Here is a 72,089-nt window from a genome sequence, read left to right on the forward strand (position 1 = left end):
TTTTACCTAGATTCAACGGCTGAATTGCAAGAAAACAGCAGAATTCTGCACGAAATCATCAAAATTCTTACAGAAAACCGCATATTTCGATGCAAAACGACGATTTCTCGCTGATTTTTGTTGTTTTCTGGCTTGAATTAGCAATGAAGAGCACGAAATCTACAAAATCATGACTTTTTACCAAGATTCAACGGCTGAATTGCAAGAAAACAGCAGAATTCTGCACGAAATCATCAAAATTCTTACAGAAAACCGCATATTTCGATGCAAAACAACGATTTCTCGCCGATTTTCGTTGTTTTCTGGCTTGAATTCGCAAAGAAGAGCACGAAATCTACAAAATCATGACTTTTTACCTAGATTCAACGGCTGAATTGCAAGAAAACAGCAGAATTCTGCACGAAATCATCAAAATTCTTACAGAAAACCGCATATTTCGATGCAAAACAACGATTTCTCGCCGATTTTCGTTGTTTTCTGGCTTGAATTCGCAAAGAAGAGCACGAAATCTACAAAATCATGACTTTTTACCTAGATTCAACGGCTGAATTGCAAGAAAACAGCAGAATTCTGCACGAAATCATCAAATTCTTACAGAAAACCGCATATTTCGATGCAAAACAACGATTTCTCGCCGATTTTCGTTGTTTTCTATCTTGAATTTGCCAAAAAGAGCACGAAATCTACAAAATCATGACTTTTTACCTAGATTCAACGGCTGAATTGCAAGAAAACAGCAGAATTCTGCACGAAATCATCAAAATTCTTACAGAAAACCGCATATTTCGATGCAAAACGACGATTTCTCGCTGATTTTTGTTGTTTTCTGGCTTGAATTAGCAATGAAGAGCACGAAATCTACAAAATCATGACTTTTTACCAAGATTCAACGGCTGAATTGCAAGAAAACAGCAGAATTCTGCACGAAATCATCATAATTCTTACAGAAAACCGCATATTTCGATGCAAAACAACGATTTCTCGCCGATTTTCGTTGTTTTCTGGCTTGAATTCGCAAAGAAGAGCACGAAATCTACAAAATCATGACTTTTTACCTAGATTCAACGGCTGAATTGCAAGAAAACAGCAGAATTCTGCACGAAATCATCAAAATTCTTACAGAAAACCGCATATTTCGATGCAAAACAACGATTTCTCGCCGATTTTCGTTGTTTTCTATCTTGAATTTGCCAAAAAGAGCACGAAATCTACAAAATCATGACTTTTTACCTAGATTCAACGGCTGAATTGCAAGAAAACAGCAGAATTCTGCACGAAATCATCAAAATTCTTACAGAAAACCGCATATTTCGATGCAAAACGACGATTTCTCGCTGATTTTTGTTGTTTTCTGGCTTGAATTAGCAATGAAGAGCACGAAATCTACAAAATCATGACTTTTTACCAAGATTCAACGGCTGAATTGCAAGAAAACAGCAGAATTCTGCACGAAATCATCAAAATTCTTACAGAAAACCGCATATTTCGATGCAAAACGACGATTTCTCGCCGATTTTCGTTGTTTTCTGGCATGAATTTGCAATGAAGAGCACGAAATCTACAAAATCATGACTTTTTATCAAGATTCAACGGCTGAATTGCAAGAAAACAGCAGAATTCTGCACGAAATCATCAAAATTCTTAGAGAAAACCGCATATTTCGATGCAAAACGACGATTTCTCGCTGATTTTCGTTGTTTTCTATCTTGAATTCGCAAAGAAGAGCACGAAATCTACAAAATCATGACTTTTTACCAAGATTCAGCGGCTGAATTGCAAGAAAACAGCAGAATTCTGCACGAAATCATCAAATTCTTACAGAAAACCGCATATTTCGATGCAAAACGACGATTTCTCGCCGATTCTGGTTGTTTTCTGGCTTGAATTCGCAAAGAAGAGCACGAAATCTACAAAATCATGACTTTTTACCAAGATTCAACGGCTGAATTGCAAGAAAACAGCAGAAATCTGCACGAAATCATCAAAATTCTTACAGAAAACCGCATTTTTCGATGCAAAACGACGATTTCTCGCCGATTTTCGTTTTTTTCTGGCTTGAATTCGCAAAGAAGAGCACGAAATCTACAAAATCATGACTTTTTACCTAGATTCAACGGCTGAATTGCAAGAAAACAGCAGAATTCTGCACGAAATCATCAAAATTCTTACAGAAAACCGCATATTTCGATGCAAAACAACGATTTCTCGCCGATTTTCGTTGTTTTCTATCTTGAATTTGCCAAAAAGAGCACGAAATCTACAAAATCATGACTTTTTACCTAGATTCAACGGCTGAATTGCAAGAAAACAGCAGAATTCTGCACGAAATCATCAAAATTCTTACAGAAATCCGCATATTTCGATGCAAAACGACGATTTCTCGCTGATTGTCGTTGTTTTCTGGCTTGAATTAGCAATGAAGAGCACGAAATCTACAAAATCATGACTTTTTACCAAGATTCAACGGCTGAATTGCAAGAAAACAGCAGAATTCTGCACGAAATCATCAAAATTCTTACAGAAAACCGCATATTTCGATGCAAAACGACGATTTCTCGCCGATTTTCGTTGTTTTCTGGCATGAATTTGCAAAGAAGAGCACGAAATCTACAAAATCATGACTTTTTATCAAGATTCCACGGCTGAATTGCAAGAAAACAGCAGAATTCTGCACGAAATCATCAAAATTCTTAGAGAAAACCGCATATTTCGATGCAAAACGACGATTTCTCGCTGATTTTCGTTGATTTCTATCTTGAATTCGCAAAGAAGAGCACGAAATCTACAAAATCATGACTTTTTACCAAGATTCAACGGCTGAATTGCAAGAAAACAGCAGAATTCTGCACGAAATCGTCAAAATTCTTAGAGAAAACCGCATATTTCGATGCAAAACGACGATTTCTCGCCGATTTTCGTTGTTTTCTGGCTTGAATTCGCAATGAAGAGCACGAAATCTACAAAATCATCACTTTTTACCAAGATTCAACGGCTGAATTGCAAGAAAACAGCAGAATTTTGCATGAAATCATCAAAATTCTTAGAGAAAACCGCATATTTCGATGCAAAACGACGATTTCTCGCCGATTTTCGTTGTTTTCTGGCTTGAATTCGCGAAAAAGAGCACGAAATCTACAAAATCATCACTTTTTACCAAGATTCAACGGCTGAATTGCAAGAAAACAGCAGAATTCTGCACGAAATCATCAAAATTCTTAGAGAAAACCGCATATTTCGATGCAAAACGACGATTTCTCGCTGATTTTCGTTGTTTTCTATCTTGAATTCGCATAGAAAAGCACGGAATCTACAAAATCATGACTTTTTACCAAGATTCAACGGCTGAATTGCAAGAAAACAGCAGAATTCTGCACGAAATCATCAAAATTCTTACAGAAAACCGCATATTTCGATGCAAAACGACGATTTCTCGCCGATTTTCGTTGTTTTCTGGCTTGAATTCGCAAAGAAGAGCACGAAATCTACAAAATCATGACTTTTTATCAAGATTCAACGGCTGAATTGCAAGAAAACAGCAGAATTCTGCACGAAATCATCAAAATTCTTAGAGAAAACTGCATATTTCGATGCAAAACAACGATTTCTCGCCGATTTTCGTTGTTTTCTATCTTGAATTCGCCAAGAAGAGCACGAAATCTACAAAATCATGACTTTTTACCTAGATTCAACCGCTGAATTGCAAGAAAACAGCAGAATTTTGCACGAAATCATCAAAATTCTTACATAAAACCGCATATTTCGATGCAAAACGACGATTTCTCGCCGATTTTCGTTGTTTTCTGGCTTGAATTCGCAAAGAAGAGCACGAAATCTACAAAATCATGACTTTTTACCAAGATTCAACGGCTGAATTGCAAGAAAACAGCAGAAATCTGCACGAAATCATCAAAATTCTTACAGAAAACCGCATTTTTCGATGCAAAACGACGATTTCTCGCCGATTTTCGTTGTTTCCTGGCTTGAATTCGCAAAGAAGAGCACGAAATCTACAAAATCATGACTTTTTACCCAGATTCAACGGCTGAATTGCAAGAAAACAGCAGAATTCTGCACGAAATCATCAAAATTCTTAGACAAAACCGCATATTTCGATGCAAAACGACGATTTCTCGCTGATTTTCGTTGTTTTCTATCTTGAATTCGCAAAGAAGAGCACGAAATCTACAAAATCATGACTTTTTACCAAGATTCAACGGCTGAATTGCAAGAAAACAGTAGAAATCTGCACGAAATCATCAAAATTCTTACAGAAAACCGCATTTTTCGATGCAAAACGACGATTTCTCGCCGATTCTGGTTGTTTTCTGGCTTGAATTCGCAAAGAAGAGCACGAAATCTACAAAATCATGACTTTTTACCAAGATTCAACGGCTGAATTGCAAGAAAACAGCAGAAATCTGCAGGAAATCGTCAAAATTCTTAGAGAAAACCGCATATTTCGATGCAAAACGACGATTTCTCGCCGATTTTCGTTGTTTTCTGGCTTGAATTCGCAATGAAGAGCACGAAATCTACAAAATCATCACTTTTTACCAAGATTCAACGGCTGAATTGCAAGAAAACAGCAGAATTTTGCATGAAATCATCAAAATTCTTAGAGAAAACCGCATATTTCGATGCAAAACGACGATTTCTCGCCGATTTTCGTTGTTTTCTGGCTTGAATTCGCGAAAAAGAGCACGAAATCTACAAAATCATCACTTTTTACCAAGATTCAACGGCTGAATTGCAAGAAAACAGCAGAATTCTGCACGAAATCATCAAAATTCTTAGAGAAAACCGCATATTTCGATGCAAAACAACGATTTCTCGCCGATTTTCGTTGTTTTCTATCTTGAATTCGCCAAGAAGAGCACGAAATCTACAAAATCATGACTTTTTACCTAGATTCAACCGCTGAATTGCAAGAAAACAGCAGAATTTTGCACGAAATCATCAAAATTCTTACATAAAACCGCATATTTCGATGCAAAACGACGATTTCTCGCCGATTTTCGTTGTTTTCTGGCTTGAATTCGCAAAGAAGAGCACGAAATCTACAAAATCATGACTTTTTACCAAGATTCAACGGCTGAATTGCAAGAAAACAGCAGAAATCTGCACGAAATCATCAAAATTCTTACAGAAAACCGCATTTTTCGATGCAAAACGACGATTTCTCGCCGATTTTCGTTGTTTCCTGGCTTGAATTCGCAAAGAAGAGCACGAAATCTACAAAATCATGACTTTTTACCCAGATTCAACGGCTGAATTGCAAGAAAACAGCAGAATTCTGCACGAAATCATCAAAATTCTTAGACAAAACCGCATATTTCGATGCAAAACGACGATTTCTCGCTGATTTTCGTTGTTTTCTATCTTGAATTCGCAAAGAAGAGCACGAAATCTACAAAATCATGACTTTTTACCAAGATTCAACGGCTGAATTGCAAGAAAACAGTAGAAATCTGCACGAAATCATCAAAATTCTTACAGAAAACCGCATTTTTCGATGCAAAACGACGATTTCTCGCCGATTCTGGTTGTTTTCTGGCTTGAATTCGCAAAGAAGAGCACGAAATCTACAAAATCATGACTTTTTACCAAGATTCAACGGCTGAATTGCAAGAAAACAGCAGAAATCTGCAGGAAATCATCAAAATTCTTACAGAAAACCGCATTTTTCGATGCAAAACGACGATTTCTCGCCGATTTTCGTTGTTTTCTGGCTTGAATTCGCAAAGAAGAGCACGAAATCTACAAAATCATGACTTTTTACCAAGATTCAACGGCTGAATTGCAAGAAAACAGCAGAATTCTGCACGAAATCATCATAATTCTTACAGAAAACCGCATATTTCGATGCAAAACAACGATTTCTCGCCGATTTTCGTTGTTTTCTATCTTGAATTCGCCAAGAAGAGCACGAAATCTACAAAATCATGACTTTTTACCTAGATTCAACGGCTGAATTGCAAGAAAACAGCAGAATTCTGCACGAAATCATCAAAATTCTTACAGAAAACCGCATATTTCGATGCAAAACAACGATTTCTCGCCGATTTTCGTTGTTTTCTATCTTGAATTTGCCAAAAAGAGCACGAAATCTACAAAATCATGACTTTTTACCTAGATTCAACGGCTGAATTGCAAGAAAACAGCAGAATTCTGCACGAAATCATCAAAATTCTAACAGAAAACCGCATATTTCGATGCAAAACGACGATTTCTCGCTGATTTTTGTTGTTTTCTGGCTTGAATTAGCAATGAAGAGCACGAAATCTACAAAATCATGACTTTTTACCAAGATTCAACGGCTGAATTGCAAGAAAACAGCAGAATTCTGCACGAAATCATCAAAATTCTTACAGAAAACCGCATATTTCGATGCAAAACGACGATTTCTCGCCGATTTTCGTTGCTTTCTGGCATGAATTTGCAAAGAAGAGCACGAAATCTACAAAATCATGACTTTTTATCAAGATTCAACGGCTGAATTGCAAGAAAACAGCAGAATTCTGCACGAAATCATCAAAATTCTTAGAGAAAACCGTATATTTCGATGCAAAACGACGATTTCTCGCTGATTTTCGTTGTTTTCTATCTTGAATTCGCAAAGAAGAGCACGAAATCTACAAAATCATGACTTTTTACCAAGATTCAGCGGCTGAATTGCAAGAAAACAGCAGAATTCTGCACGAAATCATCAAATTCTTACAGAAAACCGCATATTTCGATGCAAAACGACGATTTCTCGCCGATTCTGGTTGTTTTCTGGCTTGAATTCGCAAAGAAGAGCACGAAATCTACAAAATCATGACTTTTTACCAAGATTCAACGGCTGAATTGCAAGAAAACAGCAGAAATCTGCACGAAATCATCAAAATTCTTACAGAAAACCGCATTTTTCGATGCAAAACGACGATTTCTCGCCGATTTTCGTTTTTTTCTGGCTTGAATTCGCAAAGAAGAGCACGAAATCTACAAAATCATGACTTTTTACCTAGATTCAACGGCTGAATTGCAAGAAAACAGCAGAATTCTGCACGAAATCATCAAAATTCTTACAGAAAACCGCATATTTCGATGCAAAACAACGATTTCTCGCCGATTTTCGTTGTTTTCTATCTTGAATTTGCCAAAAAGAGCACGAAATCTACAAAATCATGACTTTTTACCTAGATTCAACGGCTGAATTGCAAGAAAACAGCAGAATTCTGCACGAAATCATCAAAATTCTTACAGAAATCCGCATATTTCGATGCAAAACGACGATTTCTCGCTGATTGTCGTTGTTTTCTGGCTTGAATTAGCAATGAAGAGCACGAAATCTACAAAATCATGACTTTTTACCAAGATTCAACGGCTGAATTGCAAGAAAACAGCAGAATTCTGCACGAAATCGTCAAAATTCTTAGAGAAAACCGCATATTTCGATGCAAAACGACGATTTCTCGCCGATTTTCGTTGTTTTCTGGCTTGAATTCGCAATGAAGAGCACGAAATCTACAAAATCATCACTTTTTACCAAGATTCAACGGCTGAATTGCAAGAAAACAGCAGAATTTTGCATGAAATCATCAAAATTCTTAGAGAAAACCGCATATTTCGATGCAAAACGACGATTTCTCGCCGATTTTCGTTGTTTTCTGGCTTGAATTCGCGAAAAAGAGCACGAAATCTACAAAATCATCACTTTTTACCAAGATTCAACGGCTGAATTGCAAGAAAACAGCAGAATTCTGCACGAAATCATCAAAATTCTTAGAGAAAACCGCATATTTCGATGCAAAACGACGATTTCTCGCTGATTTTCGTTGTTTTCTATCTTGAATTCGCATAGAAAAGCACGGAATCTACAAAATCATGACTTTTTACCAAGATTCAACGGCTGAATTGCAAGAAAACAGTAGAAATCTGCACGAAATCATCAAAATTCTTACAGAAAACCGCATTTTTCGATGCAAAACGACGATTTCTCGCCGATTCTGGTTGTTTTCTGGCTTGAATTCGCAAAGAAGAGCACGAAATCTACAAAATCATGACTTTTTACCAAGATTCAACGGCTGAATTGCAAGAAAACAGCAGAAATCTGCAGGAAATCATCAAAATTCTTACAGAAAACCGCATTTTTCGATGCAAAACGACGATTTCTCGCCGATTTTCGTTGTTTTCTGGCTTGAATTCGCAAAGAAGAGCACGAAATCTACAAAATCATGACTTTTTACCAAGATTCAACGGCTGAATTGCAAGAAAACAGCAGAATTCTGCACGAAATCATCATAATTCTTACAGAAAACCGCATATTTCGATGCAAAACAACGATTTCTCGCCGATTTTCGTTGTTTTCTATCTTGAATTCGCCAAGAAGAGCACGAAATCTACAAAATCATGACTTTTTACCTAGATTCAACGGCTGAATTGCAAGAAAACAGCAGAATTCTGCACGAAATCATCAAAATTCTTACAGAAAACCGCATATTTCGATGCAAAACAACGATTTCTCGCCGATTTTCGTTGTTTTCTATCTTGAATTTGCCAAAAAGAGCACGAAATCTACAAAATCATGACTTTTTACCTAGATTCAACGGCTGAATTGCAAGAAAACAGCAGAATTCTGCACGAAATCATCAAAATTCTAACAGAAAACCGCATATTTCGATGCAAAACGACGATTTCTCGCTGATTTTTGTTGTTTTCTGGCTTGAATTAGCAATGAAGAGCACGAAATCTACAAAATCATGACTTTTTACCAAGATTCAACGGCTGAATTGCAAGAAAACAGCAGAATTCTGCACGAAATCATCAAAATTCTTACAGAAAACCGCATATTTCGATGCAAAACGACGATTTCTCGCCGATTTTCGTTGCTTTCTGGCATGAATTTGCAAAGAAGAGCACGAAATCTACAAAATCATGACTTTTTATCAAGATTCAACGGCTGAATTGCAAGAAAACAGCAGAATTCTGCACGAAATCATCAAAATTCTTAGAGAAAACCGTATATTTCGATGCAAAACGACGATTTCTCGCTGATTTTCGTTGTTTTCTATCTTGAATTCGCAAAGAAGAGCACGAAATCTACAAAATCATGACTTTTTACCAAGATTCAGCGGCTGAATTGCAAGAAAACAGCAGAATTCTGCACGAAATCATCAAATTCTTACAGAAAACCGCATATTTCGATGCAAAACGACGATTTCTCGCCGATTCTGGTTGTTTTCTGGCTTGAATTCGCAAAGAAGAGCACGAAATCTACAAAATCATGACTTTTTACCAAGATTCAACGGCTGAATTGCAAGAAAACAGCAGAAATCTGCACGAAATCATCAAAATTCTTACAGAAAACCGCATTTTTCGATGCAAAACGACGATTTCTCGCCGATTTTCGTTTTTTTCTGGCTTGAATTCGCAAAGAAGAGCACGAAATCTACAAAATCATGACTTTTTACCTAGATTCAACGGCTGAATTGCAAGAAAACAGCAGAATTCTGCACGAAATCATCAAAATTCTTACAGAAAACCGCATATTTCGATGCAAAACAACGATTTCTCGCCGATTTTCGTTGTTTTCTATCTTGAATTTGCCAAAAAGAGCACGAAATCTACAAAATCATGACTTTTTACCTAGATTCAACGGCTGAATTGCAAGAAAACAGCAGAATTCTGCACGAAATCATCAAAATTCTTACAGAAATCCGCATATTTCGATGCAAAACGACGATTTCTCGCTGATTGTCGTTGTTTTCTGGCTTGAATTAGCAATGAAGAGCACGAAATCTACAAAATCATGACTTTTTACCAAGATTCAACGGCTGAATTGCAAGAAAACAGCAGAATTCTGCACGAAATCGTCAAAATTCTTAGAGAAAACCGCATATTTCGATGCAAAACGACGATTTCTCGCCGATTTTCGTTGTTTTCTGGCTTGAATTCGCAATGAAGAGCACGAAATCTACAAAATCATCACTTTTTACCAAGATTCAACGGCTGAATTGCAAGAAAACAGCAGAATTTTGCATGAAATCATCAAAATTCTTAGAGAAAACCGCATATTTCGATGCAAAACGACGATTTCTCGCCGATTTTCGTTGTTTTCTGGCTTGAATTCGCGAAAAAGAGCACGAAATCTACAAAATCATCACTTTTTACCAAGATTCAACGGCTGAATTGCAAGAAAACAGCAGAATTCTGCACGAAATCATCAAAATTCTTAGAGAAAACCGCATATTTCGATGCAAAACGACGATTTCTCGCTGATTTTCGTTGTTTTCTATCTTGAATTCGCATAGAAAAGCACGGAATCTACAAAATCATGACTTTTTACCAAGATTCAACGGCTGAATTGCAAGAAAACCGCAGAATTCTGCACGAAATCATCAAAATTCTTACAGAAAACCGCATATTTCGATGCAAAACGACGATTTCTCGCCGATTTTCGTTGTTTTCTGGCTTGAATTCGCAAAGAAGAGCACGAAATCTACAAAATCATGACTTTTTACCAAGATTCAACGGCTGAATTGCAAGAAAACAGCAGAATTCTGCACGAAATCATCAAAATTCTAAGAGAAAACTGCATATTTCGATGCAAAACAACGATTTCTCGACGATTTTCGTTGTTTTCTATCTTGAATTCGCCAAGAAGAGCACGAAATCTACAAAATCATGACTTTTTACCTAGATTCAACCGCTGAATTGCAAGAAAACAGCAGAATTTTGCACGAAATCATCAAAATTCTTACATAAAACCGCATATTTCGATGCAAAACGACGATTTCTCGCCGATTTTCGTTGTTTTCTGGCTTGAATTCGCATAGAAGAGCACGAAATCTACAAAATCATGACTTTTTACCAAGATTCAACGGCTGAATTGCAAGAAAACAGCAGAATTCTGCACGAAATCATCAAAATTCTTACAGAAAACCGCATATTTCGATGCAAAACGACGATTTCTCGCCGATTTTCGTTGTTTTCTGGCATGAATTCGCAAAGAAGAGCACGAAATCTACAAAATCATGACTTTTTACCAAGATTCAACAACTGAATTGCAAGAAAACAGCAGAATTCTGCACGAAATCATCAAAATTCTTAGAGAAAACCGCATATTTCGATGCAAAACGACGATTTCTCGCTGATTTTCGTTCTTTTCCATCTTGAATTTGCAAAGAAGAGCACGAAATCTACAAAATCATGACTTTTTACCAAGATTCAACGACTCAATTGCAAGAAAACAGCAGAATTCTGCACGAAATCGTCAAAATTCTTAGAGAAAACCGCATATTTCGATGCAAAACGACGATTTCTCGCCGATTTTCGTTGTTTTCTGGCTTGAATTCGCAAAGAAGAGCACAAAATGTACAAAATCATCACTTTTTACCAAGATTCAACGGCTGATTTGCAAGAAAACAGCAGAATTCTGCACGAAATCGTCAAAATTCTTAGAGAAAACCGCATATTTCGATGCAAAACGACGATTTCTCGCCGATTTTCGCTGTTTTCTGGCTTGAATTCGCAATGAAGAGCACGAAATCTACAAAATCATCACTTTTTACCAAGATTCAACGGCTGAATTGCAAGAAAACAGCAGAATTTTGCATGAAATCATCAAAATTCTTAGAGAAAACCGCATATTTCGATGCAAAACGACGATTTCTCGCCGATTTTCGTTGTTTTCTGGCTTGAATTCGCGAAGAAGAGCACGAAATCTACAAAATCATCACTTTTTACCAAGATTCAACGGCTGAATTGCAAGAAAACAGCAGAATTCTGCACGAAATCATCAAAATTCTTAGAGAAAACCGCATATTTCGATGCAAAACGACGATTTCTCGCTGATTTTCGTTGTTTTCTATCTTGAATTCGCATAGAAAAGCACGGAATCTACAAAATCATAACTTTTTACCAAGATTCAACGGCTGAATTGCAAGAAAACAGCAGAATTCTGCACGAAATCATCAAAATTCTTACAGAAAACCGCATATTTCGATGCAAAACGACGATTTCTCGCCGATTTTCGTTGTTTTCTGCCTTGAATTCGCAAAGAAGAGCACGAAATCTACAAAATCATGACTTTTTACCAAGATTCAACGGCTGAATTGCAAGAAAACAGCAGAATTCTGCACGAAATCATCAAAATTCTTAGAGAAAACTGCATATTTCGTTGCAAAACAACGATTTCTCGCCGATTTTCGTTGTTTTCTATCTTGAATTCGCCAAGAAGAGCACGAAATCTACAAAATCATGACTTTTTACCTAGATTCAACCGCTGAATTGCAAGAAAACAGCAGAATTTTGCACGAAATCATCAAAATTCTTACAGAAAACCGCATATTTCGATGCAAAACGACGATTTCTCGCCGATTTTCGTTGTTTTCTGGCTTGAATTCGCAAAGAAGAGCACGAAATCTACAAAATCATGACTTTTTACCAAGATTCAACGGCTGAATTGCAAGAAAACAGCAGAATTCTGCACGAAATCATCAAAATTCTCACAGAAAACCGCATATTTCGATGCAAAACGACGATTTCTCGCCGATTTTCGTTGTTTTCTGGCATGAATTCGCAAAGAAGAGCACGAAATCTACAAAATCATGACTTTTTACCAAGATTCAACGGCTGAATTGCAAGAAAACAGCAGAATTCTGCACGAAATCATCAAAATTCTTAGAGAAAACCGCATATTTCGATGCAAAACGACGATTTCTCGCTGATTTTCGTTCTTTTCCATCTTGAATTTGCAAAGAAGAGCACGAAATCTACAAAATCATGACTTTTTACCAAGATTCAACGGCTCAATTGCAAGAAAACAGCAGAATTCTGCACGAAATCGTCAAAATTCTTAGAGAAAACCGCATATTTCGATGCAAAACGACGATTTCTCGCCGATTTTCGTTGTTTTCCGGCTTGAATTCGCAAAGAAGAGCACAAAATCTACAAAATCATCACTTTTTACCAAGATTCAACGGCTGAATTGCAAGAAAACAGCAGAATTCTGCACGAAATCATCAAAATTCTTAGAGAAAACCGCATATTTCGATGCAAAACGACGATTTCTCGCCGATTTTCGTTGTTTTCTGGCATGAATTTGCAAAGAAGAGCACGAAATCTACAAAATCATGACTTTTTATCAAGATTCAACGGCTGAATTGCAAGAAAACAGCAGAATTCTGCACGAAATCATCAAAATTCTTAGAGAAAACCGCATATTTCGATGCAAAACGACGATTTCTCGCCGATTTTCGTTGTTTTCTGGCTTGAATTCGCAAAGAAGAGCACGAAATCTACAAAGTCATGACTTTTTACCAAGATTCAACGGCTGAATTGCAAGAAAACAGCAGAATTCTTCACGAAATCGTCAAAATTCTTAGAGAAAACCGCATATTTCGATGCAAAACGACGATTTCTCGCCGATTTTCGTTGTTTTCTGGCTTGAATTCGCAAAGAAGAGCACGAAATCTACAAAATCATCACTTTTTACCAAGATTCAATGGCTGAATTGCAAGAAAACAGCAGAATTTTGCACGAAATCATCAATATTCTTAGAGAAAACCGCATATTTCGATGCAAAACGACGATTTCTCGCCGATTTTCGTTGTTTTCTGGCTTGAATTCGCGAAGAAGAGCACGAAATCTACAAAATCATCACTTTTTACCAAGATTCAACGGCTGAATTGCAAGAAAACAGCAGAATTCTGCACGAAATCATCAAAATTCTTAGAGAAAACCGCATATTTCGATGCAAAACGACGATTTCTCGCTGATTTTCGTTGTTTTCTATCTTGAATTCGCAAAGAAAAGCACGGAATCTACAAAATCATGACTTTTTACCAAGATTCAACGGCTGAATTGCAAGAAAACAGCAGAATTCTGCACGAAATCATCAAAATTCTTACAGAAAACCGTATATTTCGATGCAAAACGACGATTTCTCGCCGATTTTCGTTGTTTTCTGGCTTGAATTCGCAAAGAAGAGCACGAAATCTACAAAATCATGACTTTTTACCAAGATTCAACGGCTGAATTGCAAGAAAACAGCAGAATTCTGCACGAAATCATCAAAATTCTTACAGAAAACCGCATTCTTCGATGCAAAACGACTATTTCTCGCCAATTTTCGTTGTTTTCTGGCTTAAATTCGCAAAGAAGAGCACGAAATCTACAAAATCATGACTTTTTACCAAGATTCAACGGCTGAATTGCAAGAAAACAGTAAAATTCTGCACGAAATCATCAAAATTCTTACAGAGAACCGCATATTTCGATGCAAAACGACGATTTCTCGCCGATTTTCGTTGTTTTCTGGCTTGAATTCGCAAAGAAGAGCACGAAATCTACAAAATCATGACTTTTTACCAAGATTCAACGGCTGAATTGCAAGAAAACAGCAGAATTCTGCACGAAATCATCATTATTCTTACAGAAAACCGCATATTTCGATGCAAAACGACGATTTCTCGCCGATTTTCGTTGTTTTCTGGCATGAATTCGCAAAGAAGAGCACGAAATCTACAAAATCATGACTTTTTACCAAGATTCAACGGCTGAATCGCAAGAAAACAGCAGATTTCTGCACGAAATCATCAAAATTCTTAGAGATAACCGCATATTTCGATGCAAAACGACGATTTCTCGCCGATTTTCGTTGTTTTCTGGCTTGAGTTCGCAAAGAAGAGCACGAAATCTACAAAATCATGACTTTTTACCAAGATTCAACGGCTGAATTACAAGAAAACAGCAGAATTCTGCACGAAATCATCAAAATTCTTACAGAAAACCGCATATTTCGATGCAAAACGACGATTTTTCGCCGATTTTCGTTGTTTTCTGGCATGAATTTGCAAAGAAGAGCACGAAATCTACAAAATCATGACTTTTTACCAAGATTCAACAACTGAATTGCAAGAAAACAGCAGAATTCTGCACGAAATCATCAAAATTCTTAGAGAAAACCGCATATTTCGATGCAAAACGACGATTTCTCGCTGATTTTCGTTCTTTTCCATCTTGAATTTGCAAAGAAGAGCACGAAATCTACAAAATCATGACTTTTTACCAAGATTCAACGACTCAATTGCAAGAAAACAGCAGAATTCTGCACGAAATCGTCAAAATTCTTAGAGAAAACCGCATATTTCGATGCAAAACGACGATTTCTCGCCGATTTTCGTTGTTTTCTGGCTTGAATTCGCAAAGAAGAGCACAAAATGTACAAAATCATCACTTTTTACCAAGATTCAACGGCTGATTTGCAAGAAAACAGCAGAATTCTGCACGAAATCGTCAAAATTCTTAGAGAAAACCGCATATTTCGATGCAAAACGACGATTTCTCGCCGATTTTCGCTGTTTTCTGGCTTGAATTCGCAATGAAGAGCACGAAATCTACAAAATCATCACTTTTTACCAAGATTCAACGGCTGAATTGCAAGAAAACAGCAGAATTTTGCATGAAATCATCAAAATTCTTAGAGAAAACCGCATATTTCGATGCAAAACGACGATTTCTCGCCGATTTTCGTTGTTTTCTGGCTTGAATTCGCGAAGAAGAGCACGAAATCTACAAAATCATCACTTTTTACCAAGATTCAACGGCTGAATTGCAAGAAAACAGCAGAATTCTGCACGAAATCATCAAAATTCTTAGAGAAAACCGCATATTTCGATGCAAAACGACGATTTCTCGCTGATTTTCGTTGTTTTCTATCTTGAATTCGCATAGAAAAGCACGGAATCTACAAAATCATAACTTTTTACCAAGATTCAACGGCTGAATTGCAAGAAAACAGCAGAATTCTGCACGAAATCATCAAAATTCTTACAGAAAACCGCATATTTCGATGCAAAACGACGATTTCTCGCCGATTTTCGTTGTTTTCTGGCTTGAATTCGCAAAGAAGAGCACGAAATCTACAAAATCATGACTTTTTACCAAGATTCAACGGCTGAATTGCAAGAAAACAGCAGAATTCTGCACGAAATCATCAAAATTCTTAGAGAAAACTGCATATTTCGTTGCAAAACAACGATTTCTCGCCGATTTTCGTTGTTTTCTATCTTGAATTCGCCAAGAAGAGCACGAAATCTACAAAATCATGACTTTTTACCTAGATTCAACCGCTGAATTGCAAGAAAACAGCAGAATTTTGCACGAAATCATCAAAATTCTTACAGAAAACCGCATATTTCGATGCAAAACGACGATTTCTCGCCGATTTTCGTTGTTTTCTGGCTTGAATTCGCAAAGAAGAGCACGAAATCTACAAAATCATGACTTTTTACCAAGATTCAACGGCTGAATTGCAAGAAAACAGCAGAATTCTGCACGAACTCATCAAAATTCTCACAGAAAACCGCATATTTCGATGCAAAACGACGATTTCTCGCCGATTTTCGTTGTTTTCTGGCATGAATTCGCAAAGAAGAGCACGAAATCTACAAAATCATGACTTTTTACCAAGATTCAACGGCTGAATTGCAAGAAAACAGCAGAATTCTGCACGAAATCATCAAAATTCTTAGAGAAAACCGCATATTTCGATGCAAAACGACGATTTCTCGCTGATTTTCGTTCTTTTCCATCTTGAATTTGCAAAGAAGAGCACGAAATCTACAAAATCATGACTTTTTACCAAGATTCAACGGCTCAATTGCAAGAAAACAGCAGAATTCTGCACGAAATCGTCAAAATTCTTAGAGAAAACCGCATATTTCGATGCAAAACGACGATTTCTCGCCGATTTTCGTTGTTTTCCGGCTTGAATTCGCAAAGAAGAGCACAAAATCTACAAAATCATCACTTTTTACCAAGATTCAACGGCTGAATTGCAAGAAAACAGCAGAATTCTGCACGAAATCATCAAAATTCTTAGAGAAAACCGCATATTTCGATGCAAAACGACGATTTCTCGCCGATTTTCGTTGTTTTCTGGCATGAATTTGCAAAGAAGAGCACGAAATCTACAAAATCATGACTTTTTATCAAGATTCAACGGCTGAATTGCAAGAAAACAGCAGAATTCTGCACGAAATCATCAAAATTCTTAGAGAAAACCGCATATTTCGATGCAAAACGACGATTTCTCGCCGATTTTCGTTGTTTTCTGGCTTGAATTCGCAAAGAAGAGCACGAAATCTACAAAGTCATGACCTTTTACCAAGATTCAACGGCTGAATTGCAAGAAAACAGCAGAATTCTTCACGAAATCGTCAAAATTCTTAGAGAAAACCGCATATTTCGATGCAAAACGACGATTTCTCGCCGATTTTCGTTGTTTTCTGGCTTGAATTCGCAAAGAAGAGCACGAAATCTACAAAATCATCACTTTTTACCAAGATTCAATGGCTGAATTGCAAGAAAACAGCAGAATTTTGCACGAAATCATCAATATTCTTAGAGAAAACCGCATATTTCGATGCAAAACGACGATTTCTCGCCGATTTTCGTTGTTTTCTGGCTTGAATTCGCGAAGAAGAGCACGAAATCTACAAAATCATCACTTTTTACCAAGATTCAACGGCTGAATTGCAAGAAAACAGCAGAATTCTGCACGAAATCATCAAAATTCTTAGAGAAAACCGCATATTTCGATGCAAAACGACGATTTCTCGCTGATTTTCGTTGTTTTCTATCTTGAATTCGCAAAGAAAAGCACGGAATCTACAAAATCATGACTTTTTACCAAGATTCAACGGCTGAATTGCAAGAAAACAGCAGAATTCTGCACGAAATCATCAAAATTCTTACAGAAAACCGTATATTTCGATGCAAAACGACGATTTCTCGCCGATTTTCGTTGTTTTCTGGCTTGAATTCGCAAAGAAGAGCACGAAATCTACAAAATCATGACTTTTTACCAAGATTCAACGGCTGAATTGCAAGAAAACAGCAGAATTCTGCACGAAATCATCAAAATTCTTACAGAAAACCGCATTCTTCGATGCAAAACGACTATTTCTCGCCAATTTTCGTTGTTTTCTGGCTTAAATTCGCAAAGAAGAGCACGAAATCTACAAAATCATGACTTTTTACCAAGATTCAACGGCTGAATTGCAAGAAAACAGTAAAATTCTGCACGAAATCATCAAAATTCTTACAGAGAACCGCATATTTCGATGCAAAACGACGATTTCTCGCCGATTTTCGTTGTTTTCTGGCTTGAATTCGCAAAGAAGAGCACGAAATCTACAAAATCATGACTTTTTACCAAGATTCAACGGCTGAATTGCAAGAAAACAGCAGAATTCTGCACGAAATCATCATTATTCTTACAGAAAACCGCATATTTCGATGCAAAACGACGATTTCTCGCCGATTTTCGTTGTTTTCTGGCATGAATTCGCAAAGAAGAGCACGAAATCTACAAAATCATGACTTTTTACCAAGATTCAACGGCTGAATCGCAAGAAAACAGCAGATTTCTGCACGAAATCATCAAAATTCTTAGAGATAACCGCATATTTCGATGCAAAACGACGATTTCTCGCCGATTTTCGTTGTTTTCTGGCTTGAGTTCGCAAAGAAGAGCACGAAATCTACAAAATCATGACTTTTTACCAAGATTCAACGGCTGAATTACAAGAAAACAGCAGAATTCTGCACGAAATCATCAAAATTCTTACAGAAAACCGCATATTTCGATGCAAAACTACGATTTTTCGCCGATTTTCGTTGTTTTCTGGCATGAATTTGCAAAGAAGAGCACGAAATCTACAAAATCATGACTTTTTACCAAGATTCAACGGCTGAATTGCAAGAAAACAGCAGAAATCTGCACGAAATCATCAAAATTCTTAGAGAAAACCGCATATTTCGATGCAAAACGACGATTTCTCGCTGATTTTCGTTGTTTTCTATCTTGAATTCGCAAAGAAGAGCACGAAATCTACAAAATCATGACTTTTTACCAAGATTCAACGGCTGAATTGCAAGAGAACAGCAGATTTCTGCACGAAATCATCAAAATTCTTAGAGAAAACTGCATATTTCGAGGCAAAACAACGATTTCTCGCCGATTTTCGTTGTTTTCTATCTTGAATTGGCCAAGAAGAGCACGAAATCTACAAAATCATGACTTTTTACCTAGATTCAACAGCTGAATTGCAAGAAAACAGCAGAATTCTGCACGAAATCATCAAAATTCTTAGAGAAAACCGCATATTTCGATGCAAAACGACGATTTCTCGCCGATTTTCGTTGTTTTCTGGCCTGAATTTGCAAAGAAGAGCACGAAATCTACAAAATCATCACTTTTTACCAAGATTCAACGACTGAATTGCAAGAAAACAGCAGAATTCTTCTGCACGAAATCATCAAAATTCTTAGAGAAAACCGCATATTTCGATGCAAAACGACGATTTCTCGCCGATTTTCGTGGTTTTCTGGCTTGAATTTGCAAAGAAGAGCACGAAATCTACAAAATCATGACTTTTTACCAAGATTCAACGGCTGAATTGCAAGAAAACAGCTGAATTCTGCACGAAATCATCAAAATTCTTACAGAAAACCGCATATTTCGATGCAAAACGATTATTTCTCGCCGATTTTCGTTGTTTTCTGGCATGAATTCGCAAAGAAGAGCACGAAATCTACAAAATCATGACTTTTTACTACGATTCAACGGCTGAATTGCAAGAAAACAGCAGAATTCTGCACGAAATCATCAAAATTCTTACAGAAAACCGCATATTTTGATGCAAAACGACGATTTCTCGCCGATTTTCGTTGTTTTCTGGCTTGAATTCGCAAAGAAGAGCACGAAATCTACAAAATCATGACTTTTTACCAAGATTCAACGGCTGAATTGCAAGAAAACAGCAGAATTCTGCACGAAATCATCAAAATTCTTAGAGAAAACTGCATATTTCGATGCAAAACAACGATTTCTCGCCGATTTTCGTTGTTTTCTATCTTGAATTCGCCAAGAAGAGCACGAAATCTACAAAATCATGACTTTTTACCTAGATTCAACCGATGAATTGCAAGAAAACAGCAGAATTTTGCACGAAATCATCAAAATTCTTACAGAAAACCGCATATTTCGATGCGCAACGACGATTTCTCGCCGATTTTAGTTGTTTTCTGGCTTGAATTCGCAAAGAAGAGCACGAAATCTACTAAATCATGACTTTTTACCAAGATTCAACGGCTGAATTGCAAGAAAACAGCAGAATTCTGCACGAAATCATCAAAATTCTTAGAGAAAACCGCATATTTCGATGCAAAACGACGATTTCTCGCCGATTTTCGTTGTTTTCTGGCTTGAATTCGCAAAGAAGAGCACGAAATCTACAAAATCATCACTTTTTACCAAGATCCAACGGCTGAATTGCAAGAAAACAGCAGAATTCTGCACGAACTCATCAAAATTCTTAGAGAAAACCGCATATTTCGATGCAAAACGACGATTTCTCGCTGATTTTCGTTGTTTTCTATCTTGAATTCGCAAAGAAGAGCACGAAATCTACAAAATCATGACTTTTTACCAAGATTCAACGGCTGAATTGCAAGAAAACAGCAGAATTCTGCACGAAATCATCAAAATTCTTACAGAAAACCGCATATTTTGATGCAAAACGACGATTTCTCGCCGATTTTCGTTGTTTTCTGGCATGAATTCGCAAAGAAGAGCACGAAATCTACAAAATCATGACTTTTTACCAAGATTCAACGGCTGAATTGCAAGAAAACAGCTGAATTCTGCACGAAATCATCAAAATTCTTACAGAAAACCGCATATTTCGATGCAAAACGATTATTTCTCGCCGATTTTCGTTGTTTTCTGCCATGAATTCGCAAAGAAGAGCACGAAATCTACAAAATCATGACTTTTTACTACGATTCAACGGCTGAATTGCAAGAAAACAGCAGAATTCTGCACGAAATCATCAAAATTCTTACAGAAAACCGCATATTTTGATGCAAAACGACGATTTCTCGCCGATTTTCGTTGTTTTCTGGCTTGAATTCGCAAAGAAGAGCACGAAATCTACAAAATCATGACTTTTTACCAAGATTCAACGGCTGAATTGCAAGAAAACAGCAGAATTCTGCACGAAATCATCAAAATTCTTACAGAAAACCGCATATTTCGATGCAAAACGACGATTTCTCGCCGATTTTGGTTGTTTTCTGGCTTGAATTCGCAAAGAAGAGCACGAAATCTACAAAATCATGACTTTTTACCAAGATTCAACGGCTGAATTGCAAGAAAACAGCAGAAATCTGCACGAAATCATCAAAATTCTTACAGAAAACCGCATTTTTCGATGCAAAACGACGATTTCTCGCCGATTTTCGTTGTTTTCTGGCTTGAATTCGCAAAGAAGAGCACGAAATCTACAAAGTCATGACTTTTTACCAAGATTCAACGGCTGAATTGCAAGAAAACAGCAGAATTCTGCACGAAATCATCAAAATTCTAACAGAAAACCGCATATTTCGATGCAAAACAACGATTTCTCGCCGATTTTCGTTGTTTTCTGGCTTGAGTTCGCAAAGAAGAGCACGAAATCTACAAAATCATGAATTTTTACCAAGATTCAACGGCTGAATTGCAAGAAAACAGCAGAATTCTGCACGAAATCATCAAAATTCTTACAGAAAACCGCATATTTCGATGCAAAACGACGATTTCTCGCCGATTTTCGTTGTTTTCTGGCATGAATTTGCAAAGAAGAGCACGAAATCTACAAAATCATGACTTTTTATCAAGATTCAACGGCTGAATTGCAAGAAAACAGCAGAATTCTGCACGAAATCATCAAAATTCTTAGAGAAAACCGCATATTTCGATGCAAAACGACGATTTCTCGCCGATTTTCGTTGTTTTCTGGCTTGAATTCGCAAAGAAGAGCACGAAATCTACAAAATCATGACTTTTTACCAAGATTCAACGGCTGAATTGCAAGAAAACAGCAGAATTCTGCACGAAATCATCAAAATTCTTACAGAAAACCGCATATTTCGATGCAAAACGACGATTTCTCGCCGATTTTCGTTGTATTCTGGCTTGAATTCGCAAAGAAGAGCACGAAATCTACAAAATCATGACTTTTTACCAAGATTCAACGGCTGAATTGCAAGAAAACAGCAGAATTCTGCACGAAATCGTCAAAATTCTTAGAGAAAACCGCATATTTCGATGCAAAACGACGATTTCTTGCCGATTTTCGTTGTTTTCTGGCTTGAATTCGCAAAGAAGAGCACGAAATCTACAAAATCATCACTTTTTACCAAGATTCAACGGCTGAGTTGCAAGAAAACAGCAGAATTCTGCACGAAATCATCAAAATTCTTAGAGAAAACCGCATATTTCGATGCAAAACAACGATTTCTCGCCGATTTTCGTTGTTTTCTGGCTTGAATTCGCAAAGAAGAGCACGAAATCTACAAAATTATCACTTTTTACCAAGATTCAACGGCTGAATTGCAAGAAAACAGCAGAATTCTGCACGAAATCATCAAAATTCTTAGAGAAAACCGCATATTTCGATGCAAAACGACGATTTCTCGCTGATTTTCGTTGTTTTCTATCTTGAATTCGCAAAGAAGAGCACGGAATCTACAAAATCATGACTTTTTACCAAGATTCAACGGCTGAATTGCAAGAAAACAGCAGAATTCTGCACGAAATCATCAAAATTCTTACAGAAAACCGCATATTTCGATGCAAAACGACGATTTCTCGCCGATTTTCGTTGTTTTCTAGCTTGAATTCGCAAAGAAGAGCACGAAATCTACAAAATCATGACTTTTTACCAAGATTCAACGGCTGAATTGCAAGAAAACAGCAGAACTCTGCACGAAATCATCAAAATTCTTAGAGAAAACTGCATATTTCGATGCAAAACAACGATTTCTCGCCGATTTTCGTTGTTTTCTATCTTGAATTCGCCAAGAAGAGCACGAAATCTACAAAATCATGACTTTTTACCTAGATTCAACGGCTGAATTGCAAGAAAACAGCAGAATTCTGCACGAAATCGTCAAAATTCTTAGAGAAAACCGCATATTTCGATGCAAAACGACGATTTCTCGCCGATTTTCGTAATTTTCTGGCTTGAATTCGCCAAGAAGAGCACGAAATCTACAAAATTATCACTTTTTACGAAGATTCAACGGCTGAATTGCAAGAAAACAGCAGAATTCTGCACGAAATCATCAAAAATTCTTAGAGAAGACCGCATATTTCGATGCAAAACGACGATTTCTCGCCGATTTTCGTGGTTTTCTGGCTTGAATTCGCAAAGAGGAGCACGAAATCTACAAAATCATGACTTTTTACCAAGATTCAACGGCTGAATTGCAAGAAAACAGCAGAATTCTGCACGAAATCATCAAAATTCTCACAGAAAACCGCATATTTCGATGCAAAACGATTATTTCTCGCCGATTTTCGTTGTTTTCTGGCTTGAATTCGCAAAGAAGAGCACGAAATCTACAAAATCATGACTTTTTACCAAGATTCAACGGCTGAATTGCAAGAAAACAGCAGAGTTCTGCACGAAATCATCAAAATTCTTACAGAAAACCGCATATTTCGATGCAAAACGACGATTTCTCGCCGATTTTCGTTGTTTTCTGGCTTGAATTCGCAAAGAAGAGCACGAAATCTACAAAATCATGACTTTTTACCAAGATTCAACGGCTGAATTGCAAGGAAACAGCAGAATTCTGCACGAAATCATCAAAATTCTTACAGAAAACCGCATATTTCGATGCAAAACGACGATTTCTCGCTGATTTTCGTTGTTTTCTATCTTGAATTCGCAAAGGAGAGCACGAAATCTACAAAATCATGACTTTTTACCAAAATTCAACGGCTGAATTTCAAGAAAACAGCAGAATTCTGCACGAAATCGTCAAAATTCTTAGAGAAAACCGCATATTTCGATGCAAAACGACGATTTCTCGCCGATTTTCGTTGTTTTCTGGCTTGAATTTGCAAAGAAGAGCACGAAATCTACAAAATCATCACTTTATACCAAGATTCAACGGCTGAATTGCAAGAAAACAGCAGAATTCTACACGAAATCATCAAAATTCTTACAGAAAACCGCATATTTCGATGCAAAACGATTATTTCTCGCCGATTTTCGTTGTTTTCTGGCTTGAATTCGCAAAAAAGAGCACGAAATCTACAAAATCATGACTTTTTACCAAGATTCAACGGCTGAATTGCAAGAAAACAGCAGAATTCTGCACGAAATCATCAAAATTCTTAGAGAAAACCGCATATTTCGATGCAAAACGACGATTTCTCGCTGATTTTCGTTGTTTTCTATCTTGAATTCGCAAAGAAGAGCACGGAATCTACAAAATCATGACTTTTTACCAAGATTCAACGGCTGAATTGCAAGAAAACAGCAGAATTCTGCACGAAATCATCAAAATTCTTACAGAAAACCGCATATTTCGATGCAAAACGACGATTTCTCGCCGATTTTCGTTGTTTTCTGGCTTGAATTTGCAAAGAAGAGCACGAAATCTACAAAATCATGACTTTTGACCAAGATTCAACGGCTGAATTGCAAGAAAACAGCAGAATTCTGCAGGAAATCATCAAAATTCTTACAGAAAACCGCATATTTCGATGCAAAACGACGATTTCTCGCCGATTTTTGTTGTTTTCTGGCTTGAATTCGCAAAGAAGAGCACGAAATCTACAAAATCATGACTATTTACCAAGATTCAACGGCTGAATTGCAAGAAAACAGCGGAATTCTGCACGAAATCATCAAAATTCTAAGAGAAAACTGCATATTTCGATGCAAAACAACGATTTCTCGCCGATTTTCGTTGTTTTCTATCTTGAATTCGCCAAGAAGAGCACGAAATCTACAAAATCATGACTTTTTACCTAGATTCAACGGCTGAATTGCAAGAAAACAGCAGAATTCTGCACGAAATCATCAAAATTCTTACAGAAAACCGCATATTTCGATGCAAAACAACGATTTCTCGTCGATTTTCGTTGTTTTCTATCTTGAATTCGCCAAGAAGAGCACGAAATCTACAAAATCATGACTTTTTACTTAGATTCAACGGCTGAATTGCAAGAAAACAGCAGAATTCTGCAGGAAATCATCAAAATTCTTACAGAAAACCGCATATTTCGATGCAAAACCAAGATTCAAGTTTTCTCGCCGATTTTCGTTATTTTCTGGCTTGAATTCGCAAAGAAGAGCACGAAATCTACAAAATCATAACTTTTTACCAAGATTCAACGGCTGAATTTCAAGAAAACAGCAGAATTCTGCACGAAATCATCAAAATTCTTACAGAAAACCGCATATTTCGATGCAAAACGACGATTTCTCGCCGATTTTCGTTGTTTTCTGGCTTGAATTCGCAAAAAAGAGCACGAAATCTACAAAATCATGACTTTTTACCAAGATTCAACGGTTGAATTGCAAGAAAACAGCAGAATTCTGCACGAAATCATCAAAATTCTTACAGAAAACCGCATATTTCGATGCAAAACGACGTTTTCTCGCCGATTTTCGTTATTTTTTGGCTTAAATTCGCAAAGAAGAGCACGAAATCTACAAAATCATGACTTTTTACCAAGATTCAACGGCTGAATTTCAAGAAAACAGCAGAATTCTGCACGAAATCATCAAAATTCTTACAGAAAACCGCATATTTCGATGCAAAACGACGATTTCTCGCCGATTTTCGTTGTTTTCTGGCTTGAATTCGCAAAGAAGAGCACGAAATCCACAGGATCATCACTTTTTACCAAGATTCAATGGCTGAATTGCAAGAAAACAGCAGAATTCTGCACGAAATCATCAAAATTCTTAGAGAAAACCGCATATTTCGATGCGAAACGACGATTTCTCGCCGATTTTCGTTGTTTTCTGGCTTGAATTCGCAAAGAAGAGCACGAAATCTACAAAATCATCACTTTTTGCCAAGATTCAACGGCTGAATTGCAAGAAAACAGCAGAATTCTGCACGAAATCATCAAAATTCTTAGAGAAAACCGCATATTTCGATGGAAAACGACGATTTCTCGCTGATTTTCGTTGTTTTCTATCTTGAATTCGCAAAGAAGAGCACGGAATCTACAAAATCATGACTTTTTACCAAGATTCAACGGCTGAATTGCAAGAAAACAGCAGAATTCTGCACGAAATCATCAAAATTCTTACAGAAAACCGCATTTTTCGATGCAAAACGACGATTTCTCGCCGATTTTCGTTGTTTTCTGGCATGAATTCGCAAAGAAGAGCACGAGATCTACAAAATCATGACTTTTTACCAAGATTCAACGGCTGAATTGCAAGAAAACAGCAGAATTCTGCACGAAATCGTCAAAATTCTTAGAGAAAACCGCATATTTCGATGCAAAACGACGATTTCTCGCCGATTTTCGTTGTTTTCTGGCTTGAATTCGCAAAGAAGAGCACGAAATCTACAAAATCATGACTTTTTACCAAGATTCAACGGCTGAATTGCAAGAAAACAGCAGAATTCTGCACGAAATCATCAAAATTCTTACAGAAAACCGCATATTTCGATGCAAAACGACGATTTCTCGCCGATTTTCGTTGTTTTCTGGCATGAATTTGCAAAGAAGAGCACGAAATCTACAAAATCATCACTTTTTACCAAGATTCAACGGCTGAATTGCAAGAAAACAGCAGAATTCTGCACGAAATCATCAAAATTCTTAGAGAAAACCGCATATTTCGATGCAAAACGACGATTTCTCGCTGATTTTCGTTGTTTTCTATCTTGAATTCGCAAAGAAGAGCACGAAATCTGCAAAATCATGACTTTTTACCAAAATTCAACGGCTGAATTGCAAGAAAACAGCAGAATTCTGCACGAAATCGTCAAAATTCTTAGAGAAAACCGCATATTTCGATGCAAAACGACGATTTCACGCCGATTTTCGTTGTTTTCTGGCTTGAATTTGCAAAGAAGAGCACGAAATCTACAAAATCATGACTTTTTACCAAGATTCAACGGCTGAATTGCAAGAGAACAGCAGAATTCTGCACGAAATCATCAAAATTCTTAGAGAAAACTGCATATTTCGATGCAAAACAACGATTTCTCGCCGATTTTCGTTGTTTTCTATCTTGAATTCGCCAAGAAGAGCACGAAATCTACAAAATCATGACTTTTTACCTAGATTCAACGGCTGAATTGCAAGAAAACAGCAGAATTCTGCACGAAATCATCAAAATTCTTACAGAAAACCGCATATTTCGATGCAAAACGACGATTTCTCGCCGATTTTCGTTGTTTTCTGGCTTGAATTCGCAAAGAAGAGCACGAAATCCACAGGATCATCACTTTTTACCAAGATTCAATGGCTGAATTGCAAGAAAACAGCAGAATTCTGCACGAAATCATCAAAATTCTTAGAGAAAACCGCATATTTCGATGCGAAACGACGATTTCTCGCCGATTTTCGTTGTTTTCTGGCTTGAATTCGCAAAGAAGAGCACGAAATCTACAAAATCATCACTTTTTGCCAAGATTCAACGGCTGAATTGCAAGAAAACAGCAGAATTCTGCACGAAATCATCAAAATTCTTAGAGAAAACCGCATATTTCGATGGAAAACGACGATTTCTCGCTGATTTTCGTTGTTTTCTATCTTGAATTCGCAAAGAAGAGCACGGAATCTACAAAATCATGACTTTTTACCAAGATTCAACGGCTGAATTGCAAGAAAACAGCAGAATTCTGCACGAAATCATCAAAATTCTTACAGAAAACCGCATTTTTCGATGCAAAACGACGATTTCTCGCCGATTTTCGTTGTTTTCTGGCATGAATTCGCAAAGAAGAGCACGAGATCTACAAAATCATGACTTTTTACCAAGATTCAACGGCTGAATTGCAAGAAAACAGCAGAATTCTGCACGAAATCGTCAAAATTCTTAGAGAAAACCGCATATTTCGATGCAAAACGACGATTTCTCGCCGATTTTCGTTGTTTTCTGGCTTGAATTCGCAAAGAAGAGCACGAAATCTACAAAATCATGACTTTTTACCAAGATTCAACGGCTGAATTGCAAGAAAACAGCAGAATTCTGCACGAAATCATCAAAATTCTTAGAGAAAACCGCATATTTCGATGGAAAACGACGATTTCTCGCTGATTTTCGTTGTTTTCTATCTTGAATTCGCAAAGAAGAGCACGGAATCTACAAAATCATGACTTTTTACCAAGATTCAACGGCTGAATTGCAAGAAAACAGCAGAATTCTGCACGAAATCATCAAAATTCTTACAGAAAACCGCATTTTTCGATGCAAAACGACGATTTCTCGCCGATTTTCGTTGTTTTCTGGCATGAATTCGCAAAGAAGAGCACGAGATCTACAAAATCATGACTTTTTACCAAGATTCAACGGCTGAATTGCAAGAAAACAGCAGAATTCTGCACGAAATCGTCAAAATTCTTAGAGAAAACCGCATATTTCGATGCAAAACGACGATTTCTCGCCGATTTTCGTTGTTTTCTGGCTTGAATTCGCAAAGAAGAGCACGAAATCTACAAAATCATGACTTTTTACCAAGATTCAACGGCTGAATTGCAAGAAAACAGCAGAATTCTGCACGAAATCATCAAAATTCTTACAGAAAACCGCATATTTCGATGCAAAACGACGATTTCTCGCCGATTTTCGTTGTTTTCTGGCATGAATTTGCAAAGAAGAGCACGAAATCTACAAAATCATCACTTTTTACCAAGATTCAACGGCTGAATTGCAAGAAAACAGCAGAATTCTGCACGAAATCATCAAAATTCTTAGAGAAAACCGCATATTTCGATGCAAAACGACGATTTCTCGCTGATTTTCGTTGTTTTCTATCTTGAATTCGCAAAGAAGAGCACGAAATCTGCAAAATCATGACTTTTTACCAAAATTCAACGGCTGAATTGCAAGAAAACAGCAGAATTCTGCACGAAATCGTCAAAATTCTTAGAGAAAACCGCATATTTCGATGCAAAACGACGATTTCACGCCGATTTTCGTTGTTTTCTGGCTTGAATTTGCAAAGAAGAGCACGAAATCTACAAAATCATGACTTTTTACCAAGATTCAACGGCTGAATTGCAAGAGAACAGCAGAATTCTGCACGAAATCATCAAAATTCTTAGAGAAAACTGCATATTTCGATGCAAAACAACGATTTCTCGCCGATTTTCGTTGTTTTCTATCTTGAATTCGCCAAGAAGAGCACGAAATCTACAAAATCATGACTTTTTACCTAGATTCAACGGCTGAATTGCAAGAAAACAGCAGAATTCTGCACGAAATCATCAAAATTCTTACAGAAAACCGCATATTTCGATGCAAAACGACGATTTCTCGCCGATTTTCGTTGTTTTCTGGCTTGAATTCGCAAAGAAGAGCACGAAATCCACAGGATCATCACTTTTTACCAAGATTCAATGGCTGAATTGCAAGAAAACAGCAGAATTCTGCACGAAATCATCAAAATTCTTAGAGAAAACCGCATATTTCGATGCGAAACGACGATTTCTCGCCGATTTTCGTTGTTTTCTGGCTTGAATTCGCAAAGAAGAGCACGAAATCTACAAAATCATCACTTTTTGCCAAGATTCAACGGCTGAATTGCAAGAAAACAGCAGAATTCTGCACGAAATCATCAAAATTCTTAGAGAAAACCGCATATTTCGATGGAAAACGACGATTTCTCGCTGATTTTCGTTGTTTTCTATCTTGAATTCGCAAAGAAGAGCACGGAATCTACAAAATCATGACTTTTTACCAAGATTCAACGGCTGAATTGCAAGAAAACAGCAGAATTCTGCACGAAATCATCAAAATTCTTACAGAAAACCGCATTTTTCGATGCAAAACGACGATTTCTCGCCGATTTTCGTTGTTTTCTGGCATGAATTCGCAAAGAAGAGCACGAGATCTACAAAATCATGACTTTTTACCAAGATTCAACGGCTGAATTGCAAGAAAACAGCAGAATTCTGCACGAAATCGTCAAAATTCTTAGAGAAAACCGCATATTTCGATGCAAAACGACGATTTCTCGCCGATTTTCGTTGTTTTCTGGCTTGAATTCGCAAAGAAGAGCACGAAATCTACAAAATCATGACTTTTTACCAAGATTCAACGGCTGAATTGCAAGAAAACAGCAGAATTCTGCACGAAATCATCAAAATTCTTACAGAAAACCGCATATTTCGATGCAAAACGACGATTTCTCGCCGATTTTCGTTGTTTTCTGGCATGAATTTGCAAAGAAGAGCACGAAATCTACAAAATCATCACTTTTTACCAAGATTCAACGGCTGAATTGCAAGAAAACAGCAGAATTCTGCACGAAATCATCAAAATTCTTAGAGAAAACCGCATATTTCGATGCAAAACGACGATTTCTCGCTGATTTTCGTTGTTTTCTATCTTGAATTCGCAAAGAAGAGCACGAAATCTGCAAAATCATGACTTTTTACCAAAATTCAACGGCTGAATTGCAAGAAAACAGCAGAATTCTGCACGAAATCGTCAAAATTCTTAGAGAAAACCGCATATTTCGATGCAAAACGACGATTTCACGCCGATTTTCGTTGTTTTCTGGCTTGAATTTGCAAAGAAGAGCACGAAATCTACAAAATCATGACTTTTTACCAAGATTCAACGGCTGAATTGCAAGAGAACAGCAGAATTCTGCACGAAATCATCAAAATTCTTAGAGAAAACTGCATATTTCGATGCAAAACAACGATTTCTCGCCGATTTTCGTTGTTTTCTATCTTGAATTCGCCAAGAAGAGCACGAAATCTACAAAATCATGACTTTTTACCTAGATTCAACGGCTGAATTGCAAGAAAACAGCAGAATTCTGCACGAAATCATCAAAATTCTTACAGAAAACCGCATATTTCGATGCAAAACGACGATTTTTCGCCGATTTTCGTTGTTTTCTGTCTTGAATTCGCAAAGAAGAGCACGAAATCTACAAAATCATGACTTTTGACCAAGATTCAACGGCTGAATTGCAAGAAAACAGCAGAATTCTGCACGAAATCATCAAAATTCTTACAGAAAACCGCATATTTCGTTGCAAAACCACGATTTCTCGCCGATTTTCGTTGTTTTCTGGCATGAATTTGCAAAGAAGAGCACGAAATCTGCAAAATCATGACTTTTTACCAAGATTCAACGGCTGAATTGCAAGAAAACAGCAGAATTCTGCACGAAATCATCAAAATTCTTACAGAAAACCGCATATTTCGATGCAAAACGACGATTTCTCGCTGATTTTCGTTGTTTTCTATCTTGAATTCGCAAAGGAGAGCACGAAATTTACAAAATCATGACTTTTTACCAAGATTCAACGGCTGAATTGCAAGAAAATAGCAGAATTCTGCACGAAATCATCAAAATTCTTACAGAAAACCGCATATTTCGTTGCAAAACCACGATTTCTCGCTGATTTTCGTTGTTTTCTATCTTGAATTCGCAAAGAAGAGCACGAAATCTGCAAAATCATGACTTTTTACCAAAATTCAACGGCTGAATTGCAAGAAAACAGCAGAATTCTGCACGAAATCGTCAAAATTCTTAGAGAAAACCGCATATTTCGATGCAAAACGACGATTTCACGCCGATTTTCGTTGTTTTCTGGCTTGAATTTGCAAAGAAGAGCACGAAATCTACAAAATCATGGCTTTTTACCAAGATTCAACGGCTGAATTGCAAGAGAACAGCAGAATTCTGCACGAAATCATCAAAATTCTTAGAGAAAACTGCATATTTCGATGCAAAACAACGATTTCTCGCCGATTTTCGTTGTTTTCTATCTTGAATTCGCCAAGAAGAGCACGAAATCTACAAAATCATGACTTTTTACCTAGATTCAACGGCTGAATTGCAAGAAAACAGCAGAATTCTGCACGAAATCATCAAAATTCTTACAGAAAACCGCATATTTCGATGCAAAACGACGATTTTTCGCCGATTTTCGTTGTTTTCTGTCTTGAATTCGCAAAGAAGAGCACGAAATCTACAAAATCATGACTTTTGACCAAGATTCAACGGCTGAATTGCAAGAAAACAGCAGAATTCTGCACGAAATCATCAAAATTCTTACAGAAAACCGCATATTTCGTTGCAAAACCACGATTTCTCGCCGATTTTCGTTGTTTTCTGGCATGAATTTGCAAAGAAGAGCACGAAATCTGCAAAATCATGACTTTTTACCAAGATTCAACGGCTGAATTGCAAGAAAACAGCAGAATTCTGCACGAAATCATCAAAATTCTTACAGAAAACCGCATATTTCGATGCAAAACGACGATTTCTCGCTGATTTTCGTTGTTTTCTATCTTGAATTCGCAAAGGAGAGCACGAAATTTACAAAATCATGACTTTTTACCAAGATTCAACGGCTGAATTGCAAGAAAATAGCAGAATTCTGCACGAAATCATCAAAATTCTTACAGAAAACCGCATATTTCGTTGCAAAACCACGATTTCTCGCCGATTTTCGTTGTTTTCTGGCATGAATTTGCAAAGAAGAGCACGAAATCTACAAAATCATGACTTTTTACCAAGATTCAACGGCTGAATTGCAAGAAAACAGCAGAATTCTGCACGAAATCATCAAAATTCTTAGAGAAAACCGCATATTTCGATGCAAAACGACGATTTCTCGCTGATTTTCGTTCTTTTCCATCTTGAATTTGCAAAGAAGAGCACGAAATCTACCAAATCATGACTTTTTACCAAGATTCAACGGCTCAATTGCAAGAAAACAGCAGAATTCTGCACGAAATCGTCAAAATTCTTAGAGAAAACCGCATATTTCGATGCAAAACGACGATTTCTCGCCGATTTTCGTGGTTTTCTGGCTTGAATTCGCAAAGAAGAGCACGAAATCTACAAAATCATCACTTTTTACCAAGATTCAACGGCTGAATTGCAAGAAAACAGCAGAATTCTGCACGAAATCATCAAAATTCTTAGAGAAAACCGCATATTTCGATGCAAAACGACGATTTCTCGCTGATTTTCGTTGTTTTCTATCTTGAATTCGCAAAGAAGAGCACGGAATCTACAAAATAATGACTTTTTACCAAGATTCAACAGCTGAATTGCAAGAAAACAGCAGAATTCTGCACGAAATCATCAAAATTCTTAGAGAAAACTGCATATTTCGATGCAAAACAACGATTTCTCGCCGATTTTCGTTGTTTTCTATCTTGAATTCGCCAAGAAGAGCACGAAATCTACAAAATCATGACTTTTTACCTAGATTCAACGGCTGAATTGCAAGAAAACAGCAGAATTCTGCACGAAATCATCAAAATTCTTAGAGAAAACCGCATATTTCGATGCAAAACGACGATTTCTCGCCGATTTTCGATGTTTTCTGGCTTGAATTCGCAAAGAAGAGCACGAAATCTACAAAATCATTACTTTTTACCAAGATTCAACGGCTGAATTGCAAGAAATCAGCAGAATTCTGCACGAAATCATCAAAATTCTTACAGAAAACCGCATATTTCGATGCAAAACGACGATTTCTCGCCGATTTTCGTTGTTTTCTGGCTTGAATTCGCAAAGAAGAGCACGAAATCTACAAAATCATGACTTTTTACCAAGATTCAACGGCTGAATTGCAAGAAAACAGCAGAATTCTGCACGAAATCATTAAAATTCTTAGAGAAAACCGCATATTTCGATGCAAAACGACGATTTCTCGCCGATTTTCGTTGTTTTCTGGCTTGAATTCGCAAAGAAGAGCACGAAATCTACAAAATCATGACTTTTTACCAAGATTCAACAGCTGAATTACAAGAAAACAGCAGAATTCTGCACGAAATCATCAAAATTCTTACAGAAAACCGCATATTTCGATGCAAAACGACGATTTCTCGCCGATTTTCGTTGTTTTCTGGCATGAATTTGCAAAGAAGAGCACGAAATCTACAAAATCATGACTTTTTACCAAGATTCAACGGCTGAATTGCAAGAAAACAGCAGAAATCTGCACGAAATCATCAAAATTCTTAGAGAAAACCGCATATTTCGATGCAAAACGACGATTTCTCGCTGATTTTCGTTCTTTTCCATCTTGAATTTGCAAAGAAGAGCACGAAATCTACAAAATCATGACTTTTTACCAAGATTCAACGGCTCAATTGCAAGAAAACAGCAGAATTCTGCACGAAATCGTCAAAATTCTTAGAGAAAACCGCATATTTCGATGCAAAACGACGATTTCTCGCCGATTTTCGTGGTTTTCTGGCTTGAATTCGCAAAGAAGAGCACGAAATCTACAAAATCATCACTTTTTACCAAGATTCAACGGCTGAATTGCAAGAAAACGGCAGAATTCTGCACGAAATCATCAAAATTCTTAGAGAAAACCGCATATTTCGATGCAAAACGACGATTTCTCGCCGATTTTCGTTGTTTTCTGGCATGAATTTGCAAAGAAGAGCACGAAATCTACAAAATCATGACTTTTTATCAAGATTCAACGGCTGAATTGCAAGAAAACAGCAGAATTCTGCACGAAATCGTCAAAATTCTTAGAGAAAACCGCATATTTCGATGCAAAACGACAATTTCTCGCCGATTTTCGTTGTTTTCTGGCTTGAATTCGCAAAGAAGAGCACGAAATCTACAAAATCATCACTTTTTACCAAGATTCAACGGCTGAATTGCAAGAAAACAGCAGAATTCTGCACGAAATCATCAAAATTCTTACAGAAAACCGCATATTTCGATGCAAAACGACGATTTCTCGCTGATTTTCGTTGTTTTCTATCTTGAATTCGCAAAGAAGAGCACGAAATCTACAAAATCATGACTTTTTACCAAGATTCAACGGCTGAATTGCAAGAAAACAGCAGAATTCTGCACGAAATCATCAAAATTCTTACAGAAAACCGCATTTTTCGATGCAAAACGACTATTTCTCGCCGATTTTCGTTGTTTTCTGGCTTGAATTCGCAAAGAAGAGCACGAAATCTACAAAATCATGATTTTTACCAAGATTCAACGGCTGAATTGCAAGAAAACAGTAAAATTCTGCACGAAATCATCAAAATTCTTACAGAAAACCGCATATTTCGATGCAAAACAACGATTTCTCGCCGATTTTCGTTGCTTTCTGGCTTTAATTCGCAAAGAAGAGCACGAAATCTACAAAATCATCACTTTTTACCAAGATTCTACGGCTGAATTGCAAGAAAACAGCAGAATTCTGCACGAAATCATCAAAATTCTTAGAGAAAACGCATATTTCGATGCAAAACGACGATTTCTCGCCGATTTTCGTTGTTTTCTGGCTTGAATTCGCGAAGAAGAGCACGAAATCTACAAAATCATCACTTTTTACCAGGATTCAACGGCTGAATTGCAAGAAAACAGCAGAATTTTGCACGAAATCATCAAAATTCTTAGAGAAAACCGCATATTTCGATGCAAAACGACGATTTCTCGCCGATTTTCGTTGTTTTCTGGCTTGAATTCGCGAAGAAGAGCACGAAATCTACAAAATCATGACTTTTTACCTAGATTCAACCGCTGAATTGCAAGAAAACAGCAGAATTTTGCACGAAATCATCAAAATTCTTACAGAAAACCGCATATTTCGATGCAAAACGACGATTTCTCGCCGATTTTCGTTGTTTTCTGGCATGAATTTGCAAAGAAGAGCACGAAATCTACAAAATCATGACTTTTTACCAAGATTCAACGGCTGAATTGCAAGAAAACAGCAGAATTCTGCACGAAATCATCAAAATTCTTAGAGAAAACCGCATATTTCGATGCAAAACGACGATTTCTCGCTGATTTTCGTTCTTTTCCATCTTGAATTTGCAAAGAAGAGCACGAAATCTACAAAATCATGACTTTTTACCAAGATTCAACGGCTCAATTGCAAGAAAACAGCAGAATTCTGCACGAAATCGTCAAAATTCTTAGAGAAAACCGCATATTTCGATGCAAAACGACGATTTCTCGCCGATTTTCGTTGTTTTCTGGCTTGAATTCGCAAAGAAGAGCACGAAATCTACAAAATCATCACTTTTTACCAAGATTCAACGGCTGAATTGCAAGAAAACAGCAGAATTCTGCACGAAATCATCAAAATTCTTAGAGAAAACCGCATATTTCGATGCAAAACGACGATTTCTCGCCGATTTTCGTTGTTTTCTGGCATGAATTTGCAAAGAAGAGCACGAAATCTACAAAATCATGACTTTTTATCAAGATTCAACGGCTGAATTGCAAGAAAACAGCAGAATTCTGCACGAAATCGTCAAAATTCTTAGAGAAAACCGCATATTTCGATGCAAAACGACAATTTTTCGCCGATTTTCGTTGTTTTCTGGCTTGAATTCGCAAAGAAGAGCACGAAATCTACAAAATCATCACTTTTTACCAAGATTCAACGGCTGAATTGCAAGAAAACAGCAGAATTCTGCACGAAATCATCAAAATTCTTACAGAAAACCGCATATTTCGATGCAAAACGACGATTTCTCGCCGATTTTCGTTGTTTTCTGGCATGAATTTGCAAAGAAGAGCACGAAATCTACAAAATCATGACTTTTTATCAAGATTCAACGGCTGAATTGCAAGAAAACATCAGAATTCTGCACGAAATCATCAAAATTCTTAGAGAAAACCGCATATTTCGATGCAAAACGACGATTTCTCGCTGATTTTCGTTGTTTTCTATCTTGAATTCGCAAAGAAGAGCACGAAATCTACAAAATCATGACTTTTTACCAAGATTCAACGGCTGAATTGCAAGAAAACAGCAGAATTCTGCACGAAATCATCAAAATTCTTACAGAAAACCGCATTTTTCGATGCAAAACGACTATTTCTCGCCGATTTTCGTTGTTTTCTGGCTTGAATTCGCAAAGAAGAGCACGAAATCTACAAAATCATGATTTTTACCAAGATTCAACGGCTGAATTGCAAGAAAACAGTAAAATTCTGCACGAAATCATCAAAATTCTTACAGAAAACCGCATATTTCGATGCAAAACAACGATTTCTCGCCGATTTTCGTTGCTTTCTGGCTTGAATTCGCAAAGAAGAGCACGAAATCTACAAAATCATCACTTTTTACCAAGATTCTACGGCTGAATTGCAAGAAAACAGCAGAATTCTGCACGAAATCATCAAAATTCTTAGAGAAAACTGCATATTTCGATGCAAAACAACGATTTCTCGCCGATTTTCGTTGTTTTCTGTCTTGAATTCGCCAAGAAGAGCACGAAATCTACAAAATCATGACTTTTTACCAAGATTCAACGGCTCAATTGCAAGAAAACAGCAGAATTCTGCACGAAATCGTCAAAATTCTTAGAGAAAACGCATATTTCGATGCAAAACGACGATTTCTCGCCGATTTTCGTTGTTTTCTGGCTTGAATTCGCGAAGAAGAGCAAGAAATCTACAAAATCATCACTTTTTACCAAGATTCAACGGCTGAATTGCAAGAAAACAGCAGAATTTTGCACGAAATCATCAAAATTCTTAGAGAAAACCGCATATTTCGATGCAAAACGACGATTTCTCGCCGATTTTCGTTGTTTTCTGGCTTGAATTCGCGAAGAAGAGCACGAAATCTATAAAATCATCACTTTTTACCAAGATTCAACGTCTGAATTGCAAGAAAACAGCAGAATTCTGCACGAAATCATCAAAATTCTTAGAGAAAACCGCATATTTCGATGCAAAACGACGATTTCTCGCCGATTTTCGTTGTTTTCTGGCTTGAATTCGCGAAGAAGAGCACGAAATCTATAAAATCATCACTTTTTACCAAGATTCAACGGCTGAATTGCAAGAAAACAGCAGAATTCTGCACGAAATCATCAAAATTCTTAGAGAAAACCGCATATTTCGATGCAAAACGACGATTTCTCGCTGATTTTCGTTGTTTTCTATCTTGAATTCGCAAAGAAAAGCACGGAATCTACAAAATCATGACTTTTTACCAAGATTCAACGGCTGAATTGCAAGAAAACAGCAGAATTCTGCACGAAATCATCAAAATTCTTACAGAAAACAGCATATTTCGATGCAAAACGACGATTTCTCGCCGATTTTCGTTGTTTTCTGGCTTGAATTCGCAAAGAAGAGCACGAAATCTACAAAATCATGACTTTTTACCAAGATTCAACGGCTGAATTGCAAGAAAACAGCAGAATTCTGCACGAAATCATCAAAATTCTTACAGAAAACTGCATATTTCGATGCAAAACGACGATTTCTCGCCGATTTTCGATGTTTTCTGGCTTGAATTCGCAAAGAAGAGCACGAAATCTACAAAATCATGACTTTCTACCAAGATTCAACGGCTGAATCGCAAGAAAACAGCAGAATTCTGCACGAAATTATCAAAATTCTTACAGAAAACCGCATTTTTCGATGCAAAACGTCGATTTCTCGCCGATTTTCGTTGTTTTCTGGCTTGAATTCGCAAAGAAGTGCACGAAATCTACAAAATCATGACTTTTTACCAAGATTCAACGGCTGAATTGCAAGAAAACAGCAGAATTCTGCACGAAATCATCAAAATTCTTACAGAAAACCGCTTATTTCGATGCAAAACAACGATTTCTCGCCGATTTTCGTTGTTTTCTGGCTTGAATTCGCAAATAAGAGCACGAAATCTACAAAATCATCACTTTTTACCAAGATTCGACGGCTGAATTGCAAGAAAACAGCAGAATTCTGCACGAAATCATCAAAATTCTTACAGAAAACCGCATATTTCGATGCAAAACGACGATTTCTCGCCGATTTTCGTTGTTTTCTGGCTTGAATTCGCAAAGAAGAGCACGAAATCTACAAAATCATGACTTTTTACCAAGATTCAACAGCTGAATTGCAAGAAAACAGCAGAATTCTGCACGAAATCATCAAAATTCTTACAGAAAACCGCATATTTCGATGCAAAACAACGATTTCTCGCCGATTTTCGTTGTTTTCTGGCTTGAATTCGCAAAGAAGAGCACGAAATCTACAAAATCATCACTTTTTACCAAGATTCTACGGCTGAATTGCAAGAAAACAGCAAAATTCTGCACGAAATCATCAAAATTCTTACAGAAAACCGCATATTTCGATGCAAAACGACGATTTCTCGCCGATTTTCGTTGTTTTCTGGCTTGAATTCGCAAAGAAGAGCACGAAATCTACAAAATCATGACTTTTTACCAAGATTCGACGGCTGAATTGCAAGAAAACAGCAGAATTCTGCACGAAATCATAAAAATTCTTAGAGAAAACTGCATATTTCCATGCAAAACAACGATTTCTCGCCGATTTTCGTTGTTTTCTATCTTGAATTCGCCAAGAAGAGCACGAAATCTACAAAATCATGACTTTTTACCAAGATTCAACGGCTGAATTGCAAGAAAACAGCAGAATTCTGCACGAAATCATCACAATTCTTACAGAAAACCGCATATTTCGATGCAAAACAACGATTTCTCACCGATTTTCGTTGATTTCTGGCTTGAATTCGCAAAGAAGAGCACTAAATCTACAAAATCATCACTTTCTACCAAGATTCTACGGCTGAATTGCAAGAAAACAGCAGAATTCTGCACGAAATCATCAAAATTCTTACAGAAAACCGCATATTTCGATGCAAAACGACGATTTCTCGCCGATTTTCGTTGTTTTCTGGCTTGAATTCGCAAAGAAGAGCACGAAATCTACAAAATCATGACTTTTTACCAAGATTCAACGGCTGAATTGCAAGAAAACAGCAGAATTCTGCACGAAATCATCAAAATACTTACAGAAAACCGCATATTTCGATGCAAAACAACGATTTCTCGCCGATTTTCGTTGTTTTCTGGCTTGAATTCGCAAAGAAGAGCACGAAATCTACAAAATCATCACTTTTTACCAAGATTCTACGGCTGAATTGCAAGAAAACAGCAGAATTCTGCACGAAATCATCAAAATTCTTACAGAAAACCGCATATTTCGATGCAAAACGACGATTTCTCGCCGATTTTCGTTGTTTTCTGGCTTGAATTCGCAAAGAAGAGCACGAAATCTACAAAATCATGACTTTCTACCAAGATTCAACGGCTGAATTGCAAGAAAACAGCAGAATTCTGCACGAAATCATCAAAATTCTTAGAGAAAACTGCATATTTCGATGCAAAACAACGATTTCTCGCCGATTTTCGTTGTTTTCTATCTTGAATTCGCCAAGAAGAGCACGAAATCTACAAAATCACGACTTTTTACCAAGATTCAACGGCTGAATTGCAAGAAAACAGCAGAATTCTGCACGAAATCGTCAAAATTCTTAGAGAAAACCCCATATTTCGATGCAAAACGACGATTTCTCGCCGATTTTCGTTGTTTTCTGGCTTGAATTCGCAGAGAAGAGCACGAAATCTACAAAATCATGACTTTTTACCAAGATTCAACGGCTGAATTGCAAGAAAACAGCAGAATTCTGCACGAAATCATCAAAATTCTTACAGAAAACAGCATATTTCGATGCAAAACGACGATTTCTCGCCGATTTTCGTTGTTTTCTGGCTTGAATTCGCAAAGAAGAGCACGAAATCTACAAAATCATGACTTTTTACCAAGATTCAACGGCTGAATTGCAAGAAAACAGCAGAATTCTGCACGAAATCATCAAAATTCTTACAGAAAACTGCATATTTCGATGCAAAACGACGATTTCTCGCCGATTTTCGATGTTTTCTGGCTTGAATTCGCAAAGAAGAGCACGAAATCTACAAAATCATGACTTTCTACCAAGATTCAACGGCTGAATCGCAAGAAAACAGCAGAATTCTGCACGAAATTATCAAAATTCTTACAGAAAACCGCATTTTTCGATGCAAAACGTCGATTTCTCGCCGATTTTCGTTGTTTTCTGGCTTGAATTCGCAAAGAAGTGCACGAAATCTACAAAATCATGACTTTTTACCAAGATTCAACGGCTGAATTGCAAGAAAACAGCAGAATTCTGCACGAAATCATCAAAATTCTTACAGAAAACCGCTTATTTCGATGCAAAACAACGATTTCTCGCCGATTTTCGTTGTTTTCTGGCTTGAATTCGCAAAGAAGAGCACGAAATCTACAAAATCATCACTTTTTACCAAGATTCTACGGCTGAATTGCAAGAAAACAGCAAAATTCTGCACGAAATCATCAAAATTCTTACAGAAAACCGCATATTTCGATGCAAAACGACGATTTCTCGCCGATTTTCGTTGTTTTCTGGCTTGAATTCGCAAAGAAGAGCACGAAATCTACAAAATCATGACTTTTTACCAAGATTCGACGGCTGAATTGCAAGAAAACAGCAGAATTCTGCACGAAATCATAAAAATTCTTAGAGAAAACTGCATATTTCCATGCAAAACAACGATTTCTCGCCGATTTTCGTTGTTTTCAATCTTGAATTCGCCAAGAAGAGCACGAAATCTACAAAATCGTGACTTTTTACCAAGATTCAACGGCTGAATTGCAAGAAAACAGCAGAATTCTGCACGAAATCATCACAATTCTTACAGAAAACCGCATATTTCGATGCAAAACAACGATTTCTCACCGATTTTCGTTGATTTCTGGCTTGAATTCGCAAAGAAGAGCACTAAATCTACAAAATCATCACTTTCTACCAAGATTCTACGGCTGAATTGCAAGAAAACAGCAGAATTCTGCACGAAATCATCAAAATTCTTACAGAAAACCGCATATTTCGATGCAAAACGACGATTTCTCGCCGATTTTCGTTGTTTTCTGGCTTGAATTCGCAAAGAAGAGCACGAAATCTACAAAATCATGACTTTTTACCAAGATTCAACGGCTGAATTGCAAGAAAACAGCAGAATTCTGCACGAAATCATCAAAATACTTACAGAAAACCGCATATTTCGATGCAAAACAACGATTTCTCGCCGATTTTCGTTGTTTTCTGGCTTGAATTCGCAAAGAAGAGCACGAAATCTACAAAATCATCACTTTTTACCAAGATTCTACGGCTGAATTGCAAGAAAACAGCAGAATTCTGCACGAAATCATCAAAATTCTTACAGAAAACCGCATATTTCGATGCAAAACGACGATTTCTCGCCGATTTTCGTTGTTTTCTGGCTTGAATTCGCAAAGAAGAGCACGAAATCTACAAAATCATGACTTTCTACCAAGATTCAACGGCTGAATTGCAAGAAAACAGCAGAATTCTGCACGAAATCATCAAAATTCTTAGAGAAAACTGCATATTTCGATGCAAAACAACGATTTCTCGCCGATTTTCGTTGTTTTCTATCTTGAATTCGCCAAGAAGAGCACGAAATCTACAAAATCACGACTTTTTACCAAGATTCAACGGCTGAATTGCAAGAAAACAGCAGAATTCTGCACGAAATCGTCAAAATTCTTAGAGAAAACCCCATATTTCGATGCAAAACGACGATTTCTCGCCGATTTTCGTTGTTTTCTGGCTTGAATTCGCAGAGAAGAGCACGAAATCTACAAAATCATGACTTTTTACCAAGATTCAACGGCTGAATTGCAAGAAAACAGCAGAATTCTGCACGAAATCATCAAAATTCTTACTGAAAACCGCATATTTCGATGCAAAACGACGATTTCTCGCCGATTTTCGTTGTTTTCTGGCATGAATTTGCAAAGAAGAGCACGAAATCTACAAAATCATCACTTTTTACCAAGATTCTACGGCTGAATTGCAAGAAAACAGCAGAATTCTGCACGAAATCATCAAAATTCTTACAGAAAACCGCATATTTCGATGCAAAACGACGATTTCTCGCCGATTTTCGTTGTTTTCTGGCTTGAATTCGCAAAGAAGAGCACGAAATCTACAAAATCATGACTTTTTACCAAGATTCAACGGCTGAATTGCAAGAAAACAGCAGAATTCTGCACGAAATCATCAAAATTCTTACAGAAAACCGCATATTTCGATGCAAAACAACGATTTCTCACCGATTTTCGTTGTTTTCTGGCTTGAATTCGCAAAGAAGAGCACTAAATCTACAAAATCATCACTTTCTACCAAGATTCTACGGCTGAATTGCAAGAAAACAGCAGAATTCTGCACGAAATCATCAAAATTCTTACAGAAAACCGCATATTTCGATGCAAAACGACGATTTCTCGCTGATTTTCGTTGTTTTCTGGCTTGAATTCGCAAAGAAGAGCACGAAATCTACAAAATCATGACTTTCTACCAAGATTCAACGGCTGAATTGCAAGAAAACAGCAGAATTCTGCACGAAATCATCAAAATTCTTAGAGAAAACTGCATATTTCGATGCAAAACAACGATTTCTCGCCGATTTTCGTTGTTTTCTATCTTGAATTCGCCAAAAAGAGCACGAAATCTACAAAATCATGACTTTTTACCAAGATTCAACGGCTGAATTGCAAGAAAACAGCAGAATTCTGCACGAAATCGTCAAAATTCTTAGAGAAAACCGCATATTTCGATGCAAAACGACGATTTCTCGCCGATTTTCGTTGTTTTCTGGCTTGAATTCGCAGAGAAGAGCACGAAATCTACAAAATCATGACTTTTTACCAAGATTCAACGGCTGAATTGCAAGAAAACGGCAGAATTCTGCACGAAATCATCAAAATTCTTACAGAAAACCGCATATTTCGAGGCAAAACGACGATTTCTCGCCGATTTTCGTTGTTTTCTGGCATGAATTTGCAAAGAAGAGCACAAAATCTACAAAATCATCACTTTTTACCAAGATTCAACGGCTGAATTGCAAGAAAACAGCAGAATTCTGCACGAAATCGTCAAAATTCTTAGAGAAAACCGCATATTTCGATGCAAAACGACGATTTCTCGCCGATTTTCGTTGTTTTCTGGCTTAAATTCGCAAAGAAGAGCACGAAATCTACAAAATCATGACTTTTTACCAAGATTCAACGGCTGAATTGCAAGAAAACAGCAGAATTCTGCACGAAATCATCAAAATTCTTACAGAAAACTGCATATTTCGATGCAAAACGACGATTTCTCGCCGATTTTCGATGTTTTCTGGCTTGAATTCGCAAAGAAGAGCACGAAATCTACAAAATCATGACTTTCTACCAAGATTCAACGGCTGAATTGCAAGAAAACAGCAGAATTCTGCACGAAATCATCAAAATTCTTACAGAAAACCGCATATTTTGATGCAAAACAACGATTTCTCGCCGATTTTCGTTGTTTTCTGGCTTGAATTCGCAAATAAGAGCACGAAATCTACAAAATCATCACTTTTTACCAAGATTCGACGGCTGAATTGCAAGAAAACAGCAGAATTCTGCACGAAATCATCAAAATTCTTACAGAAAACCGCATATTTTGATGCAAAACGACGATTTCTCGCCGATTTTCGTTGTTTTCTGGCTTGAATTCGCAAAGAAGAGCACGAAATCTACAAAATCATGACTTTTTACCAAGATTCAACGGCTGAATTGCAAGAAAACAGCAGAATTCTGCACGAAATCATCAAAATTCTTACAGAAAACCGCATATTTCGATGCAAATCAACGATTTCTCGCCGATTTTCGTTGTTTTCTGGCTTGAATTCGCAAAGAAGAGCACGAAATCTACAAAATCATCACTTTTTACCAAGATTCTACTGCTGAATTGCAAGAAAACAGCAGAATTCTGCACGAAATCATCAAAATTCTTACAGAAAACCGCATATTTCGATGCAAAACGACGATTTCTCGCCGATTTTCGTTGTTTTCTGGCTTGAATTCGCAAAGAAGAGCACGAAATCTACAAAATCATGACTTTTTACCAAGATTCAACGGGTGAATTGCAAGAAAACAGCAGAATTCTGCACGAAATCATCAAAATTCTTAGAGAAAACTGAATATTTCCATGCAAAACAACGATTTCTCGCCGATTTTCGTTGTTTTCTATCTTGAATTCGCCAAGAAGAGCACGAAATCTACAAAATCATGACTTTTTACCAAGATTCAACGGCTGAATTGCAAGAAAACAGCAGAATTCTGCACGAAATCGTCAACATTCTTAGAGAAAACCGCATATTTCGATGCAAATCGACGATTTCTCGCTGATTTTCGTTGTTTTCTATCTTGAATTCGCAAAGAAGAGCACGAAATTTACAAAATCATGACTTTTTACCAAGATTCAACGGCTGAATTGCAAGAAAACAGCAGAATTCTGCACGAAATCGTCAAAATTCTTAGAGAAAACCGCATATTTCGATGCAAAACGACGATTTCTCGCCGATTTTCGTTGTTTTCTGGCATGAATTTGCAAAGAAGAGCACGAAATCTACAAAATTATCACTTTTTACCAAGATTCAACGGCTGAATTGCAAGAAAACAGCAGAATTCTGCACGAAATCATCAAAATTCTTAGAAAAAACCGCATATTTCGATGGAAAACGACGATTTCTCGCTGATTTTCGTTGTTTTCTATCTTGAATTCGCAAAGAAGAGCACGGAATCTACAAAATCATGTCTTTTTACCAAGATTCAACAGCTGAATTGCAAGAAAACAGCAGAATTCTGCACGAAATCATCAAAATTCTTACAGAAAACCGCATATTTCGATGCAAAACGACGATTTCTCGCCGATTTTCGTTGTTTTCTGGCTTGAATTCGCAAAGAAGAGCACGAAATCTACAAAATCATGACTTTTTACCAAGATTCAACGGCTGAATTGCAAGAAAACCGCAGAATTCTGCACGAAATCATCAAAATTCTTACAGAAAACCGCATTTTTCGATGCAAAACGACGATTTCTCGCCGATTTTCGTTGTTTTCTGGCTTGAATTCGCAAAGAAGAGCACGAAATCTACAAAATCATGACTTTTTACCAAGATTCAACGGCTGAATTGCAAGAAAACAGCAGAATTCTGCACGAAATCATCAAAATTCTTACAGAAAACAGCATATTTCGATGCAAAACAACGATTTCTCGCCGATTTTCGTGTTTTCTGGCTTGAATTCGCAAAGAAGAGCACGAAATCTACAAAATCATGACTTTTTACCAAGATTCAACGGCTGAATTGCAAGAAAACGGCAGAATTCTGCACGAAATCATCAAAATTCTTACAGAAAACCGCATATTTCGATGCAAAACGACGATTTCTCGCCGATTTTCGTTGTTTTCTGGCATGAATTCGCAAAGAAGAGCACGAAATCTACAAAATCATCACTTTTTACCAAGATTCAACGGCTGAATTGCAAGAAAACAGCAGAATTCTGCACGAAATCGTCAAAATTCTTAGAGAAAACCGCATATTTCGATGCAAAACGACGATTTCTCGCCGATTTTCGTTGTTTTCTGGCTTAAATTCGCAAAGAAGAGCACGAAATCTACAAAATCATGACTTTTTACCAAGATTCAACAACGGCTGAATTGCAAGAAAACAGCAGAATTCTGCACGAAATCATCAAAATTCTTACAGAAAACTGCATATTTCGATGCAAAACGACGATTTCTCGCCGATTTTCGATGTTTTCTGGCTTGAATTCGCAAAGAAGAGCACGAAATCTTCAAAATCATGACTTTCTACCAAGATTCAACGGCTGAATCGCAAGAAAACAGCAGAATTCTGCACGAAATTATCAAAATTCTTACAGAAAACCGCATTTTTCGATGCAAAACGTCGATTTCTCGCCGATTTTCGTTGTTTTCTGGCTTGAATTCGCAAAGAAGTGCACGAAATCTACAAAATCATGACTTTTTACCAAGATTCAACGGCTGAATTGCAAGAAAACAGCAGAATTCTGCACGAAATCATCAAAATTCTTACAGAAAACCGCATATTTCGATGCAAAACAACGATTTCTCGCCGATTTTCGTTGTTTTCTGGCTTGAATTCGCAAATAAGAGCACGAAATCTACAAAATCATCACTTTTTACCAAGATTCGACGGCTGAATTGCAAGAAAACAGCAGAATTCTGCACGAAATCATCAAAATTCTTACAGAAAACCGCATATTTCGATGCAAAACGACGATTTCTCGCCGATTTTCGTTGTTTTCTGGCTTGAATTCGCAAAGAAGAGCACGAAATCTACAAAATCATGACTTTTTACCAAGATTCAACGGCTGAATTGCAAGAAAACAGCAGAATTCTGCACGAAATCATCAAAATTCTTACAGAAAACCGCATATTTCGATGCAAAACAACGATTTCTCGCCGATTTTCGTTGTTTTCTGGCTTGAATTCGCAAAGAAGAGCACGAAATCTACAAAATCATCACTTTTTACCAAGATTCTACGGCTGAATTGCAAGAAAACAGCAGAATTCTGCACGAAATCATCAAAATTCTTACAGAAAACCGCATATTTCGATGCAAAACGACGATTTCTCGCCGATTTTCGTTGTTTTCTGGCTTGAATTCGCAAAGAAGAGCACGAAATCTACAAAATCATGACTTTTTACCAAGATTCAACGGCTGAATTGCAAGAAAACAGCAGAATTCTGCACGAAATCATCAAAATTCTTAGAGAAAACTGAATATTTCCATGCAAAACAACGATTTCTCGCCGATTTTCGTTGTTTTCTATCTTGAATTCGCCAAGAAGAGCACGAAATCTACAAAATCATGACTTTTTACCAAGATTTAACGGCTGAATTGCAAGAAAACAGCAGAATTCTGCACGAAATCGTCAACATTCTTAGAGAAAACTGCATATTTCGATGCAAATCGACGATTTCTCGCTGATTTTCGTTGTTTTCTATCTTGAATTCGCAAAGAAGAGCACGAAATTTACAAAATCATGACTTTTTACCAAGATTCAACGGCTGAATTGCAAGAAAACAGCAGAATTCTGCACGAAATCGTCAAAATTCTTAGAGAAAACCTCATATTTCGATGCAAAACGACGATTTCTCGCCGATTTTCGTTGTTTTCTGGCATGAATTTGCAAAAAAGGGCACGAAATCTACAAAATTATCACTTTTTACCAAGATTCAACGGCTGAATTGCAAGAAAACAGCAGAATTCTGCACGAAATCATCAAAATTCTTAGAGAAAACCGCATATTTCGATGGAAAACGACGATTTCTCGCTGATTTTCGTTGTTTTCTATCTTGAATTCGCAAAGAAGAGCACGGAATCTACAAAATCATGTCTTTTTACCAAGATTCAACAGCTGAATTGCAAGAAAACAGCAGAATTCTGCACGAAATCATCAAAATTCTTACAGAAAACCGCATATTTCGATGCAAAACGACGATTTCTCGCCGATTTTCGTTGTTTTCTGGCTTGAATTCGCAAAGAAGAGCACGAAATCTACAAAATCATGACTTTTTACCAAGATTCAACGGCTGAATTGCAAGAAAACCGCAGAATTCTGCACGAAATCATCAAAATTCTTACAGAAAACCGCATTTTTCGATGCAAAACGACGATTTCTCGCCGATTTTCGTTGTTTTCTGGCTTGAATTCGCAAAGAAGAGCACGAAATCTACAAAATCATGACTTTTTACCAAGATTCAACGGCTGAATTGCAAGAAAACAGCAGAATTCTGCACGAAATCGTCAAAATTCTTAGAGAAAACCGCATATTTCGATGCAAAACGACGATTTCTCGCCGATTTTCGTTGTTTTCTGGCTTAAATTCGCAAAGAAGAGCACGAAATCTACAAAATCATGACTTTTTACCAAGATTCAACGGCTGAATTGCAAGAAAACAGCAGAATTCTGCCCGAAATCATCAAAATTCTTACAGAAAACTGCATATTTCAATGCAAAACGACGATTTCTCGCCGATTTTCGATGTTTTCTGGCTTGAATTCGCAAAGAAGAGCACGAAATCTACAAAATCATGACTTTCTACCAAGATTCAACGGCTGAATCGCAAGAAAACAGCAGAATTCTGCACGAAATTATCAAAATTCTTACAGAAAACCGCATTTTTCGATGCAAAACGTCGATTTCTCGCCGATTTTCGTTGTTTTCTGGCTTGAATTCGCAAAGAAGTGCACGAAATCTACAAAATCATGACTTTTTACCAAGATTCAACGGCTGAATTGCAAGAAAACAGCAGAATTCTGCACGAAATCATCAAAATTCTTACAGAAAACCGCATATTTCGATGCAAAACAACGATTTCTCGCCGATTTTCGTTGTTTTCTGGCTTGAATTCGCAAATAAGCGCACGAAATCTACAAAATCATCACTTTTTACCAAGATTCGACGGCTGAATTGCAAGAAAACAGCAGAATTCTGCACGAAATCATCAAAATTCTTACAGAAAACCGCATATTTCGATGCAAAACGACGATTTCTCGCCGATTTTCGTTGTTTTCTGGCTTGAATTCGCAAAGAAGAGCACGAAATCTACAAAATCATGACTTTTTACCAAGATTCAACGGCTGAATTGCAAGAAAACAGCAGAATTCTGCACGAAATCATCAAAATTCTTACAGAAAACCGCATATTTCGATGCAAAACAACGATTTCTCGCCGATTTTCGTTGTTTTCTGGCTTGAATTCGCAAAGAAGAGCACGAAATCTACAAAATCATCACTTTTTACCAAGATTCTACGGCTGAATTGCAAGAAAACAGCAGAATTCTGCACGAAATCATCAAAATTCTTACAGAAAACCGCATATTTCGATGCAAAACGACGATTTCTCGCCGATTTTCGTTGTTTTCTGGCTTGAATTCGCAAAGAAGAGCACGAAATCTACAAAATCATGACTTTTTACCAAGATTTAACGGCTGAATTGCAAGAAAACAGCAGAATTCTGCACGAAATCATCAAAATTCTTACAGAAAACCGCATTTTTCGATGCAAAACGACGATTTCTCGCCGATTTTCGTTGTTTTCTGCCTTGAATTCGCAAAGAAGAGCACGAAATCTACAAAATCATGACTTTTTACCAAGATTCAACGGCTGAATTGCAAGAAAACAGCAGAATTCTGCACGAAATCATCAAAATTCTTACAGAAAACAGCATATTTCGATGCAAAACAACGATTTCTCGCCGATTTTCGTGTTTTCTGGCTTGAATTCGCAAAGAAGAGCACGAAATCTACAAAATCATGACTTTTTACCAAGATTCAACGGCTGAATTGCAAGAAAACGGCAGAATTCTGCACGAAATCATCAAAATTCTTACAGAAAACCGCATATTTCGATGCAAAACGACGATTTCTCGCCGATTTTCGTTGTTTTCTGGCATGAATTTGCAAGGAAGAGCACGAAATCTACAAAATCATCACTTTTTACCAAGATTCAACGGCTGAATTGCAAGAAAACAGCAGAATTCTGCACGAAATCGTCAAAATTCTTAGAGAAAACCGCATATTTCGATGCAAAACGACGATTTCTCGCCGATTTTCGTTGTTTTCTGGCTTAAATTCGCAAAGAAGAGCACGAAATCTACAAAATCATGACTTTTTACCAAGATTCAACGGCTGAATTGCAAGAAAACAGCAGAATTCTGCACGAAATCATCAAAATTCTTACAGAAAACTGCATATTTCGATGCAAAACGACGATTTCTCGCCGATTTTCGATGTTTTCTGGCTTGAATTCGCAAAGAAGAGCACGAAATCTACAAAATCATGACTTTCTACCAAGATTCAACGGCTGAATCGCAAGAAAACAGCAGAATTCTGCACGAAATTATCAAAATTCTTACAGAAAACCGCATTTTTCGATGCAAAACGTCGATTTCTCGCCGATTTTCGTTGTTTTCTGGCTTGAATTCGCAAAGAAGTGCACGAAATCTACAAAATCATGACTTTTTACCAAGATTCAACGGCTGAATTGCAAGAAAACAGCAGAATTCTGCACGAAATCATCAAAATTCTTACAGAAAACCGCATATTTCGATGCAAAACAACGATTTCTCGCCGATTTTCGTTGTTTTCTGGCTTGAATTCGCAAATAAGAGCACGAAATCTACAAAATCATCACTTTTTACCAAGATTCGACGGCTGAATTGCAAGAAAACAGCAGAATTCTGCACGAAATCATCAAAATTCTTACAGAAAACATCATATTTCGATGCAAAACGACGATTTCTCGCCGATTTTCGTTGTTTTCTGGCTTGAATTCGCAAAGAAGAGCACGAAATCTACAAAATCATGACTTTTTACCAAGATTCAACGGCTGAATTGCAAGAAAACAGCAGAATTCTGCACGAAATCATCAAAATTCTTACAGAAAACCGCATATTTCGATGCAAAACGACGATTTCTCGCCGATTTTCGTTGTTTTCTGGCTTGAATTCGCAAAGAAGAGCACGAAATCTACAAAATCATGACTTTTTACCAAGATTCAACGGCTGAATTGCAAGAAAACAGCAGAATTCTGCACGAAATCATCAAAATTCTTACAGAAAACCGCATATTTCGATGCAAAACAACGATTTCTCACCGATTTTCGTTGTTTTCTGGCTTGAATTCGCAAAGAAGAGCACGAAATCTACAAAATCATCACTTTCTACCAAGATTCTACGGCTGAATTGCAAGAAAACAGCAGAATTCTGCACGAAATCATCAAAATTCTTACAGAAAACCGCATATTTCGATGCAAAACGACGATTTCTCGCCGATTTTCGTTGTTTTCTGGCTTGAATTTGCAAAGAAGAGCACGAAATCTACAAAATCATGACTTTCTACCAAGATTCAACGGCTGAATTGCAAGAAAACAGCAGAATTCTGCACGAAATCATCAAAATTCTTAGAGAAAACTGCATATTTCGATGCAAAACAACGATTTCTCGCCGATTTTCGTTGTTTTCTATCTTGAATTCGCCAAGAAGAGCACGAAATCTACAAAATCATGACTTTTTACCAAGATTCAACGGCTGAATTGCAAGAAAACAGCAGAATTCTGCACGAAATCGTCAAAATTCTTAGAGAAAACCGCATATTTCGATGCAAAACGACGATTTCTCGCCGATTTTCGTTGTTTTCTGGCTTGAATTCGCAGAGAAGAGCACGAAATCTACAAAATCATGACTTTTTACCAAGATTCAACGGCTGAATTGCAAGAAAACAGCAGAATTCTGCACGAAATCGTCAAAATTCTTAGAGAAAACCGCATATTTCGATGCAAAGCGACGATTTCTCGCCGATTTTCGTTGTTTTCTGGCTTGAATTCGCAAAGAAGAGCACGAAATCTACAAAATCATCACATTTTACCAAGATTCAACGGCTGAATTGCAAGAAAACAGCAGAATTCTGCACGAAATCATCAAAATTCTTAGAGAAAACTGCATATTTCGATGCAAAACAACGATTTCTCGCCGATTTTCGTTGTTTTCTATCTTGAATTCGCCAAGAAGAGCACGAAATCTACAAAATCATGAGTTTTTACCAAGATTCAACGGCTGAATTGCAAGAAAACAGCAGAATTCTGCACGAAATCGTCAAAATTCTTAGAGAAAACCGCATATTTCGATGCAAAACGACGATTTCTCGCCGATTTTCGTTGTTTTCTGGCTTGAATTCGCAGAGAAGAGCACGAAATCTACAAAATCATGACTTTTTACCAAGATTCAACGGCTGAATTGCAAGAAAACAGCAGAATTCTGCACGAAATCGTCAAAATTCTTAGAGAAAACCGCATATTTCGATGCAAAACGACGATTTCTCGCCGATTTTCGTTGTTTTCTGGCTTGAATTCGCAAAGAAGAGCACGAAATCTACAAAATCATCACATTTTACCAAGATTCAACGGCTGAATTGCAAGAAAACAGCAGAATTCTGCACGAAATCATCAAAATTCTTAGAGAAAACCGCATATTTCGATGGAAAACGACGATTTCTCGCTGATTTTCGTTGTTTTCTATCTTGAATTCGCAAAGAAGAGCACGGAGTCTACAAAATCATGACTTTTTACCAAGATTCAACGGCTGAATTGCAAGAAAACAGCAGAATTCTGCACGAAATCATCAAAATTCTTACAGAAAATCGCATATTTCGACGCAAAACGACGATTTCTCGCCGATTTTCGTTGTTTTCTGGCTTGAATTCGCAAAGAAGAGCACGAAATCTACAAAATCATGACTTTTTACCAAGATTCAACGGCTGAATTGCAAGAAAACAGCATATTTCGATGCAAAACAACGATTTCTCGCCGATTTTCGTGTTTTCTGGCTTGAATTCGCAAAGAAGAGCACGAAATCTACAAAATCATGACTTTTTTCCTAGATTCAACGGCTGAATTGCAAGAAAACAGCAGAATTCCGCACGAAATCATCAAAATTCTTAGAGAAAACTGCATATTTCGATGCAAAACAACGATTTATCGCCGATTTTCGTTGTTTTTTATCTTGAATTCGCCAAGAAGAGCACGAAATCTACAAAATCATGACTTTTTACCTAGATTCAACGGCTGAATTGCAAGAAAACAGCAGAATTCTGCACGAAATCATCAAAATTCTTACAGAAAACCGCATATTTCGATGCAAAACAACGATTTCTCACCGATTTTCGTTGTTTTCTGGCTTGAATTCGCAAAGAAGAGCACGAAATCTACAAAATCATCACTTTCTACCAAGATTCTACGGCTGAATTGCAAGAAAACAGCAGAATTCTGCACGAAATCATCAAAATTCTTACAGAAAACCGCATATTTCGATGCAAAACGACGATTTCTCGCCGATTTTCGTTGTTTTCTGGCTTGAATTCGCAAAGAAGAGCACGAAATCTACAAAATCATGACTTTCTACCAAGATTCAACGGCTGAATTGCAAGAAAACAGCAGAATTCTGCACGAAATCATCAAAATTCTTAGAGAAAACTGCATATTTCGATGCAAAACAACGATTTCTCGCCGATTTTCGTTGTTTTCTATCTTGAATTCGCCAAGAAGAGCACGAAATCTACAAAATCATGACTTTTTACCAAGATTCAACGGCTGAATTGCAAGAAAACAGCAGAATTCTGCACGAAATCATCAAAATTCTTAGAGAAAACCGCATATTTCGATGGAAAACGACGATTTCTCGCTGATTTTCGTTGTTTTCTATCTTGAATTCGCAAAGAAGAGCACAAAATCTACAAAATCATGACTTTTTACCAAGATTCAACGGCTGAATTGCAAGAAAACAGCAGAATTCTGCACGAAATCGTCAAAATTCTTAGAGAAAACCGCATATTTCGATGCAAAACGACGATTTCTCGCCGATTTTCGTTGTTTTCTGGCTTGAATTCGCAGAGAAGAGCACGAAATCTACAAAATCATGACTTTTTACCAAGATTCAACGGCTGAATTGCAAGAAAACAGTAGAATTCTGCACGAAATCGTCAAAATTCTTAGAGAAAACCGCATATTTCGATGCAAAACGACGATTTCTCGCCGATTTTCGTTGTTTTCTGGCTTGAATTCGCAAAGAAGAGCACGAAATCTACAAAATCATCACATTTTACCAAGATTCAACGGCTGAATTGCAAGAAAACAGCAGAATTCTGCACGAAATCATCAAAATTCTTAGAGAAAACCGCATATTTCGATGGAAAACGACGATTTCTCGCTGATTTTCGTTGTTTTCTATCTTGAATTCGCAAAGAAGAGCACGGAATCTACAAAATCATGACTTTTTACCAAGATTCAACGGCTGAATTGCAAGAAAACAGCAGAATTCTGCACGAAATCATCAAAATTCTTACAGAAAATCGCATATTTCGACGCAAAACGACGATTTCTCGCCGATTTTCGTTGTTTTCTGGCTTGAATTCGCAAAGAAGAGCACGAAATCTACAGAATCATGACTTTTTACCAAGATTCAACGGCTGAATTGCAAGAAAACAGCATATTTCGATGCAAAACAACGATTTCTCGCCGATTTTCGTGTTTTCTGGCTTGAATTCGCAAAGAAGAGCACGAAATCTACAAAATCATGACTTTTTTCCTAGATTCAACGGCTGAATTGCAAGAAAACAGCAGAATTCCGCACGAAATCATCAAAATTCTTAGAGAAAACTGCATATTTCGATGCAAAACAACGATTTATCGCCGATTTTCGTTGTTTTTTATCTTGAATTCGCCAAGAAGAGCACGAAATCTACAAAATCATGACTTTTTACCTAGATTCAACGGCTGAATTGCAAGAAAACAGCAGAATTCTGCACGAAATCGTCAAAATTCTTAGAGAAAACCGCATATTTCGATGCAAAACAACGATTTCTCGCCGATTTTCGTTGTTTTCTATCTTGAATTCGCCAAGAAGAGCACGAAATCTACAAAATCATGACTTTTTACCAAGATTCAACGGCTGAATTGCAAGAAAACAGCAGAATTCTGCACGAAATCGTCAAAATTCTTAGAGAAAACCGCATATTTCGATGCAAAACGACGATTTATCGCCGATTTTCGTTGTTTTTTATCTTGAATTCGCAAAGAAGAGCACGAAATCTACAAAATCATGACTTTTTACCTAGATTCAACGGCTGAATTGCAAGAAAACAGCAGAATTCTGCACGAAATCATCAAAATTCTTAGAGAAAACTGCATATTTCGATGCAAAACAACGAATTCTCGCCGATTTTCGTTGTTTTCTATCTTGAATTCGCCAAGAAGAGCACGAAATCTACAAAATCATGACTTTTTACCAAGATTCAACGGCTGAATTGCAAGAAAACAGCAGAATTCTGCACGAAATCATCAAAATTCTTAGAGAAAACCGCATATTTCGATGGAAAACGACGATTTCTCGCTGATTTTCGTTGTTTTCTATCTTGAATTCGCAAAGAAGAGCACGGACTCTACAAAATCATGACTTTTTACCAAGATTCAACGGCTGAATTGCAAGAAAACAGCAGAATTCTGCACGAAATCATCAAAATTCTTACAGAAAATCGCATATTTCGACGCAAAACGACGATTTCTCGCCGATTTTCGTTGTTTTCTGGCTTGAATTCGCAAAGAAGAGCACGAAATCTACAGAATCATGACTTTTTACCAAGATTCAACGGCTGAATTGCAAGAAAACAGCATATTTCGATGCAAAACAACGATTTCTCGCCGATTTTCGTGTTTTCTGGCTTGAATTCGCAAAGAAGAGCACGAAATCTACAAAATCATGACTTTTTTCCTAGATTCAACGGCTGAATTGCAAGAAAACAGCAGAATTCCGCACGAAATCATCAAAATTCTTAGAGAAAACTGCATATTTCGATGCAAAACAACGATTTATCGCCGATTTTCGTTGTTTTTTATCTTGAATTCGCCAAGAAGAGCACGAAATCTACAAAATCATGACTTTTTACCTAGATTCAACGGCTGAATTGCAAGAAAACAGCAGAATTCTGCACGAAATCGTCAAAATTCTTAGAGAAAACCGCATATTTCGATGCAAAACGACGATTTCTCGCCGATTTTCGTTGTTTTCTGGCTTGAATTCGCAGAGAAGAGCACGAAATCTACAAAATCATGACTTTTTACCAAGATTCAACGGCTGAATTGCAAGAAAACAGCAGAATTCTGCACGAAATCGTCAAAATTCTTAGAGAAAACCGCATATTTCGATGCAAAACGACGATTTCTCGCCGATTTTCGTTGTTTTCTGGCTTGAATTCGCAAAGAAGAGCACGAAATCGACAAAATCATCACATTTTACCAAGATTCAACGGCTGAATTGCAAGAAAACAGCAGAATTCTGCACGAAATCATCAAAATTCTTAGAGAAAACCGCATATTTCGATGGAAAACGACGATTTCTCGCTGATTTTCGTTGTTTTCTATCTTGAATTCGCAAAGAAGAGCACGGAATCTACAAAATCATGACATTTTACCAAGATTCAACGGCTGAATTGCAAGAAAACAGCAGAATTCTGCACGAAATCATCAAAATTCTTACAGAAAATCGCATATTTCGACGCAAAACGACGATTTCTCGCCGATTTTCGTTGTTTTCTGGCTTGAATTCGCAAAGAAGAGCACGAAATCTACAGAATCATGACTTTTTACCAAGATTCAACGGCTGAATTGCAAGAAAACAGCATATTTCGATGCAAAACAACGATTTCTCGCCGATTTTCGTGTTTTCTGGCTTGAATTCGCAAAGAAGAGCACGAAATCTACAAAATCATGACTTTTTTCCTAGATTCAACGGCTGAATTGCAAGAAAACAGCAGAATTCCGCACGAAATCATCAAAATTCTTAGAGAAAACTGCATATTTCGATGCAAAACAACGATTTATCGCCGATTTTCGTTGTTTTTTATCTTGAATTCGCCAAGAAGAGCACGAAATCTACAAAATCATGACTTTCTACCTAGATTCAACGGCTGAATTGCAAGAAAACAGCAGAATTCTGCACGAAATCGTCAAAATTCTTAGAGAAAACCGCATATTTCGATGCAAAACGACGATTTCTCGCCGATTTTCGTTGTTTTCTGGCTTGAATTCGCAAAGAAGAGCACGAAATCTGCAAAATCATGAATTTTTACCAACATTCAACGGCTGAATTGCTAGAAAACAGCAGAATTCTGCACGAAATCATCAAAATTCTTACAGAAAACCGCATATTTCGATGCAAAACGACGATTTCTCGCCGATTATCGTTGTTTTCTGGCATGAATTCGCAAAGAAGAGCACGAAATCTACAAAATCATGACTTTTTACCAAGATTCAACACCTGAATTGCAAGAAAACAGCAGAATTCTGCACGAAATCATTAAAATTCTTAGAGAAAACTGCATATTTCGATGCAAAACAACGATTTCTCGCCGATTTTCGTTGTTTTCTATCTTGAATTCGCCAAGAAGAGCACGAAATCTACAAAATCATGACTTTTTACCTAGATTCAACGGCTGAATTGCAAGAAAACAGCAGAATTCTGCACGAAATCATCAAAATTCTTAGAGAAAACCGCATATTTCGATGGAAAACGACGATTTCTCGCTGATTTTCGTTGTTTTCTATCTTGAATTCGCAAAGAAGAGCACGGAGTCTACAAAATCATGACTTTTTACCAAGATTCAACGGCTGAATTGCAAGAAAACAGCAGAATTCTGCACGAAATCATCAAAATTCTTACAGAAAATCGCATATTTCGACGCAAAACGACGATTTCTCGCCGATTTTCGTTGTTTTCTGGCTTGAATTCGCAAAGAAGAGCACGAAATCTACAAAATCATGACTTTTTACCAAGATTCAACGGCTGAATTGCAAGAAAACAGCATATTTCGATGCAAAACAACGATTTCTCGCCGATTTTCGTGTTTTCTGGCTTGAATTCGCAAAGAAGAGCACGAAATCTACAAAATCATGACTTTTTTCCTAGATTCAACGGCTGAATTGCAAGAAAACAGCAGAATTCCGCACGAAATCATCAAAATTCTTAGAGAAAACTGCATATTTCGATGCAAAACAACGATTTATCGCCGATTTTCGTTGTTTTTTATCTTGAATTCGCCAAGAAGAGCACGAAATCTACAAAATCATGACTTTTTACCTAGATTCAACGGCTGAATTGCAAGAAAACAGCAGAATTCTGCACGAAATCATCAAAATTCTTACAGAAAACCGCATATTTCGATGCAAAACAACGATTTCTCACCGATTTTCGTTGTTTTCTGGCTTGAATTCGCAAAGAAGAGCACGAAATCTACAAAATCATCACTTTCTACCAAGATTCTACGGCTGAATTGCAAGAAAACAGCAGAATTCTGCACGAAATCATCAAAATTCTTACAGAAAACCGCATATTTCGATGCAAAACGACGATTTCTCGCCGATTTTCGTTGTTTTCTGGCTTGAATTCGCAAAGAAGAGCACGAAATCTACAAAATCATGACTTTCTACCAAGATTCAACGGCTGAATTGCAAGAAAACAGCAGAATTCTGCACGAAATCATCAAAATTCTTAGAGAAAACTGCATATTTCGATGCAAAACAACGATTTCTCGCCGATTTTCGTTGTTTTCTATCTTGAATTCGCCAAGAAGAGCACGAAATCTACAAAATCATGACTTTTTACCAAGATTCAACGGCTGAATTGCAAGAAAACAGCAGAATTCTGCACGAAATCATCAAAATTCTTAGAGAAAACCGCATATTTCGATGGAAAACGACGATTTCTCGCTGATTTTCGTTGTTTTCTATCTTGAATTCGCAAAGAAGAGCACGAAATCTACAAAATCATGACTTTTTACCAAGATTCAACGGCTGAATTGCAAGAAAACAGCAGAATTCTGCACGAAATCGTCAAAATTCTTAGAGAAAACCGCATATTTCGATGCAAAACGACGATTTCTCGCCGATTTTCGTTGTTTTCTGGCTTGAATTCGCAGAGAAGAGCACGAAATCTACAAAATCATGACTTTTTACCAAGATTCAACGGCTGAATTGCAAGAAAACAGTAGAATTCTGCACGAAATCGTCAAAATTCTTAGAGAAAACCGCATATTTCGATGCAAAACGACGATTTCTCGCCGATTTTCGTTGTTTTCTGGCTTGAATTCGCAAAGAAGAGCACGAAATCTACAAAATCATCACATTTTACCAAGATTCAACGGCTGAATTGCAAGAAAACAGCAGAATTCTGCACGAAATCATCAAAATTCTTAGAGAAAACCGCATATTTCGATGGAAAACGACGATTTCTCGCTGATTTTCGTTGTTTTCTATCTTGAATTCGCAAAGAAGAGCACGGAATCTACAAAATCATGACTTTTTACCAAGATTCAACGGCTGAATTGCAAGAAAACAGCAGAATTCTGCACGAAATCATCAAAATTCTTACAGAAAATCGCATATTTCGACGCAAAACGACGATTTCTCGCCGATTTTCGTTGTTTTCTGGCTTGAATTCGCAAAGAAGAGCACGAAATCTACAGAATCATGACTTTTTACCAAGATTCAACGGCTGAATTGCAAGAAAACAGCATATTTCGATGCAAAACAACGATTTCTCGCCGATTTTCGTGTTTTCTGGCTTGAATTCGCAAAGAAGAGCACGAAATCTACAAAATCATGACTTTTTTCCTAGATTCAACGGCTGAATTGCAAGAAAACAGCAGAATTCCGCACGAAATCATCAAAATTCTTAGAGAAAACTGCATATTTCGATGCAAAACAACGATTTATCGCCGATTTTCGTTGTTTTTTATCTTGAATTCGCCAAGAAGAGCACGAAATCTACAAAATCATGACTTTTTACCTAGATTCAACGGCTGAATTGCAAGAAAACAGCAGAATTCTGCACGAAATCGTCAAAATTCTTAGAGAAAACCGCATATTTCGATGCAAAACAACGATTTCTCGCCGATTTTCGTTGTTTTCTATCTTGAATTCGCCAAGAAGAGCACGAAATCTACAAAATCATGACTTTTTACCAAGATTCAACGGCTGAATTGCAAGAAAACAGCAGAATTCTGCACAAAATCGTCAAAATTCTTAGAGAAAACCGCATATTTCGATGCAAAACGACGATTTATCGCCGATTTTCGTTGTTTTTTATCTTGAATTCGCCAAGAAGAGCACGAAATCTACAAAATCATGACTTTTTACCTAGATTCAACGGCTGAATTGCAAGAAAACAGCAGAATTCTGCACGAAATCATCAAAATTCTTAGAGAAAACTGCATATTTCGATGCAAAACAACGAATTCTCGCCGATTTTCGTTGTTTTCTATCTTGAATTCGCCAAGAAGAGCACGAAATCTACAAAATCATGACTTTTTACCAAGATTCAACGGCTGAATTGCAAGAAAACAGCAGAATTCTGCACGAAATCATCAAAATTCTTAGAGAAAACCGCATATTTCGATGGAAAACGACGATTTCTCGCTGATTTTCGTTGTTTTCTATCTTGAATTCGCAAAGAAGAGCACGGACTCTACAAAATCATGACTTTTTACCAAGATTCAACGGCTGAATTGCAAGAAAACAGCAGAATTCTGCACGAAATCATCAAAATTCTTACAGAAAATCGCATATTTCGACGCAAAACGACGATTTCTCGCCGATTTTCGTTGTTTTCTGGCTTGAATTCGCAAAGAAGAGCACGAAATCTACAGAATCATGACTTTTTACCAAGATTCAACGGCTGAATTGCAAGAAAACAGCATATTTCGATGCAAAACAACGATTTCTCGCCGATTTTCGTGTTTTCTGGCTTGAATTCGCAAAGAAGAGCACGAAATCTACAAAATCATGACTTTTTTCCTAGATTCAACGGCTGAATTGCAAGAAAACAGCAGAATTCCGCACGAAATCATCAAAATTCTTAGAGAAAACTGCATATTTCGATGCAAAACAACGATTTATCGCCGATTTTCGTTGTTTTTTATCTTGAATTCGCCAAGAAGAGCACGAAATCTACAAAATCATGACTTTTTACCTAGATTCAACGGCTGAATTGCAAGAAAACAGCAGAATTCTGCACGAAATCGTCAAAATTCTTAGAGAAAACCGCATATTTCGATGCAAAACGACGATTTCTCGCCGATTTTCGTTGTTTTCTGGCTTGAATTCGCAGAGAAGAGCACGAAATCTACAAAATCATGACTTTTTACCAAGATTCAACGGCTGAATTGCAAGAAAACAGCAGAATTCTGCACGAAATCGTCAAAATTCTTAGAGAAAACCGCATATTTCGATGCAAAACGACGATTTCTCGCCGATTTTCGTTGTTTTCTGGCTTGAATTCGCAAAGAAGAGCACGAAATCTACAAAATCATCACATTTTACCAAGATTCAACGGCTGAATTGCAAGAAAACAGCAGAATTCTGCACGAAATCATCAAAATTCTTAGAGAAAACCGCATATTTCGATGGAAAACGACGATTTCTCGCTGATTTTCGTTGTTTTCTATCTTGAATTCGCAAAGAAGAGCACGGAATCTACAAAATCATGACATTTTACCAAGATTCAACGGCTGAATTGCAAGAAAACAGCAGAATTCTGCACGAAATCATCAAAATTCTTACAGAAAATCGCATATTTCGACGCAAAACGACGATTTCTCGCCGATTTTCGTTGTTTTCTGGCTTGAATTCGCAAAGAAGAGCACGAAATCTACAGAATCATGACTTTTTACCAAGATTCAACGGCTGAATTGCAAGAAAACAGCATATTTCGATGCAAAACAACGATTTCTCGCCGATTTTCGTGTTTTCTGGCTTGAATTCGCAAAGAAGAGCACGAAATCTACAAAATCATGACTTTTTTCCTAGATTCAACGGCTGAATTGCAAGAAAACAGCAGAATTCCGCACGAAATCATCAAAATTCTTAGAGAAAACTGCATATTTCGATGCAAAACAACGATTTATCGCCGATTTTCGTTGTTTTTTATCTTGAATTCGCCAAGAAGAGCACGAAATCTACAAAATCATGACTTTCTACCTAGATTCAACGGCTGAATTGCAAGAAAACAGCAGAATTCTGCACGAAATCGTCAAAATTCTTAGAGAAAACCGCATATTTCGATGCAAAACGACGATTTCTCGCCGATTTTCGTTGTTTTCTGGCTTGAATTCGCAAAGAAGAGCACGAAATCTGCAAAATCATGAATTTTTACCAACATTCAACGGCTGAATTGCTAGAAAACAGCAGAATTCTGCACGAAATCATCAAAATTCTTACAGAAAACCGCATATTTCGATGCAAAACGACGATTTCTCGCCGATTATCGTTGTTTTCTGGCATGAATTCGCAAAGAAGAGCACGAAATCTACAAAATCATGACTTTTTACCAAGATTCAACACCTGAATTGCAAGAAAACAGCAGAATTCTGCACGAAATCATTAAAATTCTTAGAGAAAACTGCATATTTCGATGCAAAACAACGATTTCTCGCCGATTTTCGTTGTTTTCTATCTTGAATTCGCCAAGAAGAGCACGAAATCTACAAAATCATGACTTTTTACCTAGATTCAACGGCTGAATTGCAAGAAAACAGCAGAATTCTGCACGAAATCATCAAAATTCTTACAGAAAACCGCATATTTCGATGCAAAACGACGATTTCTCGCCGATTTTCGTTGTTTTCTGGCTTGAATTCGCAAAAAAGAGCACGAAATCTAAAAAATCATCACTTTTTACCAAGATTCAACGGCTGAATTGCAAGAAAACAGCAGAATTCTGCACGAAATCATCAAAATTCTTAGAGAAAACCGCATATTTCGATGGAAAACGACGATTTCTCGCTGATTTTCGTTGTTTTCTATCTTGAATTCGCAAAGAAGAGCACGGAATCTACAAAATCATGACTTTTTACCAAGATTCAACGGCTGAATTGCAAGAAAACAGCAGAATTCTGCACGAAATCATCAAAATTCTTACAGAAAACCGCATATTTCGATGCAAAACGACGATTTCTCGCCGATTTTCGTTGTTTTCTGGCTTGAATTTGCTAAGAAGAGCACGAAATCTACAAAATCATGACTTTTTACCAAGATTCAACGGCTGAATTGCAAGAAAACAGCATATTTCGATGCAAAACAACGATTTCTCGCCGATTTTCGTGTTTTCTGGCTTGAATTCGCAAAGAAGAGCACGAAATCTACAAAATCATGACTTTTTACCTAGATTCAACGGCTGAATTGCAAGAAAACAGCAGAATTCTGCACGAAATCATCAAAATTCTTAGAGAAAACTGCATATTTCGATGCAAAACAACGATTTATCGCCGATTTTCGTTGTTTTCTATCTTGAATTCGCCAAGAAGAGCACGATATCCACAAAATCATGACTTTTTACCTAGATTCATCGGCTGAATTGCAAGAAAACAGCAGAATTCTGCACGAAATCGTCAAAATTCTTAGAGAAAACCGCATATTTCGATGCAAAACGACGATTTCTCGCCGATTTTCGTTGTTTTCTGGCTTGAATTCGCAAAGAAGAGCACGAAATCTACAAAATCATCACTTTTTACCAAGATTCAACGGCTGAATTGCAAGAAAACAGCAGAATTCTGCCCGAAATCATCAAAATTCTTAGAGAAAACCGTATATTTCGATGCAAAACAACGATTTCTCGCCGATTTTCGTTGTTTTCTGGCTTGAATTCGCAAAGAAGAGCACGAAATCTACAAAATCATCACTTTTTACCAAGATTCTACGGCTGAATTGCAAGAAAACAGCAGAATTCTGCACGAAATCGTCAAAATTCTTAGAGAAAACCGCATATTTCGATGCAAAACGACGATTTCTCGCCGATTTTCGTTGTTTTCTGGCTTGAATTCGAAAAGAAGAGCACGAAATCTACAAAATCATCACTTTTTACCAAGATTCAACGGCTGAATTGCAAGAAAACAGCAGAATTCTGCACGAAATCATCAAAATTCTTAGAGAAAACCGCATATTTCGATGCAAAACGACGATTTCTCGCCGATTTTCGTTGTTTTCTGGCTTGAATTCGCAAAGAAGAGCACGAAATCTACAAAATCATGACTTTTTACCAAGATTCAACGGCTGAATTGCAAGAAAACAGCAGAATTCTGCACGAAATCATCAAAATTCTTACAGAAAACCGCATATTTCGATGCAAAACGACGATTTCTCGCCGATTTTCGTTGTTTTCTGGCATGAATTCGCAAAGAAGAGCACGAAATCTACAAAATCATGACTTTTTACCAAGATTCAACGGCTGAATTGCAAGAAAACAGCAGAATTCTGCACGAAATCGTCAAAATTCTTAGAGAAAACCGCATATTTCGATGCAAAACGACGATGTCTCGCCGATTTTCGTTGTTTTCTGGCTTGAATTCGCAAAGAAGAGCACGAAATCTACAAAATCATGACTTTTTACCAAGATTCAACGGCTGAATTGCAAGAAAACAGCAGAATTCTGCACGAAATCATCAAAATTCTTACAGAAAACCGCATATTTCGATGCAAAACGACGATTTCTCGCCGATTTTCGTTGTTTTCTTGCTTGAATTCGCACAGAAGAGCACGAAATCTACAAAATCATGACTTTTTACCAAGATTCAACGGCTGAATCGCAAGAAAACAGCAGAATTCTGCACGAAATCATCAAAATTCTTACAGAAAACCGCATTTTTCGATGCAAAACGTCGATTGCTCGCCGATTTTCATTGTTTTCTGGCTTGAATTCGCAAAGAAGAGCACGAAATCTAAAAAATCATGACTTTTTACCAAGATTCAACGGCTGAATTGCAAGAAAACAGCAGAATTCTGCTCGAAATCATCAAAATTCTTAGAGAAAACCGTATATTTCGATGCAAAACAACGATTTCTCGCCGATTTTCGTTGTTTTCTGGCTTGAATTCGCAAAGAAGAGCACGAAATCTACAAAATCATCACTTTTTACCAAGATTCTACGGCTGAATTGCAAGAAAACAGCAGAATTCTGCACGAAATCGTCAAAATTCTTAGAGAAACCGCATATTTCGATGCAAAACGACGATTTCTCGCCGATTTTCGTTGTTTTCTGGCTTGAATTCGCAAAGAAGAGCACGAAATCTACAAAATCATCACTTTTTACCAAGATTCAACGGCTGAATTGCAAGAAAACAGCAGAATTCTGCACGAAATCATCAAAATTCTTAGAGAAAACCGCATATTTCGATGCAAAACGACGATTTCTCGCCGATTTTCGTTGTTTTCTGGCTTGAATTCGCAAAGAAGAGCACGAAATCTACAAAATCATGACTTTTTACCAAGATTCAACGGCTGAATTGCAAGAAAACAGCAGAATTCTGCACGAAATCATCAAAATTCTTACAGAAAACCGCATATTTCGATGCAAAACGACGATTTCTCGCCGATTTTCGTTGTTTTCTGGCTTGAATTCGCAAAGAAGAGCACGAAATCTACAAAATCATGACTTTTTACCAAGATTCAACGGCTGAATTGCAAGAAAACAGCAGAATTCTGCACGAAATCATCAAAATTCTTACAGAAAACCGCATATTTCGATGCAAAACAACGATTTCTCACCGATTTTCGTTGTTTTCTGGCTTGAATTCGCAAAGAAGAGCACGAAATCTACAAAATCATCACTTTCTACCAAGATTCTACGGCTGAATTGCAAGAAAACAGCAGAATTCTGCACGAAATCATCAAAATTCTTACAGAAAACCGCATATTTCGATGCAAAACGACGATTTCTCGCCGATTTTCGTTGTTTTCTGGCTTGAATTCGCAAAGAAGAGCACGAAATCTACAAAATCATGACTTTCTACCAAGATTCAACGGCTGAATTGCAAGAAAACAGCAGAATTCTGCACGAAATCATCAAAATTCTTAGAGAAAACTGCATATTTCGATGCAAAACAACGATTTCTCGCCGATTTTCGTTGTTTTCTATCTTGAATTCGCCAAGAAGAGCACGAAATCTACAAAATCATGACTTTTTACCAAGATTCAACGGCTGAATTGCAAGAAAACAGCAGAATTCTGCACGAAATCATCAAAATTCTTAGAGAAAACCGCATATTTCGATGCAAAACGACGATTTCTCGCCGATTTTCGTTGTTTTCTGACTTGAATTCGCAAAGAAGAGCACGAAATCTACAAAATCATGACTTTTTACCAAGATTCAACGGCTGAATTGCAAGAAAACAGCAGAATTCTGCACGAAATCATCAAAATTCTTACAGAAAACCGCATATTTCGATGCAAAAGGACGATTTCTCGCCGATTTTCGTTGTTTTCTGGCTTGAATTCGCAAAGAAGAGCACGAAATCTACAAAATCATGACTTTTTACCAAGATTCAACGGCTGAATTGCAAGAAAACAGCAGAATTCTGCACGAAATCATCAAAATTCTTACAGAAAACCGCATATTTCGATGCAAAACAACGATTTCTCACCGATTTTCGTTGTTTTCTGGCTTGAATTCGCAAAGAAGAGCACGAAATCTACAAAATCATCACTTTCTACCAAGATTCTACGGCTGAATTGCAAGAAAACAGCAGAATTCTGCACGAAATCATCAAAATTCTTACAGAAAACCGCATATTTCGATGCAAAACGACGATTTCTCGCCGATTTTCGTTGTTTTCTGGCTTGAATTCGCAAAGAAGAGCACGAAATCTACAAAATCATGACTTTCTACCAAGATTCAACGGCTGAATTGCAAGAAAACAGCAGAATTCTGCACGAAATCATCAAAATTCTTAGAGAAAACTGCATATTTCGATGCAAAACAACGATTTCTCGCCGATTTTCGTTGTTTTCTATCTTGAATTCGCCAAGAAGAGCACGAAATCTACAAAATCATGACTTTTTACCAAGATTCAACGGCTGAATTGCAAGAAAACAGCAGAATTCTGCACGAAATCATCAAAATTCTTAGAGAAAACCGCATATTTCGATGCAAAACGACGATTTCTCGCCGATTTTCGTTGTTTTCTGACTTGAATTCGCAAAGAAGAGCACGAAATCTACAAAATCATGACTTTTTACCAAGATTCAACGGCTGAATTGCAAGAAAACAGCAGAATTCTGCACGAAATCATCAAAATTCTTACAGAAAACCGCATATTTTGATGCAAAACGACGATTTCTCGCCGATTTTCGTTGTTTTCTGGCTTGAATTCGCAAAGAAGAGCACGAAATCTACAAAATCATGACTTTTTACCAAGATTCAACGGCTGAATTGCAAGAAAACAGCAGAATTCTGCACGAAATCATCAAAATTCTTACAGAAAACCGCATATTTCGATGCAAAACAACGATTTCTCACCGATTTTCGTTGTTTTCTGGCTTGAATTCGCAAAGAAGAGCACGAAATCTACAAAATCATCACTTTCTACCAAGATTCTACGGCTGAATTCCAAGAAAACAGCAGAATTCTGCACGAAATCATCAAAATTCTTACAGAAAACCGCATATTTCGATGCAAAACGACGATTTCTCGCCGATTTTCGTTGTTTTCTGGCTTGAATTCGCAAAGAAGAGCACGAAATCTACAAAATCATGACTTTCTACCAAGATTCAACGGCTGAATTGCAAGAAAACAGCAGAATTCTGCACGAAATCATCAAAATTCTTGGAGAAAACTGCATATTTCGATGCAAAACAACGATTTCTCGCCGATTTTCGTTGTTTTCTATCTTGAATTCGCCAAGAAGAGCACGAAATCTACAAAATCATGACTTTTTACCAAGATTCAACGGCTGAATTGCAAGAAAACAGCAGAATTCTGCACGAAATCGTCAAAATTCTTAGAGAAAACCGCATATTTCGATGCAAAACGACGATTTCTCGCCTATTTTCGTTGTTTTCTGGCTTGAATTCGCAGAGAAGAGCACGAAATCTACAAAATCATGACTTTTTACCAAGATTCAACGGCTGAATTGCAAGAAAACAGCAGAATTCTGCACGAAATCGTCAAAATTCTTAGAGAAAACAGCATATTTCGATGCAAAACGACGATTTCTCGCCGATTTTCGTTGTTTTCTGGCTTGAATTCGCAAAGAAGAGCACGAAATCTACAAAATCAACACATTTTACCAAGATTCAACGGCTGAATTGCAAGAAAACAGCAGAATTCTGCACGAAATCATCAAAATTCTTAGAGAAAACCGCATATTTCGATGGAAAACGACGATTTCTCGCTGATTTTCGAGCACGAAATCTACAAAATCATGACTTTTTACCTAGATTCAACGGCTGAATTGCAAGAAAACAGCAGAATTCTGCACGAAATCGTCAAAATTCTTAGAGAAAACCGCATATTTCGATGCAAAACGACGATTTCTCGCCGATTTTCGTTGTTTTCTGGCTTGAATTCGCAAAGAAGAGCACGAAATCTACAAAATCATCACTTTTTACCAAGATTCAACGGCTGAATTGCAAGAAAACAGCAGAATTCTGCCCGAAATCATCAAAATTCTTAGAGAAAACCGTATATTTCGATGCAAAACAACGATTTCTCGCCGATTTTCGTTGTTTTCTGGCTTGAATTCGCAAAGAAGAGCACGAAATCTACAAAATCATCACTTTTTACCAAGATTCTACGGCTGAATTGCAAGAAAACAGCAGAATTCTGCACGAAATCTTCAAAATTCTTACAGAAAACCGCATATTTCGATGCAAAACGACGATTTCTCGCCGATTTTCGTTGTTTTCTGGCTTGAATTCGCAAAGAAGAGCACGAAATCTACAAAATCATGAATTTTTACCAAGATTCAACGGCTGAATTGCTAGAAAACAGCAGAATTCTGCACGAAATCATCAAAATTCTTACAGAAAACCGCATATTTCGATGCAAAACGACGATTTCTCGCCGATTTTCGTTGTTTTCTGGCATGAATTCGCAAAGAAGAGCACGAAATCTACAAAATCATGACTTTTTACCAAGATTCAACAGCTGAATTGCAAGAAAACAGCAGAATTCTGCACGAAATCATTAAAATTCTTAGAGAAAACTGCATATTTCGATGCAAAACAACGATTTCTCGCCGATTTTCGTTGTTTTCTATCTTGAATTCGCCAAGAAGAGCACGAAATCTACAAAATAATGACTTTTTACCTAGATTCAACGGCTGAATTGCAAGAAAACAGCAGAATTCTGCACGAAATCATCAAAATTCTTAGAGAAAACCGCATATTTCGATGCAAAACGACGATTTCTCGCCGATTTTCGTTGTTTTCTGGCTTGAATTCGCAAAGAAGAGCACGAAATCTACAAAATCATCACTTTTTACCAAGATTCAACGGCTGAATTGCAAGAAAACAGCAGAATTCTGCACGAAATCATCAAAATTCTTAGAGAAAACCGTATATTTCGATGCAAAACAACGATTTCTCGCCGATTTTCGTTGTTTTCTGGCTTGAATTCGCAAAGAAGAGCACGAAATCTACAAAATCATCACTTTTTACCAAGATTCTACGGCTGAATTGCAAGAAAACAGCAGAATTCTGCACGAAATCGTCAAAATTCTTAGAGAAAACCGCATATTTCGATGCAAAACGACGATTTCTCGCCGATTTTCGTTGTTTTCTGGCTTGAATTCGAAAAGAAGAGCACGAAATCTACAAAATCATCACTTTTTACCAAGATTCAACGGCTGAATTGCAAGAAAACAGCAGAATTCTGCACGAAATCATCAAAATTCTTAGAGAAAACCGCATATTTCGATGCAAAACGACGATTTCTCGCCGATTTTTGTTGTTTTCTGGCTTGAATTCGCAAAGAAGAGCACGAAATCTACAAAATCATGACTTTTTACCAAGATTCAACGGCTGAATTGCAAGAAAACAGCAGAATTCTGCACGAAATCATCAAAATTCTTACAGAAAACCGCATATTTCGATGCAAAACGACGATTTCTCGCCGATTTTCGTTGTTTTCTGGCATGAATTCGCAAAGAAGAGCACGAAGTCTACAAAATCATGACTTTTTACCAAGATTCAACGGCTGAATTGCAAGAAAACAGCAGAATTCTGCACGAAATCGTCAAAATTCTTAGAGAAAACCGCATATTTCGATGCAAAACGACGATGTCTCGCCGATTTTCGTAGTTTTCTGGCTTGAATTCGCAAAGAAGAGCACGAAATCTACAAAATCATGACTTTTTACCAAGATTCAACGGCTGAATTGCAAGAAAACAGCAGAATTCTGCACGAAATCATCAAAATTCTTACAGAAAACCGCATATTTCGATGCAAAACGACGATTTCTCGCCGATTTTCGTTGTTTTCTTGCTTGAATTCGCACAGAAGAGCACGAAATCTACAAAATCATGACTTTTTACCAAGATTCAACGGCTGAATCGCAAGAAAACAGCAGAATTCTGCACGAAATCATCAAAATTCTTACAGAAAACCGCATTTTTCGATGCAAAACGTCGATTTCTCGCCGATTTTCGTTGTTTTCTGGCTTGAATTCGCAAAGAAGAGCACGAAATCTAAAAAATCATGACTTTTTACCAAGATTCAACGGCTGAATTGCAAGAAAACAGCAGAATTCTGCTCGAAATCATCAAAATTCTTAGAGAAAACCGTATATTTCGATGCAAAACAACGATTTCTCGCCGATTTTCGTTGTTTTCTGGCTTGAATTCGCAAAGAAGAGCACGAAATCTACAAAATCATCAATTTTTACCAAGATTCTACGGCTGAATTGCAAGAAAACAGCAGAATTCTGCACGAAATCATCAAAATTCTTACAGAAAACCGCATATTTCGATGCAAAACGACGATTTCTCGCCGATTTTCGTTTTTTTCTGGCTTGAATTCGCAAAGAAGAGCACGAAATCTACAAAATCATGACTTTTTACCAAGATTCAACGGCTGAATTGCAAGAAAACAGCAGAATTCTGCACGAAATCATCAAAATTCTTACAGAAAACCGCATATTTCGATGCAAAACAACGATTTCTCACCGATTTTCGTTGTTTTCTGGCTTGAATTCGCAAAGAAGAGCACGAAATCTACAAAATCATCACTTTCTACCAAGATTCTACGGCTGAATTGCAAGAAAACAGCAGAATTCTGCACGAAATCATCAAAATTCTTACAGAAAACCGCATATTTCGATGCAAAACGACGATTTCTCGCCGATTTTCGTTGTTTTCTGGCTTGAATTCGCAAAGAAGAGCACGAAATCTACAAAATCATCACTTTCTACCAAGATTCTACGGCTGAATTCCAAGAAAACAGCAGAATTCTGCACGAAATCATCAAAATTCTTACAGAAAACCGCATATTTCGATGCAAAACGACGGTTTCTCGCCGATTTTCGTTGTTTTCTGGCTTGAATTCGCAAAGAAGAGCACGAAATCTACAAAATCATGACTTTCTACCAAGATTCAACGGCTGATTTGCAAGAAAACAGCAGAATTCTGCACGAAATCATCAAAATTCTTAGAGAAAACTGCATATTTCGATGCAAAACAACGATTTCTCGCCGATTTTCGTTGTTTTCTATCTTGAATTCGCCAAGAAGAGCACGAAATCTACAAAATCATGACTTTTTACCAAGATTCAACGGCTGAATTGCAAGAAAACAGCAGAATTCTGCACGAAATCGTCAAAATTCTTAGAGAAAACCGCATATTTCGATGCAAAACGACGATTTCTCGCCTATTTTCGTTGTTTTCTGGCTTGAATTCGCAGAGAAGAGCACGAAATCTACAAAATCATGACTTTTTACCAAGATTCAACGGCTGAATTGCAAGAAAACAGCAGAATTCTGCACG

Source organism: Gnatocerus cornutus, unplaced genomic scaffold (genome assembly GCF_029298725.1).
Source record: "Gnatocerus cornutus isolate USDA-ARS CGAHR unplaced genomic scaffold, icGnaCorn1.1 ctg00000032.1, whole genome shotgun sequence".
Classification (NCBI taxonomy): Eukaryota; Metazoa; Arthropoda; class Insecta; order Coleoptera; family Tenebrionidae; genus Gnatocerus; species Gnatocerus cornutus.